The sequence below is a fragment of the Colias croceus genome, chromosome 1 (assembly GCF_905220415.1).
Source record: "Colias croceus chromosome 1, ilColCroc2.1".
NCBI lineage: Eukaryota > Metazoa > Arthropoda > Insecta > Lepidoptera > Pieridae > Colias > Colias croceus.
In genome coordinates this window covers 10,194,511-10,266,599 of record NC_059537.1, presented here as the reverse complement: position 1 = coordinate 10,266,599, position 72,089 = coordinate 10,194,511, and the positions used below count along the sequence as shown (strand labels likewise).

Genomic DNA, 72,089 nt, shown 5'->3' with positions numbered 1-72,089 from the left:
TTCATTCTGTCAAACACAACGACAGTGCAGAGATAATTATTCCAAGCCCTGACACCGATATTTTTGTATTAGGCCTTTATTTCTGGCATAAACTTGAAAATATACTCGCCATCTTTGAATGCTCCCCCCCACTCCCCCATGCAACTATTTCACTGTACGAACTATTGAATCGTAAACAATGGACTATTGTTAATTATTTAAAATAATAATTTAAAAAATATATTCATGAGTTTTCAATCTATAGTGGTTTAAAGTTAACTCAAAAATGGACCATTTTCGTAAATTTTCTAAAAAATCTTAGAGAAAGTGTAAGAAATGTTATAGTATGCTATATATTCGTGATCTACTCAATAAGCTCTTTCATTTGATACCCCACGCGGCATGTTTTGGAAATGTTTATTTTTTTCTTTGTATGCCATATTTAATAACCGGGGTGCGGGGAAGGGGACCACAAAACTGGTTGGCAACATCTGTCTATAGGATGTCTGGGATCTATACAATATATATCAGAAGTCAGATTTAGGTCCGCTATTTATGCAAACGAACATCTCCTTGGAGCCTGCTCTATGAGCCAAAAAACTGTTATCGTTTGATAAAGCATTTACATTCTCTTGTTTATCGAATTTTTGATGGGTCCGAATTAGGATTATAATGATAACTGCGTTAAAAACAACCGACTTTAAACTTGCACTTGCAACATTTACAAATGCAGACAAAAATGCTCATAAAATAAAAACTTACTGGGCCTATCCGAATAAAATTTTTATGGGACCAATTCGACACCATCCCGCATCGAACAAAAAAAGAATCACGTAAATCGGTTCAGAAACCTCGGAGTAATCGGTGTACATACATAAAAAAAAAAAAAAAAAAAATTGGTTGTCTGTAAAGTCGGTTTACTGACGATAATTGAACGTGACAACGTCCGATTGTGCTTCTTTGTCGCTCGTTCCGCGCTCTCGTTTCCTCCTTTCGTCTCCTCCTTTTTTTTGAAGTCGGTTAAAAAAAAAAGGAGTAGTTTTCCTATTACGGTGGTAGTTATTTCCAGGTAACTCTGTATTAGGTTATATCATCTCCTATTACGGCCCTATTCATAGAACATATTAAAATTACCAGCCCCCCTAGCCAAGTGGCATACGATTTATAGCGTTTCTCTTTCTACAAACGTTGACGCCTTATCGAATACGATAAACGACAGGTAGCCAAGTGGATTAGAACTTGGCGAACGCTTAAGTAGCCTACTCACGATTCAATTTCAGTAACAATCTGCTGACACAATCTGCAGTGAGCTGACAGATTGTGTCGTGAATAGTATAGTTGAGGGCACGTTGGGGGCGTAACCCAACATGTTGTGTATTGGATCGGCGCGGAAGCAACCCGACAAATTGTCTCAGCAGATTGTGTGCGTGTTGAAACGTGAGTATTGTGATTGCTCCAATCTCGGCTCAATCGCGCTGCGCAGTAATCGCAAAATGGCGGTTTTGAGATAAACGCGGGAAAGACATTTTTACATATTTGAGGAAGATGTTTATATTTTATAGCCGTTTATACTTTATAGCCCTTGAAATCTATCAATAAAATTGGAAAAAATACAAGCTTTACAAAGATAATTATCTTATATTTCATAAATTAGTATATCCATTAATAATGCGTATTATTGCGTTGAGGTTTAGCATCAGGCCAGGCATCAACGTGACGTGCACACGTTGTGGCAAGCAATCGCGGAATGAAATTGTATCAGCAGATTGAGGGTTGGATGAATCGTGAGTAGAGAACGCTCAATCGCGACTTCAACAAATTGTGTCAGCAGATTGTGGGTTGTGTTGGACCGTGAGTAGGGCCTTTTATTCTATTGGATCGTACGCTAATGTCTATGGCTTCGAATTCTAACGTCAGTCAGCGTACGTCAAACTGTCAACTGTCATTCAGTTTGACATTAGTAATGTTGAAAAATATTCTTGAAATAATCAAATTAAACTGCCGAATTCCGAAAACGGAAAAAGTAAAAAGTCAAAAAATTTTTGAAGTGAACTAAAAAATACAGGTTGTGCTTTAAATTATAAAAATACAAATAGAGGTAAGTTAATTTTGCATTTGCAATGAGGCATAAAAAGATATAATATCTTCAAGGTTTAAATTTAATTTATTTATGTGTACTTATTTTTCTAGTTTAGAAATGGAGAGACTGCGCGCCAGCCAGGAGCAATTTTCTGCTCTTATAGAATTCATGGAAAGGTACTATTAAAAAAATACAGTTTTGATTCCAAACTTGCTTCAATATTTTTATAATAAACAATGAAATCATTAATACCAAGTGCTTCATTGGTGTGTGTTACCCATAGGTATGGTGACCTCTCTCGACCACAGCGGGGACCTCAGGGTCGACTAAAAGCCGACCAAATGTGGGCAAGGCTCACATTATTACTTAATTCAGTTGGTGGTGGGGTTCACAAATCACAAGAGAAGTGGAAGAAAGTAAGTTTGAACTTGCATCTTGTTAACCTAGCTGTATATTTCAAACTCTCAATTGTTTTGCTATTAACTTGCATCTTGTTAACCTAAGTGTACATTGCAAACTCTCAATTGTTTTGCTATTCACTTGCATCTTGTTAACCTAAGTGTATATTGCAAACTCTCAATTGTTTTGCTATTTACTTGCATCTTGTTAACCTAAGTGTATATTGCAAACTCTCAATTGTTTTGCTATTAACTTGCATGTTGTTAACCTAAGTGTATATTGCAAACTCTCAATTGTTTTGCTATTTACTTGCATCTTGTTAACATAGCTGTATATTTTAATATATTCATTTATTTTGCTATTGCCCTTTTCATGCACCGCTTTAACTCACAACATGTAAACCTAAAGGTCTGGGCAGATTGGAAGACTAAAACAAAAAAAAAGAAAATGTTGATTTCCAACCACACAAATGGTACTGGTGGTGGTCCAAGCAGCAGGCTGTCTCTAACAGTTTTGGAAGACCGAGTCTGTGCCATACTGGGAGAGACTGCTGTTCTTGGTCAAGCTGGCATACAAGAGCATGGCTTTAATGTTAGTACTATTATATTATAGCAACTTTACGTATCACACCAATTCCTCTGTAACTTGCATGGCCAATAATAGATATTTATTTTGAAAGAGATTACATATAAGCCTCTTTCAACTTGTGTAAAATGAATTGTATTAAATAAATAAAACAAATAAACAGCTTGAAAATCTATACTAATATAATAAAGCTGAAGAGTTTGTTTGTTTGATTGAACACGCTAATCTCGGGAAATACTGGTCCGATTTGAAAATTTCTTTCGATTTTAGATAGCCCACTTATCGAGGAAGATTATAGGCTATATATCATCTCGCTAAGACCAACAGGAGCAGAGCACTGCAGGTAAAACTACGGAGCACAGCTAGTGTTTGAAAATGTAATTCCATCACAATATAATTAATAGATATTTAATGTTGATGAGAACATTAAATATCTTTTAATTATATTTTATTCTTTATAAATCTATATCAATTATACAAAATACTTAGCTAACAATTCCTAATCGTAACATTTGTAAGTGTTAAGAGTATATGATAAAAGTTATAAATAACTAATATATTGATAAAAATAAATATTTTTCAGGCGCCACCAGTACCAAGGGAAGAACCCATTCCTGAAGATGTGGAAATTGAAATTCCTGTAGGCTTAGAGAATTTTAATTATAATAGTAAGTTTTATTAAACTCTATTTACTTATTAAATTAGCCTTCTTCTAGGAGCTGTTTTCAATCGTCATAATATAGTTTAATCGATAATAATTGAACATAATTCATTAAATGACTTGAATAAATTAGTCTTTGCTTGTATCCTAGAGAATATTATTCAACAGATGGAATGGATGAACATTTCTAATTTATAATATAAGTGGAAGTCAGAATTATATTTGCCTCCTTAACATTATTTTCATTACTCAACAGCAAGTGTTCCAACATTGCCAGCATCACCGCTACTGCTAGACCCACAGCCCTCACCACCACCACCACCAGTACGTCCGCCGCCCCCTCTACCGCGTTCTCCTCCGCGTCCCACTGGTCGACGGTCATCGGCGTCACCGCGATCTGCGACTGCCTCGCCGCGACATGGGATGCAGAGAGCTCGCAGGAATCGCGGCTTAACGCCATTTGACCGGGCCGCTACAGAATTTGTGGCGGTTGAACAACGACGCCTTGCACTGGAGGAGACGCGAGAGAAGCTTTCCCATGAGCGAGAAAGGGAAAGGGAAAAGCTTCTCCATGAACGTGAGAGGGAGCGTGAGGAACTTTTCCACCAAAGAGAAATGGAGCGACTGCGGCTGGAGTCGCTAAAGGTTGAGGCAAATCGCGAGCAAACTAGGGTGATGCAGCAAATAGCTGTTATCGGGCAAAGGTTGCTCGAGATATTGCCTCAAGGGCCCGCATCTTAATTTTTTTTTTCATAGGGTTTTAAGTGTATTATTTAGTGCCTTTCTTTTTATTTTTTTTAAGTGCTTGTTTTAGATTTTAATATTTTAATTTAATAGTTTAAGTACAGTATTTTCTGTCCTCAGTCTTTAGTTGTTTTACTTTTTACACGCTTTTTATTAGCTTCACCTGTATGTTTGAATGTTTGTTTGTAACCGACTTCTTTGGGCGCGATTTTGACCCACTTTAAACGGCCAGATTTCGTTCAAACTTTGTAGATTTATTGAGGAGCGATGACAATACACTAATTTGATAAAATTATTCCATTTTTCAATTTGCAAAAAGCGTGTTTTTTAGTTTTTTTTAAACTATTATTATATATATCTTTAAATTTAATAGGATTTATATGTACTTAATTTATTTTAAGTGTTTGTTTTAGATTTTAATATTTTAATTTAATAGTTTAAGTACAGTATTTTCTGTCCTCTGTCTTTAGTTGTTTTACTTTTTAATCTTTAAATTTTATAGGATTTATATGTACTTAATTTGTTTTAAGTGTTTGTTTTAGTTTTAAGAATATTAAATAAAACATATATATGTCGGCGCCACCGTCGAAGCTTTAAAAAATAACGAACGGCGAACCGATAAAAAGCAGCGCGCCCGCACGACTCGGGTCATTCGTTCGCCGACCGTGGCCGAGTGCACATCTATTACGAGCTTACTATAACTTATTTGTGATATTTATTTTATTAGTGGTCATAATTGTAATACCAAGTGATTGTATTAGAAATGACTGTATTGTAAAACTGACATGATTAAAAAGAGCAACTATGGAGTTTCTTGCCGGTTCTTCTCTGTAGATACTGCTTTCCGAATCGGTGGTAAATAAAGAAATGTTTGAGTTTGAGGTGTTTCTATGCTCGATTACCCAACGCAACGCCCACAGCCTGAAAATAGATTCACATTCTACACCTTTCGCCGATATCAGAATTGGGATGAAATCGAGCAAATGAGAAAACACGTGGCGATTACCTAGATACAATTAATGCGTGCGCTGATTAAAAGACAAAATGCCGCAACCACGTGGCACTTCGATCCAGTTTCAACGGGAAGAGGCATCCTACAGATCTACGAGCATACGTGTCACTGAGCAGCCGGTGACAAAGGGAGAGCTCGTTATGTGCGGGCAGGGTGGCGACTTCGCCTCGCGCTGCGCGGATACCACTGCCGCTCGCACCACCGCGTCGGACCCCGTATCATCGAGAGCAGCGCTTCATCATGACTTCACAAGTCTGGCATCACAGCGTTATCGCAGTAGCAGTGGCGCGGGCGGTGCGCCTACAAGCCGTGTGGTTCATGGCAGAGGAGGGTTATGGTGTAACGAAACGACGCGTTGGCAGCTGCCACTCGGCACATGTATGAGGCTAAGTGCTGGTGAATCTGGTCAGTCGTACTATTTTTATTACTATGTTTCTGATGTTCTCTTGTAAGAAATCGGTCAGTGGATAACATTTCACGCTGAGTGTGCAATTAGATAAAGAAAGGAAGGTTTTTAAAATGTAGTAACTTATTTGAAAGAAAAAGAAATTTATTGCCAAAAACATTAATTACAAAATTTATCTTAAAATTAATTGAGGAAAATCGTCACAGCCTCAGCTAAATGCTGCATAAAAACAGCGCTGATTTACAGGTCGTACAGATTTTGTTAAAAGTTGTAACCTACAAGACCAGTGTATAGTTAAATCTTATTGCATTTAACTCGACTTATTCACGCAGTGATGTTATAATTAGGTCGTGCGATATTGCTTTACGGTTTTGTAGTTAGTTAAATCTTATTCCATTACATTTAGCCCATCTTAGTTACGCAGTGATTAATTATTATCAGTACCTAGGTCGTGTGACTTGTATTTCACTTATTCAGGGACACATTTACTTGAGTAGGTAATTCACGTTATTTAAAAAAAAAACACTTCGCGGCGTAAGCACTGTCTTCAAGATGAATTAAGTAACGACTTGTTGGTTAGTTTGTGAGCTAACACTAAAGAAAGAAAACGCAATAATTTGTACACTGCATCCAGATACTTCAATCGAACGTAAACAATAAACATTCACTTGTCCGTGTATCGGAACAAAAAACAGTATGCGAATTACTTTTAAATTAGTTTCTTAACTTCCCGCGTTAGTTTCTTGACTACCCGCATTCATTTCTTGAACTACCTGCGTTAGTTTTTATTTAGACTATACCCTTGACAAATAGCAATTAATTGCTACACAAAGACAGCCTTATTGCCATTCGATTAAAAACGAAAAGCATTGCGTTAACTAGTGCTTAGAGGTTTAATAAACTTTTCGTAGGGTGATATTTGAGGTCATTTCTTTATAAAAAAAAATATTAAGTCGTGAACAATTCACAGTATACAGTTTTTACAATATGCAGTTTTATGAAATGTGGCAGATTTAGTTTGATCGGTAAATCGAGGCATTTAGTTTTGAATTTTTACTTAGAGAATTTATTAAGTCCCTATTTAGGCAGTTCATAATACAATGTCACAGATAATTAGCGTGTGTTCAAATAAACATCTGGCGTAAGATTTTATGATTGGAGTACGGGTCTAGATTTGGTTTTAGTATGTAATTTGATTGCCTTAAAATAAAAAAAAGAAAAAAAAAACTCTTAACTATCCCATCAACGTTAGGGTCCGTTAAATATTACGATAGTTTAAAAAAAATAACTGAAAATAATCTCAAGGTTAATGGCGCATTTACAGTTTACATACTGTCGTCAGAATATAATGTCTGTTTAATTGAATAGAGAAAAGAAAAAAAAATCCATCCAGGTTTTCTGAAGGTTATTTTGTAGCTTCAAAATATAAGAACGCAAATCCTAAACGTGGAGTATTCGATAGTATAATCGATTTACACTGTGTGCATTTAATGTAATTCCTTGATAATAGTTTTTGTGACTAGCTGCAGTTTGACATCAACTGAATACATCAATTAGGTAGTTGTACAGTAGTTGTTGAGCAGTACATTCTTATTACGTAGAAACTAAAATTTAGCTCAGCCCTTTTACCGTTCGATATGAGATTCACAGATGAGTTTAAGCCTACACTTATCAATTGTTTTAAGTTGAGTTTTCAAAAGTTAACATACCGTTAAGACATTTTAACCACGATTACATTAAATTCAAGTAAATCATTAAGTTTGAGAACAAGCTTTTGCCACTTTTTGAGTTAGTCGAAATTTTGTGTTTTTTTTGCGGTTAAGTTACGAATTTACGTTTTAAACTTTTTAAGATATTGTAATTTTTGCGCTATAGTCAATGGTCATAATTAACGACTGGTAATGTCAGATTGGTTTTAATTAGCTAAATTACAGAGAGCGTTTTACGACACAGCGTTTAGAAACGAGGCAGTTAACAGTACGGCGCAGCGGTTGCGTAGCATATGGAACAACGTGGCATCATCAAGCGGCCAATGGTACGGGTCGATGACGCGATGCCACGATGACGCAGCGCAAACGTTGAGGATACGGTCGCGTAACGTTTTACTTATTTGCTGCGGCAACACTCTGTTTTCAGTTTTCATAGTTGACCAGTAGCATACTGACATCTGTTTACTCGTACGCTGTACGAAGTAAATGTGTGTTGTGTCCACACAACACACATTTACGTAATATTCCAATATTACTACGGTAATGTCGTTTATTAGAAGAAAGTGATATGCTATCTGGCATGAGGTCCAGGATAGTACATGTGTGTTCTGACCGGTCAGTAGGATCAGGGCAGTGTGGAAACCCTGTAAGGTCAGTGTAGGCTGAGGCAGGATGGATGTTATTTTGACAAAAAAAAAATTAAATGAAAATGAATTATCGTAGTAATGTAGTGTGAGATATTATGGCGTACGAGGACGCAAGTATGACTGTATCGGAGATAACTTGTGTAAAGTAAAAGTTTGTAACGTGGATTATTGTAACGGTAATGATTTCAATGCAGGTATTGTGCGTGCTATCTGGGTTGCAGTCCACGGTAGTTGAGCCTTCATTTTGTTATGTGGATGTTGTTGGTGTTCTGTAAGGTCAGTATGACCGAGCGGTATAGTTGTCTAATACCGGGTTGAAATACCGTAGTGTTGTAAAACAAGAAGGGACGTACGAGGACGTACGATTGTCAGTATGGCCGAGGAGTGGAGAGAGTCGTGAGTTTGGATTTAATATTGTTGTGTAAAAAAAAGAAAGAAAAGAAGGAAAAAAAATAGTTAATCCTTAAAAAAAAAAAATATGAAAAAAAATTTTGCAAAAAAAATTTATGCAAAAAAAATGATGCAAAAAAATGATGCAAAAAATATGATGCAAAAAGAATGATGCAAAAAAAAGGAGAGCAAAAAGAATGGTGCAAAAAAAAGAGAGAGCGAGTTATTGAAGGGAGTCCGGTCCAATAACTCGGCTATAGGGATTGCAGATCCGGTCTAGCACGCTATAGGGAAATCTGGTCTAGCGCAGTAAGCTAAAGAGATTTCCGGACTGGCACGCTAGAGGGAAATCTGGAGAGATTTCCGGACTAGCACGCTAGAGGGAAATCTGGAGAGATTTCCGGACTGGCACGCTAGAGGGAAATCTGGAGAGATTTCCGGACTAGCACGGTTGCTGAAGGGCTTGCCGGACCAGCACATTGTTTTAATTGTCTTGTTCCCAGGTGCTCAGAAGTCGCTCGAGGACGAGCGTATGTCAGAATGGCCGTGTCGGCGCCACCGTCGAAGCTTTAAAAAATAACGAACGGCGAACCGATAAAAAGCAGCGCGCCCGCACGACTCGGGTCATTCGTTCGCCGACCGTGGCCGAGTGCACATCTATTACGAGCTTACTATAACTTATTTGTGATATTTATTTTATTAGTGGTCATAATTGTAATACCAAGTGATTGTATTAGAAATGACTGTATTGTAAAACTGACATGATTAAAAAGAGCAACTATGGAGTTTCTTGCCGGTTCTTCTCTGTAGATACTGCTTTCCGAATCGGTGGTAAATAAAGAAATGTTTGAGTTTGAGGTGTTTCTATGCTCGATTACCCAACGCAACGCCCACAGCCTGAAAATAGATTCACATTCTACACCTTTCGCCGATATATATACATAATAATAGTATATTTTATTACTTAATTAGTTAAGTAGTTTATACCACCATTAATTCAGTACACACTTTTTTAAATACTAACAAAAAATACAATAATAAAAATTACAAACTTAAAAATATAAAAAACAGGTTGAGGCTGCAACAATGATCAATTTTTTCACCTATGACCTGCACTAAAATATGAGCAGTTATCAGAAACTTTAAAAGGATTAATATATACTGTAACTAATGCAGTTTCATTATTTAAATCTGTGTAGGTAAACAAAATAATGTTTTAGGAGCGAAAAAATATTATACAAAACTACTTGGTCAGGCATACTAAATTAGGCTTAAAAGTAATACACATTAAAACTACACACAACACACTTTAAAAAATACAAAAATAACCTACTAAACTAATCTATTAACTAAATTATTTAGCATTATTCTGCCACTCATCAGCTCATCTTGGTTGCTGGAAATGGGTCCAACCCCCACACTCGGTTCATCACCATCCTCTTGTTGCTCAGCCATATTATTAGGGGGAGGTAATTTAGCATCCAGTGCAATATTGTGCAGAACACAACATGCAATAGTTACCTCACTGGCAACACGAGGATGGTAATGGAGTGTACAATGCTTCAGCAAGCATCTCCAACGAGCCTTCAATACACCAAAACATCGTTCAATACAATTGCGTGCCTGTAAATGGCGTGTAGTGTACACCTCTGCTCGAGAACCTGGTTCGGCATTTAAAATTGGTGTCATCAGCCACGCTCTCTGTGGGTATCCAGAATCACCTTAAACAAATAATGTAGTTAAAGAGCTTTATAAATTATAACTCCAATATTTTTATGATAAATATGTAGAAGTAGGTAGGAATTAAATGATTTACCTAATAGCCACGTCAATTCACCATTTTCGTGAAGTCCACGCATGTATGGTTCCACTTCACTGGATGACCATATGAAGGAATCATGCGTGGCTCCACCATATTTTGCATTGACATTGATAATCTTTAAATTATCATCACATATCTGAAAAAAAAAATTTAAGTTATAAAAAATATTCTATTTGCAGTTGCTTTGTTATTTTGTTTTAATGAAACATGATTAAAAACAATGCTTACTAACTAATAATACATATGCAAAGAAAAATAGCTTACCATTTGCACATTTAAGGAATGGTATCCTTTTCTGTTAAAATAATTCTGTTCATCAATGTGGGGTTTTACAATTGATATGTGAGTGCAATCTATGCATCCAATTACCCCTGGCAATTGAAATTTCCTTTGAAATCTGTAATTAGGTACATTCACATTTTATAATCAAAGACAATTACCTACATATATTAAACATATAATACAATTGTTAAAAAGACTTTCAAATGAATTTGTCATAATATTTTGTAAACCTTTAAAACATTTAGAATTGAACAGAAACAAACATTTTGTGGTATAATAGAATTGTTTGTGACTACAATAGCAGCAACCTTCTTCAATGCAAAGGATTATGTTATTTATTAAAATTGTACAAAACATTGAAAGTTTTTTTTTTTTTATGTCAGAGCAAGCAACTTAAGCATAAGAAATAAACACTTGCAACATAAGAAGTGTTGCAGGTGCTTTGCCGGCCTTTTATGGACAAATAAGCTCTTTTCTTGAAGGCCCCAATGTCGTAGTTGTACATTGAAAGTTATAAATAAATTAATAAAAACACTTACTCTTGTCGAATTCTTGTTCTTTCTTGGTGTGTTTGAGGGAAAACTATCCATTTTTTCACTATCCGAGGACTGTTGAGTGCCTCCACAACTTGCCTAATGCATCTACTTGTAGTGCGTTGTGGCAAATGTTGTGTGACACCCACAATTCTCTGATAGGATCCCGTTGCGAAGAAACTCAGAGCGCAAAGAACCTACGAATATAAGTAGAATTAGGATACGTAATATAGGTACTTAGTAGATATGCACAACACATGCCTTTCATTGGGCATTTAAAATATCGGACATCACTAATAATTATAAACAATCGCAGTGAAGAAACTGTGGATTACCTTTACTTCCAAAGGAATTTCTTTAGTCCCCCGTATGTTTGTTTCGTTACGTAGGCTGCAGCAAAGCTCGCTAAAAGTTTTTTTATTTAACCTAAAACGCTCCTGAAACAATTGTTCCGGCATTTCATTGATTGTCTCTAAACTCCGTCTGGACGCATTTCTTTTTTGGCGCCTGAGCCAAAGTTCTTCATCGTGCGCAGCTTTTAAAAGTCTCAAAGCGTGCATTTTATGAAAACTAAAATTTTATAATCACTAAACACAACACGAAACTTCGACAGCTGATTATAAAATCGCCATTTTGTTTCGATTTCTACAAGATGTTATAGCGTACGCTAGTTATCGAACGCCCATTGGCGTAGTCTCCTGTCAAAAGTGCCACTTGGCTAAGCATTTGTATGGCGCCTGTCGTATGACTTAGGTACCTAACGTTTCGTCACGTTTCGTCTAATAGAATAGAAAAACATTGCCACTTGGCTACCAATTTTCGTTTCGTTACGCTGGGTCACGTGACGTATCTCCAGCTTATGTCAATCTCATACATTCGTTTATCTATTCTATCAAACGCAATGACTAAGGAATCCTATGGACAGGGCATATTGTTCTATACAAACAACTGATTATACAAATATCATGCATTTCGATACCGAAATAATAAAACTAATACTGTCTCTTTCTAACTAATGAATATTCTGATATGTGAAAAAATATGACTATACGTCAGTCAGTGCTAATTCTATACCGCTTGACATTTGAAGTTAGCTCAAATACCTACTGTGGCCGGTCGCCATTTTATGTTCTCGTTAATACGATGTACATGCTCTGTCATTGCTCCGTAGTAAACATTGAAAAATATTGAATATTTTTGTGATTGTGACAAACATTTGTGTCTAAAACATATAGAGTGGTCAAGGACAAATAGTGGCATAATGCCAAAGCGCAGTATTGTGAGATGTGGCTCCGGAAAGAATGAAAACCAGAAAAGTTTGTCTTTGCACCGGTATGTATACGTTTTGACTGAAATATTAGTTATTTCTTTGCTGATTTAGTTATTTTCATGTATATTGAATTAAGGAGTATTCACAGACTATGTTCAGTGCAAAATTGTTACCAAATATAGCTTTATTTTGTATATTTTCGTTCTAGTAAAATAATGAATTTGGGTGCTAGTGATGGCTTATAATATCGACATCAGCAAAATGTTCGATGATGACGTGCGTCTCCCAAGGCTGTGTCATTAATCTTAAGAATAGTTGCTTTGGTGAATACACTTCCAAAATAACAAATTAATTTTGCCAAGAGCAGCAGAAGGAAAAATAAAACACTTAAATTTACCTAATATGAATTTTAACTTAAGTAAGATTAATCGCTTTTATAGTACCTACTTTAATTAAAAATGTATTTATAAATAAGTCAGGTCAGGACTAAAATTATAATAACCTAAATATTCATTTTTTGAAGGTTACCAAGAAGTGAAAATAGAAAAGGAGAATGGTTAGAAGCAATTGAAACTGAAAATATCAAGCCAAATGTAAAGGATATATCATAGTACATTTCCCAGAAAGTGCTTTTAATAGAACAATGGATGTGATTAGTCTGCACGATGATGCTACACCAGTATGTCTGCCGCTGCATTCACACAGGGTGAGGTTTTTATCTGTAGACACGTGATGTCTTCCAATTTACTTTTGGTCTTTTTATTTAGATTTAGGGCTGTCATTTATAATCTAACGTTTCTCCTATTTTGAAGGAGGCCTGTGAACAAACTGAGATGGTTTTATATGATTTTTTGAGTACAAACTTGGGTGATATTTGGTTGTTGAAATGTTATTGACTGAGGGAAAGTGCAATTTACTTTAAATACATGGGGTGTTTTAAGTTATTTTTCTATTCTTTATAAATTTATATATATAAAGCATTTGAATGCCATAAAACCAAAAATATAAATTCAAATTCCGCTATTGTAAGCCCTAATGTTGATATTAATTTCAAACCATCAGCATTGCCCTTTTAATTAAAATGTATTGCATTTTAGTTTAAATGTAAAGTGAACAATGCTAGTTAATGTAAACTGTGACATTTCATTTCCAGGTACCAGTTGAGCCTCAAATCCCGAACTCAAAAATGAACAGAGTGAATCCGAGTGCATCCCAGGCTGCACAAAATAGTTTAGCTCTATAATTTTCTCTGTTATTATATATTATTGTTTTTTTGTCTTATTATTTATAAATAAATAAATTACTGTATATTGTGTTGTTCATCGTAATAAAATACTATTATATACCTGTATTATTATATATGTTGTTTCATTATATTACATTCCTCAAAACTGAAATTACCAAATTGTAAGTCTACCGTAATCCTTATATCGAAGTCAAAATTGAACTGGATTTATCAAATTATACAGCTATCTTGTCCTGCGAGGTTGCTGGTGTTTTACAAGTAACCCTGTATAGGTGTTACCGTCACGAGCAGCCATCGCCATACTTAATTTTATTAATTGGCATTGTCATTTTTTCCATTTGTAATTTTACGTCTATGTTTTGTACAATAAAGTTAAAATAAATAAAAAAGAGTGTGTGTTTATGTACACGCGTTAGAAGTTACTTCTTTGGCGTATGGACAAAATACTAGAATATACAACTTGAACATAGTTATCAATTTTCATACCACCTAGAACTTACTTCATGCTGTTAATTTTAGGTGTCGGTGTGCGCGCGCATCGTAAAAATTCACTCTCACTATTTTTCTCCACCGCGCCAAAACAAATACTTATAAATTCAAAATAAATATATTAATATTATTTTTATATCGATAAACATAATAATGTTTATCGATATATTCTCGGCACTAAACACCGCCATGTTTTGTTACAAGCATTATGGCGCCGGCCACACTTTTTTTGTAGGTATGTCACTTCCATGTGATTCCATATTCATTGATCAAACGTTACGCTAATAGAAAGCCACTTGGCTAGGGGGGCAGAGACGTTAGAGCGTTTTCACATTGTCCGGTCCGATATCGGATATCGGACGCCGATAGCCGATATCCGATATCGGAGGCTAAGTAAAATGTATGATTTACGTAGGTACCTGTCTTTCACATTGTCCGGTCCGATATCGGATATCGGAGCCAACACCGATATTCCCGTGAACTATCGGACGATAATGTTCAGTGTTACCAGCTCAATTTTCGAAAAGGTAGTATACCAACAGCAAAAAAAGCACTAGTTTGTGTATTTTCAGTCATTTCTAGGCGCTAAATGTAAAAAAAAAATCCTTTCATTTACTTTAAACCTTTTTATTAAGAAAACATTCATTTAAGTATTTAAAGGCATTAAAAATACGATTTATACGGGAGCTATTTTAATATCGTCCTATAATATACGGCAATTGGCTGAACTGAAGTAAACAAAAATATATTGTGTTCTTAAATTCAACCGTATCTTCGAAATATTAGTATCTTTTATCTTTATTTACTCATTCTGCCTCGCTCCTCCTCCTACTCGGACTACTGTTGTGCTGTAAGCTGTTTATTGTATTGTTGTCATTGAGTCACAGATTTAGTGCTTTGTTTTAGCGCCGATATCAAACCTGTATAATAAATAGCACATCTAAATAATATTAAGTAATTAATAATATCAAATCTTTTTTATATTTTACTTTTCCAGCTGTTTTTGAAGTCGGTTTCTTTATTGTAGTTATTTTTACTGTATGTACAACTACGATCTATCAGTTGATTTTTTTTAAATCAAACCCTTTTTATTGAAAAGAAAATTTACAATACGGCAATTTTGTTTAGTTTTCTCTAAAATTTCAGAATTAGAATGCGGCAACCCTTAGACTAAGGATTGGTCTCCGCGCGCGCGCTACGACTAGATACCGCTCCACCTAAAAACAATAGCTCCGTGAGTGCGGCAACTCAGTTCTGTAGTGTGTGTAAGGCAATTTGTAAGGACGCTAGTGTGTGTGAAGAATTGTACTGCCAGCTACATAAATTTTACCCCATAAATGGGAAATGGGCTATCTTGGAAAGAAGTTTGAAAAATATTTTCATTTCATTTTGGCCTTGCCGGGAATCGAACCCATGAACATGTGACTCAAATCCACTTGCGATGCCACTATACTATCACAAAGGTTTTTTAAAAGTAAAAAAGCAGTAATAAAAAAATAACATATGAGTCAGTTAAACAAGGTTAAACAGAAATAAATTATTGTTATTATCATTTTTTTTATAATATGCGTTAGTACCTAATAGTATTAAAAAAAAAAAAACATTATGAATAAAATAAGTTCAAATTAAAAGTGTGTTTTTGGGATATGCAGTACGGCAACACTAAATGGCGTCGTATTTTCGTAAACAACATTTTCAAAGTACAGGTGAAATATCGAATAATACGATTATTCCTGATGTTACGTGATCCCAGTGTCTTTCTTATTATTTGTTGTATTTTTTTTAAACAGTTTTATGGCACAAACAGGCATTTTACTTCAGGTTTTGTCCAAAATCTTTAGAAACTATCGGTACACCCTCTCCACACAATGCTCGTGACACGACTGGCTCGGGTACGCCGATTTCGGCGTACTTTTAGTTGCCGCATTTTTCGAGTACGCCGGCGGTATCTAGTCGTAGCGTGCGCGGAGACCAATCCATAATCTAAGGCGGCGACCCTAAATTTTGTCAAGAACGCGCGGCGACTTTTGAGCTTGTTTACTATTTTGGTTGTCATGGCTATATTATTATTAGTCTGTGGTACTATGTACATTGCGGAATCTGTGACTGTGAATTAGTTTAGTTTAATTTATTTCTGTTTAAATATTTGCACCCCCAGATATTAGGTAGAATGTACATATTAGCACTATAAAATTGTAATAACAGCACCTACATTTGTAAATGTAATTTGAATTTGTATTTGCTAGTTTCGTCGCTTTAATACTGAGTTGAATTTTTTTTTTATTTTATTTGTATAAGAACATAACAGTCATACATGATTTAATATAAAAAAGTTCTAAAATTCACTACGACCACACAACATGTTCTAATAATAAAAAAAGAAAAACAGCATATAAAAAAACAAGCCTCACAATGAAATTGAATATTGAAACTAGATTCTGACTCTGCAGAGGGTACAAATCCATACTCCGCAGTCAGCAGATTAAACCGGTTTGAAAAACATCAGTTTATTTATTACTATTTATTTCATTTAAAATAAAGTTTATTTTTTGTAACACAAATGCATCCACTGTTTATTTTAATTCCCAATATATCTACTTTTCCAGTTTCTGGCAACACTCATGTTATCGGGACGATATTATCGGATAATGTGAAAGGGCAAATTGTGTCCGATATCGGATATCGGCTATCGGCTTCCGATATCCGATATCGGATCGGATAATGTGAAAACGCTCTAACCTCGTAACGCCCAGATACCTAATAAAAGGCATGCAGCTCGATAGTGGTACCGGCCCAAGCTGTTATCCAACTTTATGACATAAACGCCCACGGTACCTTTTTAAAGGTATCTGACAGTATCTGATTTGAAAACGCCGTAACATTTTAAATTACGCGCCAAATCTAATTACTGTTTTTTATCCGGCTACTGGAAAGTATGTTTTTGTCTATGGTTAAGCAATAGTGTCAATAGAAAAAGAAAATATATGTAATTTCCGGCGAAAAGTCTGGCCATCTTGACTGACTAGAGGACGTGGTAAGTTCAATCCATGATTATTGATGCAATCTTAGGTTTTTAACTGAGAGTATCTTACTCTGCTTGTTGCCAAATATGTAAATATTATAATTACATTTATATATACGCGAAAATAAAGAATATGCGTGTGAAATAACCTTGTAAAATCTGGATACCTTTTAGAAGGTATAAGAGTATTAACATATTATTGGATTTTAAAAGGTATAAGGGAATAAACCACTAATCAATTTGACTTGCCTTTGCAACTTATGATTTAGACCGTTTTCTCCTTCATAATATAAAGTAAATTATTGAGTCCGTTACAGAATATTTTAGTACCTATCCTTTTCAGGTAACCCAATGAGAGACGAGCATATCGAAGAAGCTTTAGAAGTATTAAATCAGTCAGATATAGAAGAGTATGAACTATGTATTTGGAGATGAGGATTTCAACATAAACCAAAACTAAGAAAGCTCTTCAAGTTCTGAAGAATCTGAAAATAATATTTTTTTATTAAAAACCAACTCTTATTTGCAAAATTATTTAAAATTTCTATAGAAATAGGTATATCAATTTACTATTCTGATTTTAAAAGGTATATGGGTTGCTATCGTGTTTTTGGCTCCAATTTAGAAACTTGTTAATTTTTGCTTCTGTCATCTGTTGGAAGTGGATTTCTTCTGATAGAAATCCTAAAACACGTGATAAACTAGCCTTTAAAAATAATAAGTACAGAAAATAATGATCATATTGCTCAAAAATTGATATTTTTTTCTCAGATTGTTAGTAATGATTATCAATAATTAGTAAATCACCGAATTTGCATTCGCGAGCGTAGGTATCCATAGTGTTTGTCACTGACGGTCACTGACCTCTATAACTCAGTGGTGTTTGTGTGGCAACGTCGCGCGCGCAATTGCTACTGTCATGCGATGCGGCAACGTTGCGTGAGAATCAAAACGCTACTTGAGTACGGTTTATTATGAACGATTGTTATAAAAATAAAAGTTATACAATATACATATTTGTTGGCGTAAACTATTTTATTCATCATTAATTTTGGAAAATAAATAATGTCTAAATTGATTACAATAAAACGCAGTTTTATTTTATTACATTACACTATTGTTTTTTTTTTTATCAAAACATGTATGTATTTGAGTAGTTAGTAGCATATTATATTCTGAATTTCTGATCCATGCCTATTCACTCAAAACTACCTAATAACACTAATGATTTGTAACAGTAAATTATTTCAATAGGTAGGTATTTGAACATTTCCCAACAAGACGTAAGAATAATTATTCGTAGGTATACAAGATACAATAACAAATCTAATACACTATTTATTATTTTATTATTTACTAGCGGTCCGCCCCGGCTTCGCCCGTGGTACATGTTTACGTTTTCTCTCCATAAGAAGTAAGAACCATCCTCGTACTTCAAGGAATATAATAAAAAAAGAATTATCGAAATCGGTTCAGCCGTTCTCGAGTTATGCGCTTACCAACACATTTTGCGATTCATTTTTATATTAGACTAGCGGTCCGCCCCGGCTTCGCCCGTGGTACATGTTTACGTTTTCTCTACATAAGAACCATCCTCGTACTTCAAGGAATATAATAAAAAAAGAATTATCGAAATCGGTTCAGCCGTTCTCGAGTTATGCGCTTACCAACACATTTTGCGATTCATTTATATATATATAAGATTATGTGAAAATAACCAGGAAGGTGAAAAACATATTTACGAAAACATAGTAACATATGGCTGTCGCTACAATAATTATATTTCAATTTTATCTTTTTATACCTAGTAGAACTGGCCGACGAATAAAAAAAATCGTATTAGAATACAATATATTACGGAACAAAAAAAGGATTGTAACTGAATTAGGTAGGTATGTTTGTTTCTGGGCGCACCGTTTTCGACGACGCGACGCGACGCGCGACCTAAGCGTATAGGTATAGGTACCTACTTTGCTAAAACAAACTAATAAAATTGTGTGTCTGTCTGAAAATTCGGAAAAGCATATTTTGCAAGTTTGTGATTACTTTGATAGTTTACCGATTTATAATAATTGTAATTGTAATTGTATAATATATAATTTGCAATGTGGTGAAATTTCATAAAAATCACGGGCCAATTTTTTGTTTTGAATCCCACCGAAAATATAATTGCGTTATTAGAATAATTAATTACTATACCTACCCACGATCAATTATTACAATATAGTCTCAAATGCATACTAGAGAAATATTGCAATTTGATTCAATTAAAATGCATAGCATACAAAAATAAATTCACAACACAAGAAATTCCGCGCGCAAATCATAGCGCGTGTCAATGAAATCAAGAATGTTTTATATCAAGCCGACGCGGACGAGCGACGACGCGACGCCGAACAAAAGTACCTACGACGGACGACCACGCTTCGAGTTGCCAAACACACAGCCAAACAACAATAATGAGTAATAAATTGTTTACAAAAAAAACAAGTTTTCCATTTTTCTGTATGAGTAGACAGAACTTCAAAACGCCACCTGCTACGGTTTATATTATGAACGATGGTTATAAAAATAAAAGTTATATTTGTTGGTGTAAACTATTTTATTGATCAATAATTTTGGAATTTAAAACTGTCAACATTGATTACAATAAAACGCAGTTTTATTTTATTACACTATTGTTTTTTTATCAAAACATGTATTTGAAGTACCATTTAATATTATGCTGATCCAAGCATTTTCACTCAAAACTAATATCACTAATGATTTGTAAAAGTAAATTATTTCAATATACATTTCATAACCAACAAGTAAGAATAATTATTATTATTCCTACCTACAACAACAAACCTAAAACACTATTTACTATGGGAAAATAACCAGGAAGGTGAAAAACATTATATTATTATTTACGATTTCGACGCACTCGACTTTTAGTAAAATATAGTAAGTAAACATAATATTATGGTTTTGATTTTTGCTACTAGTATAAGAAAACTGCGTGTTCAAACTACTTGTTTGTCTGTCTGAAAATTCGGAAGTACTTTGGTAGTTTACCGATTTATAATAATATTGTATAGGTATATCGTTGTTTAAAAAATATTCAAACACAATAAAATATGATATACTGATTTATCACTGGTTTCAGTGATGAACTGATGAGTCAATGTTAGCCACTATACTTTCGTCATAAGTGTATGATTGATGTGATTTGCAACGTGGTGATATTTCAGAAAAATCACGGGTCAAATAATTGTCCCACCGAAAATATAACTGCTGGTAACGCCAATATAATTAAAATAGTAAATGTAGAAATTAAATGTTTATTATTTGTGGTGTATTCCTTCATCCTTCCCTACATACGAGCACAACCAATCATCGCGCGCTATTTAGCGCTCGTCACGTGACCTACCTATGTCACGAACGACAGCCAGTAGTTCTCTCCGATCTTTAGCGAGGATCGGGACTCACCGCCGGAGAGCTTCCACGAGGCTCTCTAGATCATCAGGCATTGTGCTTTTGTAACACCCCCGGGGCATCCCGTGCCCCGGCCCTTGGTCGCGCTCACCGCCGCGTGTGTGGAGTGTGGAGTGTGGGACTGGACCCGTTCTTGCCCGCCGCGAGCTGGAGGACCCTGACCGCGTGGCGCGGCGTGTGTTCTGGACGCTACTCCCTCCGACGAGGTATGTGCCGTGTGTTCCCGTCTTTCCCCTCTTTGCTAACACCACGTTGATCTAAATACAGTCCACTTTATATCGAGAATATATTTACGTATATTTTTTATATTGGCGCGACCATTGATTGGTCCTTCGAGCCGGATAGTAACCATTGAGTGGTACCTTCGATCCGGATAGTAACCATTGTTAGTCCTTACGAATCGTACATTACCTAATGATTCCACCGCCCTTGTTAGGATACTCATTGTGTAGGCCCTAATAAGCGTATTAGTAGTATCTTCAATGCGAAATACTATTTAATTTACCGCGTAGAACGACAATGCGTCTTCTACTATTCATATAAAATATATTTTAAACCCGCCCTTATTAGGATACTCATCGTATGCCCTAATAAGTGATTTAATAGTACATTAAGTTACGCGTATATTATTATTAAAATAGTTAATTAAAACTATATTCATATCGTTTATCCGCAGTTATAACGCTAAAATCATTATAAATCGAACATATTTCATCATATTTATCTACGGTCTACCCGCACTCGAAATTTATAACGTTATCGAGTACATTCCGCGATCCGCTGTTATAATCCGACCATATTGGAAATACATACTCTGTTCTTATTACGCTTGCGTCACTGACCTACTTTATTTGGTCGTATTACTTGTTATTGTAATTTTTATTGTAACATTCTCTGTTTGAATATTTACTTTTGTTATTAAAAATGCCGCCTAAGAAAATGACTAAGTTAGCTGATAGTGACGCTTCGGATGTTAATGATTCGGAAGATATAAATGATTCGCAGTTATCCATGTTATTAGCTAAATGCGAAGTTATATTCGAAATGGTGCAAAGAATTTATGATTTGTCTTTGAACGTTCATAACAACGCTGCGCTTATGGAAAGTTTCCTTGACGAGTCCGCGCAGATAGAATCATTACGCGATGATTATAAGAAATGTTTAGATGAATATAATATTCGTTTGTTATCATTAATTCCCGCCGCGAAACCTGATTATAAAAGCCTCGTTGCATTCGAGTCTTTGTATAGCAGGATTAAAAGAATTAAATCGCAATATTCGCAACCATGTCCGTCACACGGAGATATTAATAATTTGCATAAAAATAGGCCTAAATTACCGCCTATCGAATTAGTACCATTTTCGGGTGATATTCGCTCATTTCCGCTGTTTCTTTCGAATTTTGAATCAATTGTTCATAACAATCCCGGCCTTACAGATGCCGAGCGCTTATATTATTTACTAGGTAAATTAACGGGGAAGGCCACAACTGTTATAGCTGGTATAACCCCCTCCGCTGAAAATTATAATTTAATTTTACAAACTTTAAAAGATAAATATGATGATAAACGTATGTTAGTTTCCGCGTATTTAAATCAAATGTTTGATTTTAAACCTTTGCATTGTGCGTCCGCAACAAACTTTGATTTATTTACAGATAACTTTATTAGCGCAGTGCGCGCCTTACAAAATATAAAGTTAGATAATATTACAGATTTAATGATTGTTCATATCGCGCTGAAGAAGTTAGACTCAGATACCGTTGGCGCTTTCGAGACTGAGTTTGGTAGTGAAATGCCTACTTTTGATAACTTAGTTCAATTTATTCAAACTCGTGCGAAGGTATTAGAACGCATTCATCCTTCCACAAATTCGGGAATAAATAAACCGCCTCGAAAGAATAATTATAACCGCAGTTCAAATAATACTTCTTCCGCACCGCCTAAGACGTATCAATCTTACGTAACAACAGCTGATTCGGCTTATAGTTGTCTTTGTAAAAATATTACGCATCAACATTTATATAAATGTTCGAGTTTTCATAAAATGAGTCCGCAGGAACGTTTGAAATACGTAAAGGATAGAAACGCGTGTATAAATTGTCTCAGTATAAAACATCGAGTTTCTAGTTGTTCGTCGTATTCTAATTGTCGCGTTTGTAAATTAAAACATCATACAATGTTACATTTGAAACGCGAATCTTCCATACCCGCGCCTGCGTCTCATCCCCCGCCGCGCAGCACACCGCCGTTGCCTGCGCCGTCGCCGCCGTCGGGCGAGTGCGTCCGCTCTGACGTAGCGCTATTTACCGCTAGCTATACAGCTGATACTGATAACGCATTTCAATGCAACGCGCCCGCGAATAAACAATGTACTATTTTATTATCAACCGCTGAAGTCGTAGCTTATAATTGTAAAGGTGAACGGCTTATTATTCGCGCGCTTTTAGATTCCGCTTCGCAAAGTCACTTCATTACGAATGAATGTTGTGAACGCTTAGGTATTAAACCGCAGAAAACCGAACGTACTATTATTAAGGGGTTCGGTGGTTCAGAAAAAATTATAAATAGTAATTCCGTAAATATAAAATTTTATTCGCGTCTTGACAACAACATATCTTTTAATATTTCACCGCTAGTTGTTGATCATGTTACGGATTTATTACCTACCGCTGTTATAGACACTTCTGTCTTATCGCATATTTCGCATTTACCGCTCGCAGATGAGAGTTTTGGTACGCCAAATAAAATCGATTTATTAATCGGTGCTTCTCTGTTCCCTCATCTGCTTCTCCCCGACGTAGTTCATGCATCTCGTGACTCGTCGGCGCCCGCTGCATTGCGCACGGTGTTAGGCTATGTAATAATGGGTTCAGTACCCACCATACCTAACATACATAAACCGCCCTTGACGTGTTGTCACGTTCAAGAGACCGCCGCTATTGACTCATTAGTCAGGCGTTTCTGGGAGCTCGAGGAGCTTCCTACCGCACCGCCCGTTCAACATCCCGATGGTGTTGAATGTGAAGAATATTATAAATCAACTACAACCCGCGGCCCCGTGAGTGGCAGATATATTGTTTCGCTCCCATTTAAGGATGATTTCTACACTCTCGGTGGCTCATTTAATATTGCCCGCAAACGTTTCATGTGCCTTGAAAGAAAGCTACAGGCTTCACCTAAATTAAGGTTGGCATATGATGACGTCATAAAGGATTATCTAACTAAGAATTATATTTCACCCGCGCCTCCGTATGATCCGCGTGACCCTACACCTATTTATATTATACCGCATCACGCTGTTCTGCGCGAGGATAAATCGTCGACTAAGCTGCGCATGGTTTTAGATGCTAGCATGCCAACTTCTGGAAGCCAGCGTTCATTGAATGACCTTCTGCATGTTGGGCCGAATTTACAGGGCAATTTGTTTACAATAATTTTAGGTTTTCGTCTCCACGCGATTGCCATGACCGCCGATTGCCGCCAACAATTCCTGCAGATTTTCGTGCGTGAGTTAGATCGTCGTTTTCAATGTTTTTAATATCGTTTCAGCCCGCAGGATCCGCTGCTTCTTTATCAATTTAATCGAGTTTGCTTCGGCATCAAGTCTAGTCCTTATCATGCACTGCGCACGGTAAGACAGCTCGTAGAAGATGACGGCGCGAAATATCCGCTCGCGAGTAGCATTGCGTCTTCCTCGTTGTATATGGATGATATCGCCTTCTCTATTCCCACGGAATGTGAAGCAGTTTCCGCGTCGCAGCAGCTCATCGATTTGTTTAAGGGAGCTCAGTGGGATCTAGTTAAATGGAATAGTAATAGTAAAAATGTGTTAGATAATCTTCCCGCTTCGCACAAACTTTTACCCTCCGCGGTAGAGTTTGATAAGACCGTGCAACATAAATTACTTGGTCTGCATTGGTCTACTGTTGATGATTGTTTTTATTTTAAAATTACCTCACCCGCCGATGTGACGTGCATTAAGCGCTCCATCTTGTCAATTGCCGCCCGTCTGTGGGACATGATGGGCTTCGTTGCTCCCACAGTCGTGTATAACATCCCATCAGATAACTTCTACCATGTTTCTGGTATTGAAAATCCCGCTGACTTTCTTTTGCGTGGCATTATGCCACAAAATCTCGTCTCGCACCCTCTGTGGTTCCATGGACCCCAGTGGGCTCGTTCGGATCCATCTGATTGGCCTCATGAGAGTCTCAATGGTGAGTCTATTGCAGACATTCCCGAACGAAAATTATTCACGCACCCTGTGTGCTCGCCTATAAAGCATTGCGCTTTATACGATACCGCCCTTCGCGTCTCGTCGCGTCGTGTATTTTATATTTATAGGTTCCTTATATTATTATCCCGCCGCGGTGTTATGATGACCGTAGAGGAACCTAATTTCGCTGTAAATAAAATTATTCCCGCCCTGCAAAATAAATATTTTGCAGAGGAGTATTCTAATATACTCTATTATAAATTTTATTTGCAGGCTTTCAATCACTTGAAGCCTTTTACTCGCAACAGACTTATCCTCATTGGACGTCTAAGCGATACCGCCCTGGAATATGCACATAAGCATCCAGCGATATTACCGCACAATGATCACATAATTATCATGATCATTGATTATTATCATATTAAATATATGTATAATATTATAACGAATTTGTTTCGTGTTATTTTAATTACCGCGCTCTTATTAGCATTACCCGCGCCGCAAGTCAAATCTGATCACGTCAGTTTGCTTGATAGGCATTCGCTACTGGACAAGTTAGTCCAGTCGTTTTGGAAACGTTGGAGATTGGAATACTTACACGGTTTGCAGGTTAGGCAGAAATGGAATACGCCTTCCACACCTATTACTCCTGGAACGGTCGTGGTTGTAATAAATGATAATGCACCGCCCCTAACCTGGGCTTTAGCCGTCGTAGAGAAAGTACATCCTTCAAAGGACGACGTCGCGCGCGTTTGTACAGTTAGAACCGCCAAGGGAGCTTACCTTCGCCCGGTCGTTCGTTTATGTCCGCTTCCAAGACAATAGTTATATCGCATTAATATATTACCGCAGTTAGTTAAGTTTAATCTTAAGTTTTGCACCGCTTTCGTTATAATTTCTTAGTTATAAATACCGCCGTGACTTTAGGAATTTTTTATACCCCGCTCGCATTACGCGATCCTAGAGTCATAGAATTTGTTAGTTATATTTTCCGCCGTGACTTTTAGGAATTTTATTATCCCGCTCGCATTATGCGCTCCTGGAGCCATAGAATTTGTTATTTATATTACCGCCGTGGCTTTTAGGACTTTATTAACCCGCGCGCATTATGCGATCCTAGAGTCATAGTTTTTCGCTGTATCTTATGATTGGTTTTAAATGGTGACCCATTTAGGGCGGGTGGATATGGTAACGCCAATATAATTAAAATAGTAAATGTAGAAATTAAATGTTTATTATTTGTGGTGTATTCCTTCATCCTTCCCTACATACGAGCACAACCAATCATCGCGCGCTATTTAGCGCTCGTCACGTGACCTACCTATGTCACGAACGACAGCCAGTAGTTCTCTCCGATCTTTAGCGAGGATCGGGACTCACCGCCGGAGAGCTTCCACGAGGCTCTCTAGATCATCAGGCATTGTGCTTTTGTAACACCCCCGGGGCATCCCGTGCCCCGGCCCTTGGTCGCGCTCACCGCCGCGTGTGTGTTCGTGTGGAGTGTGGGACTGGACCCGTTCTTGCCCGCCGCGAGCTGGAGGACCCTGACCGCGTGGCGCGGCGTGTGTTCTGGACGCTACTCCCTCCGACGAGGTATGTGCCGTGTGTTCCCGTCTTTCCCCTCTTTGCTAACACCACGTTGATCTAAATACAGTCCACTTTATATCGAGAATATATTTACGTATATTTTTTATATTGGCGCGACCAACTGCGTTATAAGAATAACTATACCTACGATAAATTATACATAATACAATATAGTCTCAAATGCATACTAGTGAAATATTTTATTTGAATCAATAAAATAAAAATAAAAAAAAATAATAATAATACAAAAATAAATTCACAACACAAGAAAATCCGCGCGCAAATCATAGCGCGTGACAATGAAATCAAGAACTTTCGAGCCGACGCGACGCGGACGACGAAGGAGCCTAACAAAAGTACCTACAATCATAGGCGGCTCGTGACAAAATTGTATGGCCGTGTTCACTTGAAATAAAACAACGAAAATAGGTACCTACAATAGCGTTAGCAGTACAAAAAAAATGAGCACCACATTATAAATGTCTATTTATACACTAAAAATTATAGAGTATTTCAAAACGAATTCAATTATTATTTAGCAATAATTAGAAAATCCCCGAATTTGCATTCGTGATCGTATTCATAGTGTTTGTCTACACTAATATTATAAAGAGGAAAACTTTGTTTGTTTGTTTGATTGTAATGAATAGGCTCATAAACTACTGGACATTTTACCAATGTTTGCAAGTTTGTGATTACTTTGATAGTTTACCGATTTATAATAATTGTATACTTATATCATTGTTTAAAAATATTCAAACACAATATGATATAGGTACTGATTTATCCCCCCCCACTTTTCCAAGCCTTGTCGCGGCGGGGGGGCTCAGTACCTGGGTTGCAAGCCAGCATCTTGGGGAAGCTAATATGGAATATACACGTGCCGCTCCCGATTCGTTTCTTATAAAACTATACGGGATGCGGCCCTGGAGTAGGATCCTTGGAGTCCAACGGCTACAATACAGCGATGGATGGCGGTTGTTGAACCGCACCCCGGCGGGCCTAGTGGGAGGATGTCTCTTGCTGGGCACTGGGGCTTAGGCCCTCCGCCGGGCAAACTGTTACCTCTGACGTGTGACGTTGTCATGTCTAGCGGCACGTTAGAGACCAGGGGGCTTGCCTTAATCGGCCGGTCCAAGAGGAAGGTGACCTCAGAAAAAACCCCTCCAATTCGGCGCTGGGGCGCCCCCCAGGGCCTACGCGCGGCGTCGAATTCCTGCTTCCATCTGGGTGGCAGGTGGCTTGGCGAGTGGACCAAGTCGTAGCGGCCAACCCCCGGATACCGCCCGCCCTCCGGGGCGTAACAGGGTTACCCGGGTGCAGGGGGCACCGCCCGGGTGGACCGTATAGATCCCCCATGCTCGTGGGAACTTACCAAGTACATTATGAAACCCCAACTTGAAGTGGAAGGAGATATGCCGAGAGAATCGGCGATTAAAAGATGTAACGTTGTGTTGGAACGTATGACAAGCGCTACCCCAACACCAACTACAGCTACTGGTGGAACGGTCAGCCGTTCTTTTGCGGTTACAGATGCTGCTGCAGAGTCGGACTCTCCGAACTCTATGACGAGCATCAATTCGCGAACTGCTATGAGCCCCCTGGCTCGTCGGGAGGCTCTATGCACACCAAATAAGGAGTCACGTTTTTGGCGATGTCGAAAGCGTTCTCGGTTGGATGATGGAAGTTCTAGTGATACTTCCATCCCGTCCTCCTCGGGAAGAAAACCTCGAACAGGCTTGCGCAAGGCGCACAGGCTAGAAAAGGATACCCAAGCGGAAGAAGAACCAAGAGTGTCAGGCTCAGGAGATCCAGAGCCAAAACCTGTGCGTTCACCCGCGATTTCGCTGCACACCACCGTAGCAAACACAGCGACTGAAGAGGTACGGAAACGAATTGAGGTAAACTTGGCGACGGTGGAAAAGATCGCCAAAGCGTCCAACCACCTAAAGACAACCTACGTGGCCGACCTTAGAAACGCTGCTAAGGCGATTAGAGAAGATGCTGATTCCCTTGCGTTTAGAACGCTAACTGAGGAAACGAGTGCGCTTCGCGCAGAAAATGAGCGGTTGCGCATAAGGCTAGACTTTCTCCAAAATGAGATGAGAGAGATGCGACTGCTCATGCATCGGGGCCCGGTTGCGCCTGCACAAACGACGGAGCTGTCGCGGGATTTCGAATCTAGAATGATTCGCCAATTAGAAGAGCTTATCGATGCGCGGCTTAAGAGTTTGCAGCCTCAACCAAATCCGCAATCGCAACTCCGCCTCTTCAATGCGGCGGATAAGGCGGGAAACCAGGTCACTGGTATGCGTCAGGAGAGTTGTTCTGAAGTTTTAGAGGATATGAGACCAAGAGTAAGAGCAACAAAAACTCTATCCAAAATTGCTCAGGATGTGTCAAAAAACAAAGAAGTTGATGGAAAAATGAAAGGAGACAAGAAAAAGAAGAAGGAGAAGAAAAAGGGAAAGGGTTCAACGATAAAGGATAAGGAAATACGGATAGAAGAACCTGCGCCTACTCTCTCCCCCGCAGTCGTGGCTCCCACAAGCCGAGACGTGGAGTCGCCCGCTATACCTACAGCCACCTCTTCTGGCGAGGGATGGACAGTTGTGGCAAAGAAGGGTAGGGCGAGCGCGAACAAAGCTCAACAGGCCAAACTCGCTAGGCACACGGTGGAATCGGGTAAGGCGTCTCAATCAGCCAAACCAAGGCTAAGGGCTCCGAGGTCCGCGGCAGTCGTGCTGACAATTCCAGCTGAGGCTCAGGCCAATGGTGTTACGTACGCTGCGGTTATTAAAGAAGCGAGATCCAAAGTTGACCTGAAAGAGGCCGGAATTGAATGTGTGAAATTTCGCCAGGCGGTCACGGGAGCCACTGTTATACAGATTGCTGGACCTGGCAGTAGCGATAAGGCGGACTTGCTGTCGGTCAAACTGAAGAACATCTTTAAGGACCAAAACATAAAAGTGTCTAGGCCTGTTAAAATGGCGGATTTACGCGTGTCAGGCCTAGACGCGTCTATTACAGCGACCGACCTGAAGGAAGCCATAGCTATAAAGGGCGAATGTTCGGCCGAACAGATCAGGGTGAGCCAAATTCAACAGGACAAAACCGGACTGTACGCAGCATGGGTAAACTGCCCTATTACAGCGGCTAAAAAAGTCACCGAGTCGCGTTTCCTCGTTGGATGGGTCGCAGCGCGGGTAAGTGTTCAAAAGCCACGGGAGCTGCGTTGCTTTCGCTGCCTCGAAGTCGGTCACGTTGCAAACCGTTGCGCTACGGAATGCGATCGTAGCCGGCTGTGCTATCGCTGCGGGCAGCCGGACCATAAAGCCGCAAACTGTACTGCTAAGCCGAACTGCATAGTATGTGCGGCTGCAGGCAGGAAAGCGGACCATCGGTTGGGTGGCAGTGGCTGCTCAGTTGACAAGGCGCCTAAAAGAAGACCCAATAATCCAACTGCGGGCTCCCAGGCGGAAGGAACAAATATGGAGACTGTAGAAATCGTTACAGCGTAACATGGCCCTACGGTTTCTGCAATCCAACCTCAACCACTGTGCCAGGGCTCAGGACTTATTGATCCAGAGCCTGGCACAGTGGTCTATACATCTTGGAATATTATCAGAACCCTACGCTATCCCCAGTGGGCGGGATAACTGGATTGGAGACCTGGACGAAGTGGCTGCTATAGTGGTGACACAAGCAGAAGGTGCAATCCCAATTCGCGCACACATGAAGGGTCACGGATGCGTGGCTGTTAGGCTCATCGACACGGTTGTCATCGGAACATACTTCTCACCGAATAAAACTCTTCCTGAGTTTGAAGCGTTTTTGGGGGAAGTGGGGTCCCTGATCCAATGGAGTCGCCCTCACCAAATCATCGTTGCTGGGGACTTTAATGCTAAATCCGTGACTTGGGGTTCTGCAGCTTCGGATGCCCGTGGGGACATCCTCGTAGAATGGCTCGCTGCTCAAAATTTGGTTCCACTCAACCAAGGCACCGAAAACACCTGTGTGCGCATGCAGGGAGGCTCAGTGGTGGACGTGACTTTCGCGAGTCCCGCTCTTGCCTGTCGTGTCCAGGGTTGGCGAGTCCTGTCGGAGGTTGAGACCTTATCTGATCACAAATATATCAGATTCGAAGTTCTCCCTACGACAGGTACTACGAGGAACATAAACCTTGCGACTGCCGAAAAGAATCCGAGATGGTCCCTGAAGAGTCTGGATGGACATTTACTAGAGTTAGCGTCCTTAATCAGGGCGTGGTGCCCGAAACCCGACGCTATTAATGTAGATGCTGAAGCGGAATGGTTTGCCGAGACAATGATGCAAATTTCGGATGCCGCCATGTCAAGACTGAGAAGATCCCTCCCACAGAATAAAGTTTACTGGTGGTCGAGGGAACATGAGCGACTTCGATCAGCATGTGTGACTGCTAGGCGCCGGTTTACCAAATACAGGCGAAGAAGGAGACGCGCTGATTACTCTACTGCTGAGGAGACTGAAAGATACACCATCTATCAGAATGCCAAAAAGGCTCTTAGAGATGCCATCGCAGTCGCGAAGGAAAGAGCCTGGACTGAATTATTGGACACGCTGAACTTGGATCCCTGGGGACGCCCTTACAGGCTGGTAATGAATAAGCTGCGTCCTTGGGCCCCGCCGCTAACAGCCACAATGGAGCCAGCGCTGCTGCAAAAGGTAGTGACCACCCTATTTCCAGGTCATAGCTCCAGTATAACTGATCTTGCGAGCCGAGTCGGAAGCGATCAAGAAGACCGGACCTGCGATGAACCTATTCCAGACGTGTCCCTAGCTGAATTGAATGCAGCGGTAGACCGTCTGAAAAGAAAGACTACCGCCCCGGGCCCGGATGGAGTGCACGGTAGAGTGTGGTCCCTTGCTCTGTCGCACGGATTGGACCGGCGTTTCTGTGATCTGTTAACCGAATGTTTGAAGAGCGGGAGGTTTCCGGAGCGTTGGAAGATGGGTCGCCTTGTTTTGTTAAGAAAGAGCGGCAAGCCAGCGGATTCACCATCTGCATATAGGCCGATCGTCCTGCTGGATGAAGCTGGCAAGCTCTTCGAGCGAATTATCTCCAGTCGCATTCAGACCCACCTGACGCGGATAGGACCAGACCTGCACGAGGCGCAATTTGGTTTTAGGCGGGGGCGCTCTACTGTGGATGCGATAGCTCTGCTGCGTGATATCTGTGAAGGAGCCGTCTCCCAAGGGGGGGTAGCACTGGCAATATCGTTGGATATTTCCAATGCATTTAACACCCTCCCCTGGGATAAAATCTTAGACGGCCTTGTCGGACACGAACTACCACCTTATCTCCGCCGTATTGTCTGCTCATACCTCTGCGGGCGCCAAATTGCCTTCCAAAGGCAAGACGGCTGGGGTAGTCACAGTGTTGCATGCGGTGTTCCACAAGGTTCTGTATTGGGGCCTCTTCTGTGGAACATCGGATACAATCACGTGCTACGAGGAGGGCTCCCGCAGGGAGTCAGCACTATCTGCTACGCCGATGACACCCTAGTGGTGTCCACAGGCCGGGATTTCAGGGAGGCGCGAGTTCGAGCCACGGCTGGAGTGGCACAGGTGGTCGCTCGAATCAAAACCCTCGGGCTCAAAGTAGCTCTCGAAAAATCTGAGGCTATATGCTTTCACGGGCACCGGAGGGCCCCACCACCGGGGGAAGAGATCGTCGTGAGCGGGGTGCCCATCCGAATTGGGCCCAGACTGAAATACCTCGGTCTGGTGCTCGATCCGCGGTGGACATTCCAGAGTCATTTTTCGGCACTGACCACCAAGCTCAGCACGACGGCAGCGGCTCTCTGCCGCATTATGCCGAATATTGGTGGGCCGAGCTGGGGCTGTCGCCGACTTTTCGCGGGTGTAGTGCGATCACAGGCACTGTACGGGTGTCCGATATGGGCAGATAAGCTACTGACACGCAATACAGTCGTACTACGGCGGTCGCAACGAGTGGTGGCCATAAGAGTGGCTAGGGCGTATCGCACCGTCTCCTATGATGCGGTCTGCGTCATTGCCGGAACTGCACCTTGGCACCTTGAAGCCGCTGCCCTCTCACAAGTTTACTGGCGCAGATCGGAGGCAAGAGCGAACGACGAGGGCCTCTCCTCCGAAACGCTCCGAGAATGGAAACGAGAAGCCCGCGACGCGGTGTTTCGCCGATGGCGTCGGGAATTAGACTCGTCTTGCGTGGGAGCTTGGACGTTGAACGCTATCAGCCCGGTACTCAGGGAATGGGTGGACAGGCGGTGGGGTCCGCTCAGCTACCGATTGGTGCAGGTGTTGTCTGGCCACGGATGCTTCGGCAACTACCTGCACAGGATAGGCCGTGAGCCGGCTCCCGCCTGCCATCATTGTAGCAGCCTACAAGATTCGGCTTTACACACCCTTGCAGACTGTCCAGCTTGGACAGACGAACGTGGATCCCTCCAGAGCCTACTGGGAGCAGACTCCCAGCTGACTCTGCAGACTCTTGTAGAGACCATGGTCTCCTCTGACGGTGACCGCGCATGGAAGATCGTCGCCACTTTCTGTGCGACGGTAATGAAGAGAAAGGAGGACGCAGAGAGGGCCCGGGAAAACGACCCAGGAGCGGATCCTCTGCGACGACGCAGAGCCGGCAGGCGCAGGCGTCTATATGACCAGCGCCAGCCGTAAAACACCCTAGAGAAAAGTCCGGGGGGAGGTTTCCGTAGATACGCGCATACTACAGCTATGCTCACGGCAAGGAAACCGGATCCCCCCGTGACGTAAGGTGGATAGGTCCGGAATGGAACGGCGATATTGTCTAATATCGGCGCCCATTATACGCTCCCGGGCCTCGGAGGGTCGCCAAGACGCGGCAGACGCCACATAGACGGCGGGGGTATAAGGCCTGGCTGTTAACCCCCGTCGTTCAGGGTGATAGACGGCCACCGTTGGGTTTTAGTGGGTATGGCTTCGCAGCGAGTCCCACATACCCCCTTGGACAGTAAAACTGCCGAGGGGGATGCGTAAAAGCATATCCCAACGTTAAAAAAAAAAAAAAAAAAAAAAAAGGTACTGATTTATCACTGGTTTCAGTGATGAACTGATGAGTCAATGTTAGCCACAATACTAATCACTTTCGTCATACATGTGTATGAACTATGATTGATGTGATTTGCAATGTGGTGAAATTTCATAAAAATCACGGGCCAATTTTTTGTTTTGAATCCCACCGAAAATACATATATTACTAATTGCGTTATTAGAATAATTAATTACTATACCCACGATCAATTATTACAATTTACAATATAGTCTCAAATGCATACTAGAGAAACATTGCAATTTGAATCAATTAAAATGCATAGCATACAAAAATAAATACACAACACAAGAAATTCCGCGCGCAAATCATAGCGCGTGTCAATGAAATCAAGAATGTAATTTTATATCAAGCCGACCGCGACGACGACGCCGAACTAAAGTACCTACAGTACCATTTACCTTCAGTGTACAATACAGTTTACAGACCTACGACGGACGAACAATAATGAGTAATAAATTGTTTACAAAAAAAAAACATAGTTTCTAAGGTCATTAGTAGACATCGGATTATATGTATTTGCATATTTGCATATGCAAATGCATAAAACTCTCTAATTTCGGCGTTAGTGCATATTTTAGCCTTTTTCCCCAATCGTGCATATTTCGTGCATAAATCGTTAAGTAGCGGGAGTTTTGATTGGTCGACTAACCTTTATTAGCCAATCAGAACGCTCAGCGAGTAAACAAACCCTATTTTGGCATGGTAAAATGGCAAAAAATTACAAAATGGGCTCCATTTTAAGTAAATTTTGAGCCATTCAAAATAGGGCTAGATTACCCTTTTGGGGCTAAAAAGGTAAAACACGGGTTGAATTCCAAAAAAGGGCTAGATTTAGCCCGGAAAGGTCTAAGGTGGCAACACTGGGCTCGCGGGTGACAAACGTCACAAATTTGCGCTCGAAAATTTGGTAAAAATGCTTAATTGTATATTGGCACAAAAACTATACTCAATTTCAAGAAAATTTCAATGTTTTTGTACAATCTTTGATTTAAATATATAAAAATAATATAGATTTTTTTGATTTATATGTGCATATTTTAGGCATATCAGTCGTTTTTAGTGCATATTTCGGCCTTTTTTAGTGCATATTTGCATGCATATTTTGGCATTTTGTTAGTGCATATAATCCGATGTCTAGTCATTAGTTTTATTTTATTTTATTGTTATTTTCTTTGAACGATTGGAAATGAAATTACTCAATTTTTACACAGAACTTTGATTTATTAGAATTATGCTCATTATGTATAAGATAACGAACGCGAATGCACGACATCTAGCGCGTCAATGTCTAAACATCGCCTTTCGTTTAGACATTGACGCGCTAGATCTGTAATAAGTATATAGTCTATGCGCTAGATGTCGTGCTTTATGTCGTGTTTCGCTTGGCAAAAGTCACGCACACTACAGCTGTAGAAGTGTCAAATTTTTCCGGTATTTTACTGTTGTTTTTCTAAGTAAATATTGTAAATTATTGATTAAAAAGGTCGAACGCGCACACATTTCATTATAGAGAAGTGATAAAATGATTAGTTTTAAAGAAATAGTGTCTGTGTTAAGTGTTTAGAGGTAATCAAAAATGTATGGAGGGACGGTCGGAACATCCACCTTAAAGCATACCCACAGCATACCATTTTAAAATTATTATTTTTGTTATAATATCACCTTTATCTTATTTACGCCCATGATGCTATGAAACAATAGAATGTTGCATGAAAAGGCTTAAAAGAATGCAATGAATGCGGTCTGTATTGGCCATCTCAATTTAGTACCTATTCGTATTTTGTACACCGCAATTAGTTCTTTGTTGGAATGTTTTAGGTCATTACCTCTATTCACAGTGAAATAAAATACCATTCAAATTTATGCCTGTACATTATTTTAAAATTTATGTTTTTTATATTGATTCAGTTACATATAATGTCGGCAAAAACGCAATTAAACGCAATTATGTATGTTGAAAAAATAAATTTTACACCTAAAAACAAGTATGGTAGGTAATTTAACAAGAGTATATTTTAATAATAATGAATTATAAAAATGATAATGATATTATTACCTAAATTATATTTGAGCGCCTTAATGTCCCTCGCCTTAAGACAGCGCGTGTGAAAATCATCAGCTGTGAAATCTATGTAAGGAACTTCCAGATTATCTGAGCAAAGTATAATATATCCCACCAAAAACATTTTCATGTAAAATGTTGCCAAGACGAGCCCATATGACTCGCACTGTCAAAAAGTTATCAGATCTCATGTAGAGCCAAGCTTCTAACACTACACGCCCTAACTCTACAAGGCCTAACTTCACAAACTCTACACCTTAGTCAAAATATGTGGCTTGGCCATTTCGCTACATTCACATCGGCGTAAGGTGAAAAATTAATTCACTGTTCATTACTTTTGTGTTATACAATAGTTCTTGTAGTAACGAACGGCCAAGCCACATATTTTGACTAAGGTGTAGAGTTTGTGAAGTTAGGCCTTGTAGAGTTAAGGCGTGTAGTGTTAGAAGCTTGGCTCTACATGAGATCTGATAACTTTTTGACAGTGCGAGTCATATGGGCTCGTCTTGGCAACATTTTACATGAAAATGTTTTTGGTGGGATTTCATTTCTTTTTGTAAGTTGTTTGTAACAAAATTTTATATGTCGATTAAACTTTTAATTTCTTTGTTAACAAACATATATATATATCTAGGGGAACCAAGTTTTAGATTATTAGATTAGACCTCTAGCGTCATCAAAATTTAATTTAAAATTACAGGTCTCATACAATCTCCCATCCCCTAGTTTAAGGGGATGGGGGATGAAAGTTACAAGTTTTATAATTTTTTTGTTGTTTGTGTGCTAATACTAGCTTACATACAAAATTTCAGCTTTCTAGGACATTAGGAAATACCATAAGAATTTTGATGATCATCAGTGAGTCAGTGACGAAATTAGCGTTTTTTAGATATAAATAAAATCTGAAGTATAAAAGCTAATGTCATTAAAACTTAATATGTTCAATAAGTCCGCTATTGACAATATATCCCGAAAATTTTGTTGATCTAGCATAATCCAAACCCAAGTTATGAGGGTTCAAAAAAACGTCGAAGCGCTTCGAGAAAAGGTAGGTAGTGCCCGTCGCTTGTTCGCTTGGCTCGTCTTGGCGGGGGCACTACCGTGCCCCCAGATATACTTACTATAGATGCATATTTCATAATGTTTACCTACACTTAAATAGTATGTGTAGTAATAATTGTGCATTAAATAATAATTAAAAATTAAAGACTTTTTAACGGATTTTACGGTCTCCCCGTGACCACGCTCGCTGTAAAGTGTTCGAAACGTCGGGAAAATAATATAATGATTAAATCGCGTTTAAAATCCGTTAAAAAGTCTTTAATTTCTAATAATTAAAAGTAATTAATAACGTATATTTATACCTACTCAGTGTGTACTACATTTAACTACACAAAAAATATTACTTAAGTATTTATTTTTACTCATATTGTATTGTATATAATTCTGAAAATAAAAATTGTGATAAAAATGTTTTGATAAATCGAAGCCGATTTAATAACGATATGAGAGCAAAAAACAGTAATTTGTGAAAATCGTGAAGTCAGCGGTGGATAAACGTTTACTTTTATTGTCAAATCAACCCCCGGACATTAGCAGAATAGCCGCCTCGAGAGTTGAGATACAACCTCCGGGATGCGTTTACACCGTAGTGTAATGTAATCGCGATTATAATTCTCAATTGTCATATAAACTTTACGCTCATAGCTCGTAAGAATTTTATTTCATTTCGTTGAATGGTTTGTTAATCTATCGTTACATATTCTATTATTATATGTAACGATACGCAAAATTAGCAAAGGACCACATTTTCTATTTTATTGATCAAAATTTTATGTTTGCATTATACCGATTACCTAACAGTTTGTGTTTTTAATAGACTAGTTTTAATGTAATTTATAAAGAAAGACACTGGATTTAAAATAAATTATCCTAAAAAATTAAAAATCAACATTGAATTCAATTTTTCACGCACAATTTCAACAAACACTGTGTGAATGCGGAAATCGTAGCTTCGTAGCCCGTAGCGTCGTAGATAGGGCGGGCGGGCGCGCGTGCGTGCGTCAGTGCTTTGCCGGCGACCGCCGCGTGTCGCCGCGCTCGGCATGCCAAACCACCCCCGCATTCTGCAACCGACTACACACCACGCGCCCCTGTAAGTACACAATAACCAAAAATTTTAAAAATAGAATCCAACAAAACCATAGACAAGACATAGTTTTTAATTCAAAACTTTACGTTCGGATTCACGTGGATTGAGTGGCTGTATTCTCAACGCACAACAAATGAGCGGTTCGTTCGATAGCCCACTGCCCCTGTGAGATGTTTCCAAGTGAGCCCTCCTGAAGGGTTGTATGAATTCAGATTAAAAGCACTGTTAGAATGTTTGAGGTATTTGTTACCTCATCTAGAAAACGGGGATTCTAAAAAAAAATAACACGTTTCATTATTGCCATGTCAACAAAATATGTATACCTAGTATGGTTATTTAGATTAATCTTATTATTGTTAAACGGGGTCGGCTGTAACTTAGTATTTACATTGTAATACAAGATAATATATCGCCTTTACATTTCATAAGTACGAGTAGTTAAACAATTTACAACGAAGGTAGCTTTAAAAGAAACTACAGTTAAAAATAACTTATTTCTATAATCGTAAAAGACAGCAGAGAGTAATTGTTGCGAGCTGCTTTTATACTACAGAAATTGCTATAAAAACGAGCAACGAGCGATGTCAATGGATGCGACGTAATTAGCCTGATATCCCTGCAGCAGACATTTTCTACCCAGCATTTTCACTCAACATTTCTTTTTTTCAATTAATACTCACCGCAAATGTGTTTTGTAGCCATTTTTCTCATATATTATAAACTTCGTTCGTCTAATTTTTGATAAGAATACTTAAGAAAGGATTAATCAATAACTATAATAAATTTTGCACAACATCTAAATTAGGCTCACCGCTCAATATAATTAGGCTTGGCTTGGCCTAAAAGCTTAATCAAATTATGAGTTTCCACTATCTCAATATGTAAAGAATACTAAGAGCATATATCACATTATGTAATAGGTTTAAGACATTACGAAGAACGTTCGGAATGGTATAAGTAGAGCTTTGACCGTAACAGTGCTGAGGTCATTGCCTTTTATAACTTGGATAGTTTTGTTTTGGCACTCATTCAGAAATTGTTAGTCTAGATTATTAATGAACTTGTACGCTCAAGTTTGGATGCAAACAAGTGTCTGTATTTATAAGGAGTACCTAGGTCATTTTTGCGCTACATTATTTCATACATTTCGCTTCTTAAACAATATGGTCTTTTAATTTTATTATTTATTTTAATATTATTGTCTATCAAATGTATAGCTTCCAATTTAGGATGGTAATTGATAAAGCTTATAACACAGTAAGTATATTCAATCATCTTAGTGAATATAAATGCAAGCGTATCAAAATTCACCCACACACGTCATAAAATGCAAATAAATATAAAGGATTCAATATAAAAAGTCACTTTTACATACGTCTTCATCAAATAATTTCATATTCTGCGAGATAGGGTTTTTCCTCACATTACAAGCCATCTCTCGCATAAATGAATACGTGATTTATTAATTAAGTCCCGCTGTCTTCATCCGCCTCTTGTTTTTAACATGTCAAGCCTCAGAGGTCATGGCACTTAGCCCGAAGTAATTTTATATTTTGTGGGTAAAATTCGTCGAGCAATACGCGAGTTATTTCACAATTTGATTCGAGTGTTTCATTGTTGCTACGAGGAGCTTTCCATTCTTAAATAAGTCCTCTTCATTTTTATTTTATCATTCAAAGAAAAAGCGTTATGTTAGACCAAAGTACATACTTCTATGTCATATTAAGTTTATTGCAGACAGACGGAAGGACACTCCGTACTTTTTACATTTTTCATCGCGACTGATATTTTCATTTTTATTCTGTAGCTTTTCGCACTTCTCTTAATTGTGTCTGCGCATAAATGCATATATAGCACAGCTTTTATAATATTTAACTAGATTTGATTATTTATGCTTAGTATCAGTATTAAGTAACAAAAACTATATTGGAACATCAACAGTTCCTTTGACGACAACAAAATACGTTATAATTAAACCTAAAGGCTATATAAAAGCAATTTGCTTGACAGGGCGATAAAATAAGCTTTTCAGCATCGTCGGAAAGTATTTGCGGTCGGATAATAGATTGCTAATATTGGGTAAATCCCGTAAGTTTTCCCTTCCGAATAAGCTACTCTCATTCGTCTTTTCCACGGCGTACAAGGGTGTCGACATAATAAGTGACGAGCTTACATTATGGATATGGGCGCGGCGTGCAGCAAATTGAGTATTGGTTACTTTGATTATATTGAATCGTAATGGACTCTTCCCCTGGTGTTTAGAATCATAATCAGATTTTTGGATTTTATTCCATTTACTAATTTGAACATTTTAATTCTGCTAATGTGAAATATCGTTTTTTGGTGAAGCTACATTATAAAAACGATCTACGATTGTAGCTGTAATTTTAAATGTTTAAACAATTTCATACAATTTACGTTATAAAACGGTTGTAAGTACATGTAGGTATTTATACTGAACATGCTCTATGGAAGCTCTATGGCAATTCAGCCATAGAGCTTAGTATGCTACTTGTCTCGTCTATGCCTGTTTCGTCCAAAATTTGTTTTACAACCCAAACGTGTTCCCAAAAAAACAATTCAGGTTTCTTATTTAATATGCTTATAATATTGGTAAAATTATTGATTCTTAGACTCTAATAAGACGAATGCTTTGATATCCCCGTAAGAAAACACGTCAGCATTGATTATTTCCGCTTTGAAAACACAAATTAATGAAGTTATATCGGGTCGCGGGGAACATTTCAATTTGAATGCGACATTCCTTTGATAAAGACGAAGGGTCTTGAAGCTCTTTTACGATCGGCAGTTTTTCCTGAAATACAAAACCGTGCGGGCGGACAATGGCTGTGTATAGCTAGCTAATGACAAACCGTCAGACTCGAGACATTTATTAAGCAGACGAAGTATTGTGTTACTTAATGTGACAGCCCTTATTTGTGCTGCCGAAAACCGCTGAGTTGGAGCTCTTTATACTTTTTTGCAAAGTTCTGTATTTTGTTTTTTACACTTAAATACCCTCAGTAAAATTTAAATTCTTTGTAATTAATTTGGTCGTTATTTAAGTACGTATTTTTTAAATGATTTTCAGAATGTATAAATGTATAAGTAGTGTATCTTATATCTAAGAGTGTAACCGAATATTTTTTTGACCATATTTAAATTTAAAAAACCGGAATGAAGTTTCAAATTTTAAATATCTTTTTTTTGTATATTGTAATGATTTTATAGTTCTCAAAGACTCACCTGTAAACCTCATAAATGTTTAACATGTAGTCATTGTTTTTAAGTTTTTACAGGTCAGCGATATAACAAAGTTTTTGGGTCAGGTCTTCTTGCAAAGGGAAAGTATCCCGCTCGCTTAGGAAATAATGATATTTTTAATGACCTAAAATGTTCGCCCTTTCTATAGAACGACCCCTTTTGTCGCATGTTCATAAATTCTTCTCAACTGGAAATTAATAACGGAGCTGTGCAAATATTTCCAGGGACTTTTGATGGTACAATGGTTAATGCGAAAACCTGCTCAAGTTAGAGAAAATTAAAATAAAATATCGTAAAAGGTTTTTCATAAGGGGTTTGGTTAATATAACCTAAAATAAAGAAAGAAAGAAACATTTATTTCCAAAAAAAAAGCACATTTATTATTTACTTCATTTTCGGAGATACAGCTACACTACGTACATTATGAAAGATTTTAATAAAGGAATATCAGCGCGGTTGCCTATCAATGCGGCCGACTTTAATCATTTCGATGTGATGGAACCGATTCTCTCGAGCATAGAAATAAGAAGCAATTTTATTTTCCTTTATTCCCGAACTACATTCGAGCACTGTGAGTGAATGAAATCAATTCTGTTTCGCATGTACACGAAATCAACGAGATTGCCATGAACAAACTGTCGATAAAACTAAATTTTATGCGAGGGATTGCCTTGAGTCGTCGACAATTCATCCGTGGAACGAACGACATGTGACAGCGCACTAAAACATTTTATTACACATTTTATTAACTTCAAAAGGTCCGATAAGAGGAAAGTGGAACGGATGTTGGCATCACATATTATGTATCGCTTTTGTTCTACGTTTAACATAACAGTTTCTCTAAAACCTTTTATAATTTCTCACAAGAGCTCTTTATGCGCGTGAATATGTTTTTACCCCTCTACGAATTTCCAAGACCGCGACTATATCTAGACACGCGGCAGCGTGTCAAGCCGAGTTCAAGCGAAGAGAACTGGCGAGCAGCAGCCGTGTGTATATTTACACGAACCATTTCGAGCCACTTTTCACCCCCTTATAACTCGAAAACTAATTGAGTTAAATAAACCAAATTTAGTACATATCAAGAGGACCTCAAGATAAACAAGAACCTTAAATTTCATAAATACAGATTAAACAGTTGCGTAGATATTAATATCCAAAAATCGCAATTTTTAAGACTGACTGACTTATAGACATATACAAAACCTAACCCACTTCCAGATGACCTAGAAAGTTCAAATTTTGTAATCAGGTAATAGTGAGTGTACAAAGGAAAAAATTTGATGAGGCTAGTTTTTAGAACCTCACAAAATATAAACAGTATGTAAAACTAGCCTCATTAAATTATGGGGTTCAATAGGTCATTAGTTGTTTGCTTTGTGAAAATAATTATATTATTCAAATTTAAAAAGTTATATTTTGGAATAACCATTGTTCTCTAAGGGAAAATAAAACGATTGAGTTTTCAGACAACCTAAGAACTTAATACATCTATGTAAATAAATTTCTGGACTGTCTGCAGAACTTGGCACACATTTAGATCTCATTTCTTTTTTTGGCAAATTAAGTCAACGATTGAACTCGGCTCCAAATTTTACATTTATGTTTTTAGTGGGATTGTTCTTACTTCTTAGACTTGGAAAATGAATGTAGCCAAAATGAACGGGTACATTAAAATACACACATGATACAAAGAAGACTATTTGATATTTATCATTATTTTTAAAATTTACTAATTTATCCCTCAGTCATTTCATCAGTCTGGTGGTTGATGAAATTAAAAATCATAAAGCGAACGAAGTTAAAGCCGTAATGTATTCAGCCTGAAGCAATGAAGCGATGGATATTTGGCTTCATCGATTTGATATTTATTTTGCATTTAAAGCTGACTGGGGTTAACAGCTCGTTTGATTGTTGTTGGTAGCGTATTTATGTTTAGCGTTATTTTTCAGCGATAATTTTATTGAAAGCCTAATGGAAATAGCCTAATAATTCTCGTATCGAGTTCAGCCCTTATCGTTGTAAAAACTTTTTTTACAAAAGGAAATCGTATAAAAAGGCTATCTATGCATGTCTTGGTTGTTTTGGCAGAGGGATGAATTCGTTATTCATTCTGCAGCAGGTGCCGGCGGCGGCATGCTGGGCGCGCGGCTCAAGTCATGGATGGAAGCGCAATTGGGGCGGGCGAAGAAACGTAAACAGAAGCAAACGAAGCAGCCCTCCCCTCCCACTACCGGCCTGCCAGCCCCGCCGCATCTGTCGTCGCCTGAAAGCGCGTACAGCACGGGATATTCTACAGATGGCACGTCTCCTGGGACTCTTCCCGCTCCGCTCGCCGCTCCGCTTGTGGCTCCCCCGCCACCGCCTACGCCTCCGACCACACACCTATACCACGAACCAGCTAAGGTAAGATCAAAGGTGGGAATTTCGTACAAAGCATGTTCTAACATCCGCAACATTCCACAACTCTCATTCTTAAATGTGCGCATCGCTTTAGAATTCTCGCTCCTGCATAATAGGAACAGTAATTTTAAAAGCAAGAGATAGTGGATTTCGAATATAGTTATATCTAAGTATATTTATTGGAGCAATTTTTTTAAATTACTTAATGTAAAATAAAATACACCCCTGTGCATGAAGATGTTGATAATCAACATTGAAGAAAATACACTTCGTTATTTCGTGTCGTTATTTCTCACGTTTTATAATTGTTTATAAAAAAATCCTATCTTCCACATGTTTGAATTTCTATATATTTAAACATTTAGTTTATATTTTTCCTTAGTATTTTTCTAACATTCCAAAAGCAATACCGTCATCTCTTACATCCTACACCACAAACATATCCACTACGAAGCGGCCAAGACTAGCGTAAACAAAAGCAAGTGAGGTGACATTTGCATGTAGCTGTTCCCTTTTATTTTCATACGAGGACAGGTAGATGACAGGGGTGTGACGTAAATAGAAATAAGTGATGCGGTCCCGACTCCCACGTATGTGCGCCAGCGTAAGGGCTTAAGGGCGTTAGACAGTAATAGTCCCTATTGAAGATTTTTATCTTTTAACACCTTCGTTGAGTGCTATTTTGATGCCACTTTCAAATGCATTCGCGGTTCTCATGAAGTCGTCGTCTCGTTTTTGAGGCTGTGGTTTTATTGCGAGTGGAAATGTTGCATTGAGTAATATGTGTAGTGGGAATGGAAACCACATTTGGAATAGTATTTACGAATAAATAAAAACTGTAGGGCCTTATTATAATTAAAAAGTAATAGATTTTCATAATTTTTTTTCTTTGCACTGTAGTGTAAGTATAATGTACATGAAAGTAATGTAGATAATATCCCAAACTTATTTTTAACGAGCTTTTACAGATGTAACTCGTTTTATTATTAAAAATAATAATAGCACAAGTTATATTATATTTATTATTGGATAAAAAGAATTTACCTATACATTATTGAGTACAGTGCAAGTGAACATTAAAAATTAGTTAACAAGAAAAAGAAAATATGTACCACATAGATGTGCTACGGCCTACGACGAACTACGAAGCTCTCGACGAAGCTTGACTGTTATAACTTTAAGGCCTATCGTACATTACTAACAGTATAGAAACAACAATTGCCATTTTTTGTGAATAAATTGTCTTAATAATTGCAGAAAGTTACAAATAACGAATTTACTGCATAATTACACATGAGCCAACGATTTATGAACAACTTTGTAAATTACGTCGTTACGAATTAGGAAAATTGAATTTAGGTAGGAGTTAAAGTTTAATAGCGAGGGTTAACTAAACCTGGATTAATGAGGGCAATTTGTGCCAATTTCAGCTTTTAGTACATGCAAATAGGATGTATTTTCGTATGTTCGTGGAAATGTATCCGAAAATACGTTCATCGCTCACGTCGGGGTAAATTCCATTAGTTGGTTCCTGCATACGTAAAGCGTTCGATAAAGGTGCGGTAACGTGGTTATAGCTGAAAATGTAACCCTTTATGCGAGATCTAATAATATACCTGCAGGAAGGGATTAATAAAAAATTCATTATATTTACTGCGTTGTAATCGCAGCAGACATTGATAAATGGATGTAATTTTCGCTGAATACGAACAATTCGAAATCGGAAGTATTTAAAATTACTGAATTCGATAATTCCGTCTATAATGGTAATTGTTTCTCATATTTTAAGTGCTGGTTTAGAGCAAAGTGGAGACCTACTTCCAAGTTGAGACCTACTTATTTAATTACACTACATTTACTTATTTACTGTAAGGTTCATTACGTTTCACGATAACAGTTTATATAATTATTATCGATTAGGTAACGTTAGAAAAAAAGGATATTTTCATGATGCAATGGATAGTATCTAATCAATATTTGAAACATATACGCTCCCATTAAGGTCCCATCGGTAAGCTCCCATTTTTATTTTAACTAGTTTTATTATCTGTTAATTTGTAGGTGCTGTGCTGACGCAGGATTTTCGGCCGCGTCGCACAGTCACATAGCGTCGCCCCTCAGTTGTCCCATAGCTCGCGCCACCGACCCACGTTTTGTAGTTAGTGAATATAAATAATATATTTTTGTGTAATTTAGAAGAAATATAAAATTTAATTGGCCGCTATCTTTAATTTCATCTCCCTACACACAGCTACACTAAATTGGTGACCCCGACGTGATCTCGACCGGCGTGATATATCGACGTGAGTGTGTAGTAGGGAGAATAAATATTCAAAATTAATATATAAATATACGGACAACTCAAGAAGAAACTACAGGGCGGTGGCAGCGGTAAAATTTAAATAACTAAATAAAATTTAATAACACATAAAAGTACATATAAAAATTAAATATCACCATGGAACCGGTTAAAGAAGAATTTGCAAGTTTATCGTCAATCTCCATTACGTCCCGCATCCCAGATTTTTGGAAGAAATCGCCGAAAATATGGTTTATACAAACGGAAGCAGTTTTATCGCCACAGAAAATGTCAGATGAGGCGAAATATCAAATAGTAATTTCTAAATTAACGCCAGAAGTCATCGAGCAAGTCACGGACATTTTAATTAGCCCGCCGGAGACAGGAAAATATGAAAAGTTAAAAAGAAGATTATTACAAATTTTTGAAGAATCGGAAGATCGACAAATAAAAAAATTAATTGGCGAAATGGAATTGGGTGATCAAAAACCGTCACAATTAATGAGGAAAATGCAAGATTTGGCGCGTGGACGAGTAACAACAGAAACACTTCTAGTTTTATGGCAAAATTTAATACCACCGGCAATAAGAGCTGTGTTAGCCGTATCCGAGAGTAAAAGTGAAGATATTTTAGCATCAATAGCAGATAAAGTTATGGAGAGCATGACACCTTTAAACTCGGTATCAGCAGTTCAACAGTCCAGTTTAGGCAACAGTCCAGAAAATAATTTGATTTTGTTTAAAAATGTTCCACATTTTTTTTTGAAAAGGGGGGAATATTGTAGGTGCTGTGCTGACGCAGGATTTTCGGCCGCGTCGCACAGTCACATAGCGTCGCCCCTCAGTTGACCCATAGCTCGCGCCACCGACCCACGTTTTGTAGTTAGTGAATATAAATAATATATTTTTGTGTAATTTAGAAGAAATATAAAATTTAATTGGCCGCTATCTTTAATTTCATCTCCCTACACACAGCTACACTAAAAATTCATCATCATCATCATCACTACATAGTATAAAACAAAGTCGCTTTATCTGTCCCTATGTCCCTTTGTATGCTTAAATCTTTAAAACTGCGCAACGGATTTTGATGCGGGTTTTTTTAATAGATAGAGTGATTCAAGAGGAAGGTTTTAGTATAAAATTTATTAGGTTTTAGACAAAGCGGGCGAAGCCGCGAGCGGTAAGCTAGTATTCCAATATTACTAAAACGTAAGTATATTTTAACAACTAGGTACGCATCTCACGTAGTCGGATGATTGACAATAATTCATTGTTATGTTAGTAAATTCGGATTATCCTATCCATTGTTATTAGCGAGCGCTATTAAACGTGAATATATTTCTATTGTTGGAAAACGTATTGAAGCGTTCATGAGTTTACGTTATTAATTAACTGGACCGGATCAAATTGTCAAGGGACGCTCAAGCAAAGCCAATATAAAGTTAATAGTCTATTAACTTGGAGAGACGAAGTAACTTGATTTGTTTTTGTATCAGCCTGTCCTGAACCATGCTCGGGAATAAATAAATTAGCTTTTTTCGTGATGGAGAGAATCTTGACATTTCGGATTAAGAGCCGGCTTCCGTTATACATAATGTAATGTATATCATTCTTTGTTATACATTTTAGGTTGTTTCAAGGAGGCCCATCCGTCTTGTAAGGGATTTTCCTTGACAATCTTCCTTGATTTTATCCCTAATGTATTATGAAAAACGTTGATATTGTGAAAAGATTGTACTTACATATTATCTATTTTTAAGGCATATGCATTTCGAAATACAGTCTCAGTTGTGTCAATCTATAATTTACAATACGATGTGTAATATCAAAATAATAAATTTTTTATAAATGTTAAATTATACACAAATAAAAAAAAAACATACCGGCCGATATGATAACCTCCTCCTTTTTTGAAGTCGGTTAAAAAATAATGCAAATAAAATATACCCAAATGTTATCGTTAATTACTACGGTATTCCGCTAGATGACGCTAGTCGTACTCTGAATCGCGCTTGTGAAATGTTTCCAAGAGTTGACAAGTATACCCCAACTTCATGAGGAAGTCCTTCCTTGTCTTGGGGAGCATAGTGCGCTGTGATCGTAAAGTGAGAGCACTGATGCTGACACCCATTGGTTAAACCACCCGCGCCCGGCTGCCGGCTGGGAGTCCGAGCGCAATTTTTGTAAGGCTCTCTTACTTTATAGAGGGCCGCTTGACCATAAATTTACTATTACTATTAATAACTATTACTATTACTATTAATAACTATTGTGACTATTAATAATTATGTAGTTATTTAATTTAACAAACTCCTTATATACATATTATATTGGTTAAATATTTACATATTATGTATTAGTAATAATAATAGTTTAAAAAAACTAAAAAACACGTTTTTTATAGAAAACTGAACTAAAAAATATCAAATTAGTGTATTGTCATCGGTCCTCAATAAATCTACAAAGTTTGAACGAAATCTGGCCGTTTTAAGTGGGTCAAAATCGCGCCCAAAGAAGTCGGTTACAAACATACAAACATACAGGTGAAGCTAATATAAAGCGTGTAATAAAAAAAAGCGTGTAAAAAAAAAGGTAGCATTTACGAAGCTAAAAAACATATTTACATACAGTTATTCAAAACAATGTTTATTCCATGCAGTTATTTGGGTTATTGTAAATTTGCCACAAAGTTAATTCGTCACGTTTTTAAAACTCCATACATTGAAAGTAAATTCGTCACATGCCTTAAAAAGTATGTGTAAGTTCGTCACAGATATATTCGGGTTATTGTAAATTTGCCACAAGTAGTAAAGTACCGCCAGCAAGCAAGGCAAGTGAATTATACCTTTCAGCCTGCGATGAAACCAGCAATATAATGATTTACATTTTAATATTACAGTCATCATTCACATAAGGTAAATTCATCAATAACATAAGGTAAATTCATTATGGAGTCAAATTGATTTGCGCTTTTTAAAAGTTTGAAATGATTTTATATGTATTAGAATTTTTATTTTTATGGAAAACGAAAGTTGAATTATAAAAATAATTAATGTGATTTTAACTGTGATTTATTAAGTGTCATGAACATGAAACGCGCTAGTCTGTTTGAGTTTTTTGTTAAAAAAAATTTCAACCTCCTATACAAAATTAGCATCTCACTCGAAAATTTTGTATGGGAAGCCGAATTTTTTTTTTCATTTCCGCAATATGGTTTCTTTGGGAAAGTTGCTCAGAATGATTCCATGGTTAAAGTTTTCGGGAGGCTGTCCCTTACACCCTCACAAAATAGGTGAAAAATATTTTATCCTTATTTTTATACGATTGTGATAAATATTATAGAGCCGCTCTCATTTCATTACATTTTAAAAATATTTATAGAGAGAACTGTGATTTTTACCATTACCTATGTAGAATAATGTAGATGTTAAGTAATACTCTTTATAACTGCTGTGAATTTTTAGAACATATGCAAAATAGATGTTCCTTATGTTTTTACAAAGTCCATCGTCATCCAATTTGACTGTGATTTTTTTACATGTAAGGTTGAAAATCTAAAACTGATTAAGAAATCAACATTTTAAATTAATTTATTGTTTAATTTTTTTGCTATCTGTACTTAAATTATCGATGTGACGAATTTACAATACTTGATATTAAATCGTGACGAATTAACTTAAAAAAAATAAAAGTGTGGCAAATTTACACATACTTTTATAAGTGACGAATTAACTTTGTGGCAAATTTACAATAACCCAGTTATTTGAATGCGTAATTTGATAAAGTTTCAGAGGAAATGCTGATTAAACAATTTTAGCTTTATTAAACAATCATTATTCGGCATTTACTAATCATTTTTTTTAGCCGATAAAAGGCTTTATATAAAATAACTAATATATTTTAATACAATAACGGAGTATCTACACAATATTATGTCATAAAATTCCAGCGGCGCTCCAGTGTACAAAGCCGCAAGTACATCCCAGAACCCCCAGTATGTGCAACTCCGTCCCCGCGGCCTCGAAGCAGGATCCGCACCAACCCCTGGCTAGGGACCAACTCGCCAGCCTTGAGGAAGAAGCCGCTGCATTTGCTGCATCAGCACTCGCTGCAGATACCACAGCAGCCGGTCCTACATCATGCTCCGTATTCACTGGATTCGCATACTAAGTATGGACCAAGGTAAATATTGCCGTACCTGTAATTGTTTAGTAATCTGTGGTTATATGCCATCTTTATTAATTTTAGTACTTATAATTTATTTCATAGGTAAATTATAAAAGAATAGTGTTTTATGTGTTAAACATAATATTATAATAATGTGCTTTTACATTGCTTTATTAAAGGGCACAATATATTACTTTTAAAAAAGTAACTAAATGATTATATTGTATAATTTCAATTGTTTAATTTCAGATCTCCACACCTATCCCCTCACTTTTCTCCACACTTATCCCCGCATCTATCCCCACACCAATCCCCACGCATGTCACCGCACATCTCCCCACGCATGTCTCCACGCATGTCCCCACACATATCCCCACATGTATCCCCGCACGTATCCCCACACTATTCCCCCTGTCTATCCCCTCGCATATCCCCTGAGTTGTACCGCTCGCCGTACTACAGAGGGGCCTCTAGTGACGAAGAGTATCGGGGTATAAGGCCTCGAGGGCAGGAAACGGCTATTCTATCGGATGCGGAGGTTGATTCGGATGGAGATACAGGGTTGGATGGTGGGGATGAGGATGAAGCTGATAGCAGTGCGTCACCGGGCAGGAGGCGCGCGAGGCGGCGTAGGCCACCGAGACGGCCTCCACGATCTGCTGGTGAGATTGCTTGTTCAATAATTTTATGATTATCATTTATTTAATATTTGGAAATTAGCAGTGAAACAGTAGGTTTGATGCTTAGGACATTATACTGAAATATTTATAAATTACGGATTTTATTATGTTTGTACATATTTATATAGGAGTGTTTGCTTTTGCTTTTGTAGCAGGATTTCTTAATTTTAAAATAGTCATTTTCATCATACATTCAAAAAGTACGTGTTTATCCTAAACTTTATTTTAGGAATTAGGATAAACACGTATGTCATTTTAAAAAGACTCACAAATGAGAGCGTGTGTGCCGAGCATACGTGTCAGAAGTGCAACTTTGGCAAGATTCAAAGGTCGTCGCCGCTACAGAGCCAAAACCGTTAAAATTTAGTTTAAATTTATTAGTATAAACATATTATAATTTAATAATTCCAGGAGCCACTCCACCACGCATGCGGCGTCGCCAAGCGCCCTCCGCGCCTCCAGTTCGCGAGCGAGACCCTCTGCTAGAAGCTGATAGAGAAGCAGAACGGAAATACCGGGAACTAATCAGAGAAGCAGAAAAATTGCTCGTCACAGTATCACGAGCGCCGATAGAGCCTCCACACAACCCTAGAGTCGTGGAGCTTAGAGCCACTGAGGTTAGTGTAGACCTGGAATTGGCGTGTGAGACGTATATTTGAGGATAGAGTAGTGCAAACTTCTATAGTCCTTTCCACCTAAGATGATTTCTGTGACACATCGATTTTTGGCACGTGTAAAGATGTCTTTACTGAAATCGTATCAATTGTTTCCGCTAATCGATAATATTTTATATGGAAATGAAATCGATTTGAATAAAGTACCAAAATTAGTTTTTTCGGCATTTCGCCAACAATTAACTAAGGAAACTTAGCAAACAACAGCAAAAAAAAAGTCAACAATAACAATTAGTAACAATAACAGAATACCACGTAAAGTATCAATATAAAAATGCAACTTGTATACAAGGCTGACGCACTCGTACAGACGATTGACTCGAATTGACAAACGATCACAAGATGGGCGCCGATTATATTATTTCCAACTCTATGATTTTTCAACGATCCATTTCATGTACACGAATTGCGTAGGCATTATATTTTTGTGTTATTTTATTTTATTTTTCATTATATTAAACTAAACAATACTGTTTTTTATTTATAAGCTTAAGATGTTTCATTTTCATATTTTTGGTAATAATGCCGCCATAAAATAAAAATATTATGCACTAAAATTATTTTGGCGTTTAAAACATAAAATACGTAATTCGGAACACGACGAAGTGTCACAGGAATCATCATAGGTGAAAAGGACTATAGTTAGCTCTATATGTTTGTGTAGAGTTCGTTTTATCCATGATGCTCCGATTCATAAAATTGTAGAGCTATTTATCTCCATTTATCAGAGCTAAATGGAGTAAGGTAGATAATTTATTGAAAAGTTGTGCGAAATGTTAGTAGCTTCATAAATAGGAATGCAGTTTTATGAAAATAACTCAGGTCAACTTCTAAGTATTCGCTGCTGATTTATAGAATTACTGATGGAACTTTAACTATAAATCGTTTTTATTATGATATGATAGAATGAAATTTATAATATTATGTGAAGTGTGTTATTTGTAAATGTAAATCAGTACTTGTTATTACCATGACGATGAAACGATGGCAACATGTGTTCAGTTTAATCAATTTATGGATAATCAATACCATATTTAAATTTATCACTCCATTCATCATCATCGAATGTGGTCTGAGGGGATGAGAGGCAAAACGCTACACTTGTAATATTAATTGTAAAAGATAGTGTTTATGCTCTCAACCTTTCGTTCTACACAGCTTCGAATGTTGTGTTGTGGTAAGTCTCATGCATGCTTTGTCATTATGTTGTTTTTTGCTAATTGTGTGATCTTGTTTATGACCCGTAAGTTAGAAAATTCATAAGGACATTTTATATTTATGCCCTCGAAATCATTGTTCAATCCCAGAAGCGGTTGAACTCCTGTTAGTAAAATCAGCCACTTATATATTATTATGTCGTACTAACTCCAACGAACGGTGTAAAAAGCCTGTTTAAGAATACCTATTTGAAAGATTATAATTTCATATTTTTGCAGTCTGTATGCAGCATACTGTTAAAGTAGCATAATTTTAAACTTCTTGACATATTTTTTCGCCGTTCCCAGCATTATGATCACAAAGATCAGTCTCATCCTTGTGGTCATAATGCGCCCTTACCATTCAAGGTGGACTGTCCGCGCCGCAGCCCGGAGCGCACGCACATCACGAACTTCATGCGCGCCAACTCCCCCGAGGCCCCCCGCCGGCACTCCCCCGCCCCGCGGCGCTCCCCCCTCGCGGCTCCCCCGCCCCGCGCGCACAACCCACCCTCTCCTACAGATCGACCGCACTCGGAGCCGCCGAAACGCAAAATGTACGCCCGGGAAGAGGTAAGATTGTATGAAGCATAATGCGATCCAAATCTGCAACAATCATCTGAAAAATATTTTTTACAAGAAATGCTTTTCATTTCAATTACGGATTTTTTCTGATTCTTATATCAAGTTTAAATACATTTTATTACTTGATTATGTATAAATAAATTTGACATTAATGAATGTGACGTCACAATATGGGGCCCTATCGATCCTATTGCTAGTTGGACCGAGTAGAATGCAAATTGCATAGTATAATAATATGAATGGTTCCACCTGTTTTTTGTGAAATTAAAATCTTTTTAAAGGATTCGAAAATCCTGAAAAATTCTTCAAATTCCTGTCTGTGGATAAATCATAATATTTTTAGCAGATTCTATTGAAATAAGTACTAAAAATATTTTATCACTCTTTCACATAGGAACCATATTTTATCAGTCGAATAAATAAAAATCTTGTAATTAGTGAAACACTTAAATTTTTTATTATTAATTAATACATTTGTAAATTTAAATATTTAAAGAAGTTATTTAATTAAGGAAAACAGTCATAGTTTTTTATTAGCGCCAAATACGTTAGTGCAAAACATTAATTCAAGGATGTATTCATTCAATTTATATATATATTTTTTATATATGTTTGTTATGTGTACCCTAAACATTACAGGTGTTACAAACCCTGGAAGGGCTGCGCAAGAGTCTGCAGCAGCAGTCCGCTTTATTGGCGGTGCAGCGGACTCGCCTCGATTCCCTCTAGTCGATGTTTTCCATTCCTTGCCAAATATTAGCGAATTAGATGGTTTTGTTTACATATCCATGTAGATACTTACTTGCATCTAGTTTATTGTGCTCAAATCTTGTTTGTGTGTTTTTTTCATGTTCACTGTTCAGAATATGCTCTCTAAGGATGTACGGACGGAACATGTGTTTGTGTATCCTACATGTTCCCTAAAATATTTTATACAATATAACCTCATAAATATTACTTAATTCATGTGTTTCTTTTTTCAATAGTTCATTTTATATTTGCTAAATATCTCGTTTTTAAATAAACCTGTTCTTGCCATAGTTCTTTGTTCTAATTATGCTAAAAAATATATCTTAATTAAGCAAGTTTCGTGTTGCACTGAATACATTAATTAGCCTTATTACCATGATTAATGATAACGGGACATGACATGTTTGAATAATTCAGTAAACACATACTTATTGATTACATAATACTCTCTTTATTTCTGATGCTTTTAATATTATGTCAATTCTATGGTACATATTTACAAACTCTAATAATTTTTGAAGTGAAACTTCTTTATCGGGGTTGGAAAAAAATTTAATGTAACATTTTTTCGTCACGCGTGACATTTTTCAGTTACGCTCCATCTTTTTTTATCTCTACCACGCGATTCGACGTATTTCTGTAAAGTTGCATCTAGTTAATTATTTTTTTTTAAATAAGGTCATAAAGAAGTTTTGCTTCTTACGTGTGTACGCTAGTAGATAGGTGCACGCACACATTTTTTTTATTATGTGATTACTGATTATTCGTAATATGCACGGAATATTCAAGCATAAGCAAGCATTATAAAACATAATACATATTTATGCTATTTTTTTTTAAATATTACTATTATTGTGAATTAAAAAATAACGTCTAGATGCAAGTAAGTTTGGTAGTTCTTCCATACATTCCTTGACAAATCCCTCCAAGTTTCTAGTCTAGTCGACATTTAACCACGATCATATTTTATTGACAGAGATCATTATGCTGGATTGTGACAAAATTAAGTCATAGTTTACTTTGAAACAATTAATATCTTTGGGTTGTTATAATTACCTACATTTTTGTAAATCCCATAGAAATTATACTGATTTCCATAAAAATAGTATAGTATAAGTAGGTATTTCACAGCATCCTTGTCGTGACGACTTTTGCTCTAAAAAGTGGCATCTTTTGGTAAAAAAATTTGCATGCAAAATTACGGTTAAAAGATGAATGGCACCAAGTATGAAAAACTATGTTATGAAATTAATTATTAATTCGAATGGATTTAAGACACGATTCATGCATTATGTTTTTTGTGTTTATTATTTTTTGTTATGATAGAGGTTGTGTTCTAACCATATTTTAATTTATCTACTAGATAATTATATGTAATTGTTTGTGAATTACATAAAATACAAGATTGTTATATGTAACTATCATATCTTAAAGCACTTTGCACTCGAACTCTCATTTTTTTTTAATTATTTCTATAAATCAAAAAAATAAATAGTTCATACACCTAAGATCTCTGTCAATAGCTCTATGCATTAGTCTAGTGTTGTTATCGTTTCGTATATAGGCGAGGCCATCTTTATTATACTATTAGCGTCATTTTATTGGTAGCATGTAGAAATGCTGTTGGTTAGTAGAGACCAAGAAACAATGTCAATTTTTTATTCTTTAGTATAAGGTATATTACAAAATTTAATTGTCCGATTACCGACTCATATAATATTATGTTGTCCAAAATAAAACGTCATAATACTTCAGTGAAAATCTAGAGGTCTCTTTTCCTTTGCCAATAGAGAACCCTAAACATTATAAAATACTTATAGCGTACAATAAACTCATTAGTAATTACCCGTGAAAATGATTATCAGTTGTAAAATTAATCGGGGATATAACTCTACAGGGGTCTTTGTTGTTTTTATTCTATGTAAATCATAGATTTTATCTTTTGTAGGTATTTGTAATAATTGTTCGTTATCAAATAAATCGTATTTTTATAGATATCGGTTACCCACGTCAATTGTTTTGACGTTGTTTACAAATATAAGTACTTTTTGTGATTTATTTCTCATTGTGCTGCTTACCTAAGATATTAATTTATGTTTGTTTATTTTGATAGTACTAAGCTGAATCTCACTTTGTATTTTACTTTTACATTGTATAAGATTTACACTTCAATGTCATAGAATCTCGTTTTATGCTTTAAAGATTAAAAAAACTATGATTAGTTTTATTTCAAAGTTTACCTACTTTGTTTTTGTTAAGTTATATTAATTAACAGCAAATTCATTAATATAATATGTAGGTATATTTTAACTATCAAAAATTACTTTGGTATTTGTAGATAACAATTACCTACCTATTTGTCTTTCATTTTTAATATGGATAATGGAGTCGGGATTTCATGATTTCTAACATGTTTCTAACTAATTACCCGTTACCATGTTGTCTTATTATTACAAGTGTGGGAGAGTGATGGTGGTAGACGATCATTTTTCCATACAGGGAAAAATACTGCTTTTAAGATATCATGGTACGGGGGATATTCCGTATTCGGACAGGTTCCTTTTTGATCAAATAGAATTATGTGAAATATCTCCATAATAAGTTTGTTTATTGGTCTCTTCAAATCCAACAGTATACTTATAGAAGTTGGTAGCTCACTGTATTGTAGACGTAGTTTCACTAGCGGTGTAACCCGCGTTCACGGTGTAAGACTGCGTTGTAATTGATAATAATATACACTATAATCGTTATACTACGACTTTACTACGACTATATGAACGATGTTTGGATTTCTCTTACAAATATTTTCAAATACGATATAAATCTGGTTTAGGGCCACACAGTTCAGGACATGCGCGCTACTTCTTCTGATGATGTATCATATTATTATTGGGAACTTGAGGTGTGTGACCGGTGACCCTAATACATAAATGTACGATAGTCCATTGACGTCATTACACATGACTTTCCAATCCTTCAATTGTGGAAAGTTATATAAAATTTTATCAACAAACAGCAATTTGAATAACTCGTTTGCATCATTGAATCTAATTATGTACCTATTTGGAATGTTTGCCGAAAATAAGGAAAATTACAGCGAAATACAACAAATGGGATTTTTTTTAATGTTAGGTACATAGGTACCTACCTACCTATTTTGTACGAAGTGTTTTCTAGTCTTTATTTTTAAAGATAACTCCTATTTTTCAATAAGTGAAAAGTTTAATTTTCTAATTCTAAACATCGTTTGTATCACAATGATGCCCTTATTCAGGTATCTCATATTTTGTTAGTGCAATTTTGGGGACACGCAATGTACTGAGTGTCACCTTATTTAAATGTAAATATTTACCCACTTACTGTTTATTGTAAGTATAAATAAGATTTATACGTTTAGTTGAATTTTCATTAAAATATTACAATAATATTTGTGTTTTTATTTTTACCCTTATCTAGTTACTATCCTATTCTCCAACCCATTGCAATCAACATTTCGGGTAACGACAAGGTAAAGATGATTATTTAATGCTATTAATCAATTATTGAATAACACAGATAATATAACTAATACCACATAATACTATTCTGTAAAAAATATTGTTTATCATGAAAAACATGCACATATAAAATTCTTTAGCCTAGTAAATCCGCAAAGCATAGAAAATAATGGCAATGTGGCAAAGGCAAGTATATAAATAGCTTACAAGTGGTCCGCCCCGGCTTCGCTCGTGGTACATATTTCGCAATAAAAGGTAGCCTATGTCCTTTCTCGGGTATCAAAATATCTCCATACCAAATTTCATGCAATTTGGTTCAGTAGTTTAGGCGTGATTGAGCAACAGACAGACAGACAGAGTTACTTTCGCATTTATAATATTAGTAGGGTAAACTCACCTAATTGTGTGACTCACTTAATTCGGAGATACAACGTTTGGACTCTTACACAGCGTTATAGGAGTAAAATCCAATACATTAAAATTAACCCTATGGTAGGGTAATAAAGCTTCTTTTCGTGTACAAATTTTTGTTAAGATCGTGCGAGTGAAATTGTAACAATCACGGGATTTGTCATTGCGCCCGCCATGTTTGACGTTTCACCGGTACCGTGCGACTATGCTGTCATTATTTAATTAATTTTAAATAGAAAGGGTGAGTTTAAGTTCATGATACTTTGACAATTAATTGTTAAAAACATATATTTGTTGATACCGACAAAGGTTTTAGTAATTTTTCATTTGTTTTTGCATAATACCTTATTTCCTGGGTTCAAAAAGTTAACGATTCTCAAGATTGCAACTCAAAACAGTGTCACCGAATTAACCAAGCAAATTTTTATTATTTTCAATTCGTGTATTAATAATTGTCTCCAGTTCGTATACGTTTGTAGTTTAAGTCAGAAAATATTTATTTTTACTCAGGTAAAAAAGTAGGATCGCTTTCAAGCATTTTAAAAGAGTCCGATATTTTTTATATCGAGTTTTTATCACATAATTAAGTGAGTTATTTTTATTTATTTTAGACAGCATGGAGGAAGACAAAAATAAAAATAGAAAATATAATGAAACAACCCTGACATCCGCAATTCAAAGTATTCTGCAGTCAAAAATGAGTCCGTACACACTACACACAAACAATTTATAAAGTCCAATATTGTTTTTTATTGTTCCCCTCTTTTGATAGTTTCTCGTTGATTAATAAATACATAATTATTACTTTCAATATATTATATTTTTATTAATTTTATTTTTTTGTTACTTTTGTGTTAAAAAATAATAAATACTCACTTAATTCGGTTATAACAGAATTAGAGAAGTACTATCACCGAATTAAAGTGATTGTCACAGAATTAGACAAGTCATCGCGGTTTGATTAAGCTCATTTTACGCTGAGTTAATTCATATGTGTTAAGATTACACTTGCTCATATGATAAATAGAAGACTGATTAATGATCCTATTAAAAATAAAAATAAAATTTATAAAGTTTAACCTGTTTTTTTTTTCATATTCTGTTTTGTCACAGAATTAGATGAGTTGACCCTAGTTATGGATGTGTTATTCTGTTCCATAAGCTACATTACTGCCAAGTATCATAAACTTCCATCCTCACAAACTATCGCATTTATAATATTACTAGGACAGGATGGATTCATAGATAGTGCTTATGAAAGTCTTTTGGGAACCGTCTAAGCCCTAAGGGAACCGTAGTCTGTGCCGTAGCACACAAGTCAAGTAGCAGGTTTTTGAATACAAATTACAAGAATCTGGACACTATTATTTTTTAGTGTTTTTTTTTAGCAGAATTCGTTACGGATGGTGTATGATGTGCACATCGTCAATGTGCTTATGAAACTCTGCTATTGTCAATTTTACCTTTTTAATACTTTTTTTTACTCAAATAGATACTAGATGTCGCTATTTTTGCACTGCAGTACTTATTACTTTTAGTATGCATCAACAGATGGCGCTGTAAGCCTTGTTAATCGCTTTGCAACGGAAATTCTGCAACGTCAAACTATGTTCAACTCGAATATTCTGGAAATTCTTAACTAATTAAAATTCTACGTCAGTGTTTGACTGCACCATACTATATATTATTATTTATACATAATTAATAATACTTACAAGGAATTCGTATTGTAGAATTGTTTTGTTTGTAATTATGATTCTTTTCATTATTTCTAATATTATTAGAAAAAAATATAAATTTCAAGAGAGTTGTTTCTTTTTAATGTAACAAATATCATAAAAATTAATTATAAAAAAAATTAAAAAGATTTTAGTTGGAGGTGCTGGGATTTGAACCCAGGACTTTCAGCATGCGAAGCAGACACTCTACCACTGAGTTACACCCCCAGATGAGGTCTTTTGCAAAATTAAGCTTTGTTTTATACATCTTTTAGTTATATGATTTGAATTTATAAAATTCACAAATCATCGCAAAATTTTCATTATTGTAGGTAGGTGTATAGGAAAACGTGTATATACTAGTTTTGTATATAATGCACAAAATTTGTATTTTGCGATAAATCTCCAAAATTATTATGGATTATGGCATCGCTAAACCTGTAAATTATACGAATGCGTAATGCGTATCATGTACGGGTTTAACCAAGTTGTAAAACGCAAATAATATTATTATGTATAATCAAAAAAATACGTATACCTTGTTTATAATATTCACATAATTCACAGTATTACAATAATATTGTAGGTGTGCCTAATTCATGATTATTTTTAGCCCGGTGATCAGATATTGTTTTGATCCTAGTTAATCTTTTATTTTAGTGGAAACATTGATAATTTAATAGTGTTATTTTTATATTATCGATGATGTTAGGCCGGAGCAAGATAAAAGATACCTACTGTAAAGACGTTTCTCTAAAGTGTATGTATAGATAAAACAATTGACTGTTCACTGTGTTCAAATTTAGTAATTTACATTTCTTTATTACAAATTATGCTAGGATTGTAATGTATTAATATTTTTCTCACAGAAAAACTGTTATAATTCGCGTAATCTATCATATTTTATAAAATATTTTAAGTTAGCAATGGTTTACATCGTCACTGCTTTTGCTTTGGAGTTAGGTAATTTTTAAATATATTATGCCTAAGAGCTTCCTAATAGTGATAAAATTACCTTTGCATATTCTTTCAGCTTTAAAGATTCCGTTTGAAAAAACATAATTACGGTTCAATTAAAAAAAAAGAATCGGTGCTAATCTTTTTATTAGGTATATTGAATAAATGAGTCATACTTTGCATATCAATAATACATTTAATCAATCTAGTTATAAATTATCATCATCATCATCATCAATACATATAATAAAATTCTAGAAAAGTCGTGTCTGTACAATCAAAATATATAAAAAAAAATTAGCAGGTGCTATTATTAAATCGATCCCAAACCCAAAACTGTAGCTAAAAATTTTTTTGTCTGTTTGTCGGTTTGTCTGTTTGTCTGTTTGTCTGTACGTTCGTGCACGCTAATCTCAGAAACGGCTTATCCGATTAAGATGCGGTTTTCACTAATATATTGTGGTAATCTTCATTTAACATTTAGTGTTTATTTCATGTCAATCGGTTCGTAAATAAAAAAGTTATGACCATTTAAGTATTCACGGCGAACATTTGCTAAGGCATTCTATACACTGTACGATAAAACGTAAGTTATCTGTTACAATAATTATTATTCATGTAAATGTCCAAGTGATCATATCGAAAGTGCCCAAGGGTGGGGGGGGGGTTGGCCAAATTAGAATTATTCTTACTTCTAGGTAAATTTTATACATAAAATGTCCTTTAAATTATGTCGTATTATATTTTTAACCCCCGACGCAAAAAGATGGGTGATAAGTGTTTGACCGCTATGTGTGTCTGTGTGTGTGTGTCTGTTTGTGCCACCGTAGCTCGCTAACAGGTAATCCGAATTAGATGCGGTTTTTTTAGTTAGGCAGCATATTTTCCGACGCTGGTTCTTTGATAAAGTGTATCAAAATCGGTTCATCCATTTATTATAGGTACCTTGGTATATTATTATAGGGGTAAATGTGGGAATGAAAAAAACGAAATTTGTCAAATATAAGTACCTAAGTGTTATATTAAATGAAAGTGAACGACCTATCAGTAACAAATCGGTTCATCCAATTATTTAATACTAGATTTCCGCCCGCGGCTTCGCCCGCGTTTGCAAAGGAAAATAGCATAGTTCCCGTTCCCGTGGGATTTCCGGGATAAAAACTATCCTATGTGTTAATCCAAGTTACCCTCTATATGTGTGCTAAATTTCATTGTAATCGGTTCAGTAGTTTTTACGTGAAAGAGTAACAAACATCCATACATCCACACATCCATACATCCATACATCCATACATCCATACAAACTTTCTCCTTTATAATATATTTTTAATTTTAATTTTAATTTTAATTTTTAATATAGGTATAAAAGTGGTAATAAAAAAATGAATTTGTCAAAAATATACTCAAGTGACATATCATATGAAAGGGCATGACGTGTTATGGGTAAAAGTGGGAATGAAAAAAAACGAATGTTGTCAAATATACCCAAGTGACATATCAAATAAAAGTGCATAACGGGTGAAGTACACTTAGTTATATTTTTATCCAATTCGGTTTATCCATTTATTAGATTACAGCGGTAAAAGTGGGAATGAATAATGTGGTCAAATAATATACTCAAGCGGCATATCAAAATATGAAAGGGCAACGTGTGAATTACAATTAGTCATATTTTATCGAAATCGGTTCATCCGTTTATTACATTTAGGGCTTTTTAGGGGTGACAGTGGGGATAAATAAACCAAATGGAGCATCAAACTACAGGATATGACGTGTACATATAGGTACAATTAGATATGGTTTACATCAAAATCGGTTCTGCCATTTACTAGGGATGGAAAGGGAAGGGTTGAAAGTCTGTGAAAGAAGAGGGGATATGGGAGCGAGAGGATAGCCACACCCTGGAAATTTTGAACTCTACTCAAAGCTACATAGGCCTGGCCCTTGGCAATATTTTTTCCTAAGTATACCACTTCTTTTGCCACTGTGGTCCATTACAATTTGTGCACGGTTACGGCCCAACTTAAAAGATGTCAAGGAGCAACAAACTTATAGATATCAATATGATGTAGGAATGTAATATGGAGGTAGAGGTAGGTCTCGCTCACTTGAAAATATTACATGAAAATAAGAAACCGAAAGGAATAAATAATTATTTTACAAACTTCCCGACGATCTTTAAAATTAAGTACCATATATGTATTTTGATAATGAGGTATATTATGATGATGTTGGCATGGCAGCCCCGATGACTTTGTTTTTTTTTATAAATATTTAAAATGGTATTTATTTTTAAAAATCTTCGGGAAGTTTGTGAAATTATTTATTCCTTTTTTTATGCATGCACTTTTCTTCGTAGCGCTGTTTTTTTTTTATTTAATTTTTATTGCACGGTCTAAACGGTTTAGTTACTACCTACAGGCGTGAGACAGGATTCAGGAAAGATCTGATTTGGATTTTGTGCTGGATTTGATAAAAACTGAGTATCGATTAAGCTGATCAGTTGCTGCACGATACATAGTTAAAAACATCCATACAAGGAAGGAAGGAAAAGAAATTTGCTCCCCTCCACCCTGGTGCCTAAAAATAATATGACATAATTTAAAAGAAATTTTACGTAGAAAATTAATAAGGCATTTTTTTTGTATTGTTTAGCTCAGTTTAGTAATAAATTTTACTTACAGTTCTTTTAATTATTTATGGTAGTCTGTGTTTACTCAATAATTTAAAATAAGTAGTAACTACTATGCAGTCACTATTCCACGCGGACGAAGTCGCGGGCACAGCTAGTAATTTAATATAGTTATATGTACTAGGTTCTGTAAAAGTACCTACTTATATTACTGAAGTAGATCGTTTTTGTCTATTATAAGCTAATCGGCACCTTTTAACCTTATTTAAAAGTATAATATTTTGTTTTCCACTCTTCAAATACACCTACCTACCTATTTTAAAGATGCAAATGGTTTTGTGGTAAAAGTTAATTAAAATGTTAAACAAATTTAAGCTGACAGTCACCGTTGAGAGTTGAGACAAGACTGAGTTTCAAAGAAATTAATGTTGAGATATTTTAAAATTTCAATACACACCTACATATTTAATATTGCACTTAATTAATTGATTAATATTCTAATGATTGGCCCATTAGGTATCATTATCAACAAGGAATGGTTTTATTAAAAGCAAACGATGTGGGATTTTAACAATCGGCTTTAATCCTTTTTTTTATAGTGGGGAAATCTTCCAAAGATACCCACGGCCCCCGGGGAAGGAGCCGTGGGTTATGTCGGATTCTTATAAATTAGAATAATTCTTCCGCGATAGAGGCTTTAATCCTGGCGAAACAATAAATAGTAAAAACGTATGCTTCTGAAAGACTTTGACCACTTTTATTATTTGGTATTTAGTAGGTACCTAACTAGAAACAATTCCTAATTATTATTTAACTAGATTTCCGCCCGCGGCTTCGCCCTCGTTTTCAAAGGAAATAGGCATAGTTCCCGTTCCCGTGGGATTTCCGGGATAAAACCTATCCCATGTGTTAATCCAAGTTACCCTCTATAAATGTGCTTAATTTCATTACTAATCAGTTCAGTAGTACCTATTTTGCGTGAAAGACACACAACAATTAACAAACACACACACATCCTCACAAACTTTCGCATTTATAATATTAGTAGGACTTTGTTAGAACGTAGTTTCTGCGTACGATTTCGTTTGGTACTTTTTTTTGGTAAAATACTACATTAGTATTTTAAATATTACCTACATGTCCAATATGGAACTCAATTCAACTCAATTCAAGTAGGTAGGTATTACATAAATGATGGGAATTATAAATTAATATATGTAATAAATAAAAAGTAATTTTTGTAGTAAATATCAGTTACGATTTTATGACAAGAACCAATAAATTATAAATAGTAGGTGTGCCTAGTAGGTAATTTATACAATAATATTGTTTTGATGGAAAATAATTAAACATAAACAAATTAAAATACCAAATTTATCAAATGAGAATACCCATTAACGTTTGTTTTTCCACAGGATATAAATTATGTGGAGTGGAGTAAGTTATTCCATTGACGTCAATCGTAATTTCTCAACAAAATTAATACCGTTTTTTTATATTAAGTATTTTATGTTTGGTTCAATATAATTTATTGTTATTACATTAATTATTACTATTTGTAGGATTTGACACAAATTATTAAGAAATAAATAAAAAAAAGCGTGTGGCAGTTGGCATTCGGGGACTGCCGCGGTAAAGCTATTGCATGACTATGCCTTCAAGCCACACCTCCGAGCCCGTCGGAGTGGGGAGCGTGAGGTTTTTCGTTATTATCGAATTTCTAGATTCGGTCCCCGCGCTCAAGGCCTAAGATATAAGCTATGCAATAGCTTAATAGGTATTGATTTGAAAATGTGTATCTCCTCGTATTAGTTTATATTATAAAATGGTGAAATTATAGATTTTATTGGTTTAGGTATATTTCATTTATCCTCCCGAATGTTTTGTGGCCAGTCATTTTTTGTTGCTTTTTACAACATTATTACGTGCACATAGGTAACTCAAATAAGAATATTATATGCAAAAAATAATATGTAGGTACTAGGTACCTATTTTCTATTGCTATTTATTTTCAAGATTTTAAGTGGTTTTAGAAAATAACCTTTTTTTATAAGTGCTTTTGAGAGAAAAATATCTGTTCTTTTTCAGGAAATCATATAATACAGTCGGCTTTTAAATAAAAAACATGTGTGGGTTTTTTCAATAGGTATATTTTTGATGCAATGTGTCCTTCCCCAAAAGATGACAAATGAGGGAAATTCATGTATGGTCACGTACGCATAAGCACAATAATATACGTAAATAATGAAAACATGCTGTAATTTGTAATCAATATTTTGTTATATTCTTTTCCTTGCGAACTAGAACGTTTTCCACTATTTTAAATATAATAATTTTTTAAATTTTTTTCACAATTAGGTATCTTTTTTTGGTTAACAAATTACCATTGATAAAATCCTTATAAAAAAATAAGCAATTTTTCTGTTGATATGGTTTTTTGCAAATTATTTTAATGGTCGGTATTTATTATATTTCATAGGTACTAAATACATAAAGAAAGACCGGAGAAGATAAGCTCAGATATTTTTTTTTATTCTATATTTTCAAGATGTCTGCTGATTATCGTGATCATTACCCTCGCTCGTGATGAATAAACTAATTTATATTTTTATAACCAAAAACAACATTACCATAGTTAATTGATTTGTAAATTAAATTAAATGAATAATTCAATTACGAAATACGTCAATCACTTAAGCTACCTACAACACAGTTCAAATATTATAGAACTAGATTTCCGCCCGCGGCTTCGCCCGCGTTTGCAAAGGAAAACCCGCATAGATCCCGTTCCCGTGGGATTTCCGGGATAAAAACTATCCTATGTGTTAATCCAAGTTACCCTCTATATGTGTGCTAAATTTCATTGTAATCGGTTCAGTAGTTTTTACGTGAAAGAGTAACAAACATCCATACAAACTTTCGCATTTATAATATTATTAGTAGGATTATTTTGAAAAGATCAAGTGAATGTAAACAATATTTTTTCATGGAAATTAAATCTAATGCTTACTTAGTTCATCAAAATATATGTCTAAGGTTTGTAACTAGGCACTCCCACTCTTTCTTCCCGGATTGACCTGGGATAAAAATATATACCTACAATCTACATATAATATATGTATAGGAGACATTTTTTGAATCTTGTATGAAGTTCTAACAAAAAAAATCTTCTTTATAATATATTTATAGATACCTACCTATTTAATAGATTTATAGACATTCAAAATGAAATTGATGTGATTCAAAATATGTTATATGTTGGGGTTTATACGTTACCATTCGTAGATAAATAGTTATTACTTATAAATTTCTAAAAAATAGAAAAAAATCGATCACGAGGCGGTACTCGAACCGCTTCCTTTCGCTCCAAACCGGGGTTGACCAATTCAGCCACTCGTGACCCGCTAGAGCGATCGAATTTATTCTATTGTTTCAGTTTTGGTTTGGTTCAATAGGTAGTAACTTATTTCTTCAATACTTAGATTTTATAGAGATTTTTAGGTGCCTTTCATAACATTGAATTTTTCATATTTTCTTTAATTTTACCTTTGAACCAAAAAAACTATGCTAATGATCCAATATTATGAAGTTAGTGGATAAACAGTCATATTGCCTATTTTTTATCTTTGTATTATAATGTAATTGTAGAAGGAAGTTATTGTAGGTCATAACTCATACAAATATGTCCCAATATCCTTAAATAGAATCTCAAGAATGAATCAAACGTATAGTAAATGCTCAATGGAGTTACCAATTAATATTGTATTTGGCTTCATCAATGAATTGAACGCTGTTATGTTTAGTTTAACCGCAAAATAAACAATGATGTGCGTTTTATAAGTCACGCGTGATGCAGCACCTGTCGCACGTTGTACGTCTCATCTCTGACGTAGGTTGGGAATGAAAATGAATAGAACTTGAGGAAAATTCGAAATAACTGAAATATTCATGAATCTTTAGATCGTAGGACCTAACTTTTATTTTTATTCAAGTTCTAAAAGGGAAGGGTTTTCTATACATGCATTAATTGTTATGTTCATCGCTAGCACTGGGGCCGTATCATGACCTCTTATTCCCAGTCAGTTTACGCCGCGAATCGAACTGACTGGAAATTTCATATAATACCATAATTAACTATGTATCTGTCTGGAAACAAGAGGTCAACGACCCTAGATTCCAATCATATAATTAGTAAGGAAAAGATTTACAGTAGAGTTAGTAACTATTTAGTTATCTGTGGTAGGTATATGCTTATATAAAATATTATAATTAAGTTACAGAATGCATGACTCCAGCGTAAAATCATATCGATGGGTGAAAACTGAAATGCATTTTTTTTAACAGGATTTGGTAAGCATTTGATCATCGTAAAATGGAAAGCGAGAAGCGTGGTCTAGGATGGAGCATATATTATTGTGACCTAATAAACGCCTATTGACTTTTCGTTTGAACAAGTCCAGATGGATGGTCCAGTTCAGTCTCCTTGGGCAGTTTCTTTGTTGGCCTTTTAAAGGAATCTTTGGAATTAGCATGATAAACCTATTATGGCAATATACATAAATAAATAATTAAAATATTTCTCTAGCTACTTTTTCTATATATTATGATTTAAATATATTATATGAAATGTTATTTATTATGCTAATTTATCCGGCTGCAATAGGTAAAACAGGATTATAATGTACGTTTAGCTATAAGTAATAACTTACACTTGTCTTTTTGCATCATTATCAATCCATTTGAGGGTTAATTTAACAGTAATGGATGCAAATGTCATTCTCATGTCTTATATTATAATAACACAATAGAAAAAAAAAAACAAAGGAATTTTCTTTATCACTTTGTTTGCTGATGTATGAAAGATTTATTTGTATTTATTTAATTTATTATTTTAATTTTTTTCAATACCTATACATATTAGTTATTACACAAAATTAATTCTGCTTCAGATATAGATTTCAAATTACAGCTTATTATACCTTTGTAATTTGGGCGATTATTTCGGGATATTTACATATCTAAGTACTCAGAAAGGTAAAAAAATATAGCTTAGTGACACTGACCCATGATAAAACACAAATCAAACGCTTTCGAGAAGTTTCGACGCGACACAAATCCCAGAAACGAATCACAATGGATTCCAGCATCCGTATTAACGGCTGTCTCAAGTGCAATAGGCCTAGTTTACACATGCTTAGTACTAAACATTAGTTATCCAAGACCATTTTCACACTAAAAAGGTCCAATTACCAAATATAATTTATTATTATTTGATTGTGGACAACAGATAAAATTAATGATCGCAAAATTTCTTCTGTTCAATTTGCGTTACTTGCAAACACTCACAACTGAATATTTTATTATGATACAAAATAATACAATCGTTTTCACAAATGCGGCTTCAAACAGGAGGCTCATTGTACTAATTTAAATTAACGGCATTTTTTATTTACATTAATTATATCTAATTAAAGCTTAGCTGTGGCACAGTTATAAGGATATTTTAACAAAAGCATTGTTCCAAACCTTGTTTAACGGAGCTAAAATGTATACATTAAGTGTAGTCATGGAGATGAAATATCCTTTATTTATATTAAAAGTTCATTCACATAATTTACCAACTGGTTATTGACTTTTTACGTTTAATGGACTTTTGAGAGCAAACGAGCTTTGTGTTCGGTTTTATATACTTCCATTGCTTCAGGTATGCATAACTCTTAATGATTTTTATTCTTAACAAAATGGCGATTGACTGTCTGCTTAAATATACATGTAAAAAGCAACGTTAACTGTACAACTAAATAAATGTACTTCATTCATCAAATGTAATAAATCAAATATCGACTAAAGATTAGTAACTAAACGAACACGAACTAAGCTATATCCGTGGAAGCTTCTAGACTGCGGGATCATATCACTTGACGATCGTATGATGTCTGCTGTTACATCACGATTACCGTGCGCTCGATATAAGCTCGAATTGAGGCAACACAATGGCTTATTATTTTCTGTTAACTAAGAAACAATTGAATAATTGTTGTGAGATTTTAGAAATGATGCTAGTTCAACGGAATTTAGAATCGTTTTGATAAAAAGATGATGGGAATTTTCAGCTTTAACAAATTAGGTACAAATCTATATACCTATATGGTTGGATGCAAAACTTAATTGACATTAAACGTGACCTAATTATGGAAGCTAAATAAAAACAAAATTGAATACTAACCTATTTAGCCGGTTATGAAAAGAATTTTATGAATAAGTTCATTAATTGAAAAACTTATTTTAGCTCGAGAAAAAAGCTTTTATTTTCACATAAGAAAGCAAAATATTAAATCATAGATAATATTATCTACATATTTTGTTAATTGTCTTATTTTTGCATTTACTTTGTACGTCAGCGTAATCTTGTACGAAATCTTTATAATGTATCCAATTAATATTTTTTTTATAATGTGTATTAAAATTTAAAATGAATGTTTACAAAAAATCTAACACCATCATTAATTAAGACATTTTTATTATCTCAAAAAAAGAAAAAAAAAATTTTTCTGTTGTTCCATCGATTTTAATAATTTACTACTGTGCATTTTACATAGCCTCATTTATATTGACCTTCAATCTTATCAGATGAGAGTTGAGAGATTTTGTGATTCTTTATCAGTAAGTCAATAGAAACTATCTCTTCAGTCTCAGTGATAAGTCCTTACTCGTTATTGGATATTTATTGTCACGAAGGTTCTCTATATTAGGTACTAAGATTAAAAGCAGCTCTGCAAAAGTGTTACCTATATTATAATTATTTTTAAGACCTGTGATTTTTAAGAAATCAATTATAAAAATATTTCTAATGTTTTCACCCGCGGTTTCATAAAATATGCCTATGTCCTTTCAGTAAAAATGAAAATTGTTTCAGTAGTTTAGGCATGATTGAGTAACAGACAGACAGACAGAGTTATGGATGTTTAATGTTTATCCTGGGTGCTGCTGCGTAAAAGTGAGGTTTATAATAAATTATTAATAATAGTATTTTTAGTAATATGAAGACTGAATAATGTGCATGTACCTAGTTACATCAATTTAACTCATCACCTAAAATTAACTACAGTAAAGTTTTATAGGCACACATAATAGCAATGACGATATAATAAATCGGATGATAATAATTAATTAACGTAATTTATTGCGCAGATATAAAATTATTTGGGAAAACCACTTGAATATAAATAGAAACATTAAACAAACATTGTTTTTTGCTCAGTTCCAGTTAGGGTAATTTAGTAAATACGTTATTTTATTATTACTGTCGTATGTATTGTGATTAACCTGTAACTTTAATATGTTTTGTATTTATTCAATTTATAAAGAAAAATTTACTTAATATAAAGAAAAATCCGTATCAATGATTAAATAGGTACTGTAAGGCCGGTAGCAGAGCTTGACCGACCATCAGTGAAGAGTGCGTACGTCAGTCGCGCTTGTCAATTGTCATATGTATGGAAATTCATAAAACCGTTCATAGCTAGACCGACCATACGCACGCGTATTGTCATGCGTATTAGTATCATAGTCATACACATTGTTGATGCGTATCGTCAGGACCGACGGTACGCACTGATGGTCGGTCAAGCTCTGCAACCAGCCTAAAATATGCTCCTATAGGCTATAACTGCAGCATCAACGTCAAAAACTTGCAAATGCGCTGTTGCACTTTTCGTCAGATTTATGTGCATTTTTCGAAGGTTTTAAAGAAGGGTATCCCAAAATACTGAATTGAGGGCTAAACATTATTTATATGAGCCAATGATTTCTCGGTTATAGAACACATTCGGTAATATAGATTATAGACTGCTGCGCATCGCGGTTCTTTATTAAAGAATCTTTAATAAATAAACGGAAATAAATAAAGGTCAAGGATGAGCATTCTTTTGGTAATAACTTTTGTTCCAATTTGTCAATAAGAGATATGGATGACTAACCTAAACAAGTTTGTCGGAGGTCACTTACCTATTTTTGATACGACATTGAAAGATTACGTAAATCCTTTGTAGCGGCATTTCCGTACACTGTTATGGTTAACACCTTATTATAATTTATAAGTGCTTTTTCTAGTCATTTATTATTATTTTTCACAGACCAATAAAGTTTATATACCTACATTCATATGGTGTTTTAATTTATTTAATTGATGACAAGGTTGACTAGCTCCTTATACCTAATTTAGACAGTGGTGAGATAATAATATATTTGTTTACTACATTTTTAATTTTTATCCGCAGCTTACAACATGCCATTTTCATTTTCTGTTTTATCCAAAAATACAAATTTGGATTCGCTATACTATACATACCTAGTACCTACTGGCTTAGTAGGTAATTATCTACTATCTACTTTAATTTTCTTCAAAGAACAACCTCATTAAAAGTACATTGTGTTCTGTGCCTGCAATTTTAAAATCAATAGTCATATTGTCATAATTAAAGGGAAAGTAAGGGGTAGAAATAGGTTAAACGTAATTTGATTGAGTTGTGATTCTACACAACTGTCTAATTGAAGTTGAGAAGTTGATGACAAATCGCAGTTGCTATAAGTTATGACAAAGTGTGGGTAGTTCAGTCAATATCGATCAAATATCCAAGCAATGAGCCAATGACGTCATAGAGTAAAAATTAACTGCGTTAAAAACAACCGACTTCAAAAACGGAAAAGTAAAAAATAAAAAAGATTTGATATTATTAATTACTACATATTATTTAGATGTGCTATTTATTAAATAGGTTTGATGTCGGTGCACGGGCTTAATACTAAGTGCTTAGTGTTTGGCACCGACTTCAAACCTATTTAATAAATAGCACATCTAAATAATATGTAGCAATTAATAATATCAAATCTTTTTTATTTTTTACTTTTCCGTTTTTGAAGTCGGTTGTTTTTAACGCAGTTAATTTTATTTAATACTTTTTAGTG

General features: G+C 36.0%; 4 protein-coding genes, 3 long non-coding RNA genes and 2 other non-coding genes across 9 annotated transcripts; 6 read left to right on the top strand and 3 right to left on the bottom strand.

The window, feature by feature from the left end:
* Nucleotides 1–2,058: 2,058 nt before the first annotated feature.
* LOC123692004 (proline-, glutamic acid- and leucine-rich protein 1-like) lies at nt 2,059–4,541 on the top strand. Its single transcript, XM_045636608.1, has 6 exons — nt 2,059–2,077; nt 2,175–2,235; nt 2,343–2,475; nt 2,867–3,049; nt 3,627–3,711; nt 3,961–4,541. Exons 2-6 carry the CDS (start codon nt 2,177–2,179, stop codon nt 4,443–4,445), a joined length of 945 nt encoding a protein of 314 aa, XP_045492564.1. The 5' UTR covers nt 2,059–2,077; nt 2,175–2,176; the 3' UTR covers nt 4,446–4,541.
* A 5,009-nt stretch (nt 4,542–9,550) lies between these two features.
* On the bottom strand, nt 9,551–12,221 carry LOC123691886 (putative nuclease HARBI1). The gene is made up of 5 exons (XM_045636473.1): nt 11,585–12,221; nt 11,256–11,446; nt 10,699–10,831; nt 10,429–10,570; nt 9,551–10,333 (listed from the first exon to the last, which is right to left on the bottom strand). The coding sequence occupies exons 1-5, from the start codon at nt 11,807–11,809 to the stop codon at nt 9,945–9,947; spliced, it is 1,080 nt and encodes a 359-aa protein (XP_045492429.1). The 5' UTR covers nt 11,810–12,221; the 3' UTR covers nt 9,551–9,944.
* A 65-nt stretch (nt 12,222–12,286) lies between these two features.
* LOC123692402 lies at nt 12,287–13,859 on the top strand. The gene is made up of 3 exons (XR_006751539.1): nt 12,287–12,581; nt 13,043–13,225; nt 13,673–13,859. It is a non-coding gene; the product is annotated as an uncharacterized LOC123692402 (long non-coding RNA).
* Nucleotides 13,860–17,003: 3,144 nt separating this feature from the next.
* On the top strand, nt 17,004–17,807 carry LOC123692535. The gene is made up of 2 exons (XR_006751581.1): nt 17,004–17,288; nt 17,620–17,807. It is a non-coding gene; the product is annotated as an uncharacterized LOC123692535 (long non-coding RNA).
* Nucleotides 17,808–27,943: 10,136 nt separating this feature from the next.
* LOC123693129 lies at nt 27,944–30,079 on the top strand. The gene has a single exon (XM_045638128.1). The coding sequence runs from the start codon at nt 27,944–27,946 to the stop codon at nt 30,077–30,079; it is 2,136 nt and encodes a 711-aa protein (XP_045494084.1).
* A 7,736-nt stretch (nt 30,080–37,815) lies between these two features.
* On the top strand, nt 37,816–54,461 carry LOC123691722 (proline-rich protein 36-like). Its single transcript, XM_045636260.1, has 7 exons — nt 37,816–37,889; nt 43,270–43,556; nt 49,805–50,037; nt 50,272–50,684; nt 51,114–51,319; nt 52,942–53,145; nt 53,797–54,461. Exons 2-7 carry the CDS (start codon nt 43,287–43,289, stop codon nt 53,884–53,886), a joined length of 1,416 nt encoding a protein of 471 aa, XP_045492216.1. The 5' UTR covers nt 37,816–37,889; nt 43,270–43,286; the 3' UTR covers nt 53,887–54,461.
* On the top strand, nt 47,919–48,044 carry LOC123698160. Its single transcript, XR_006752369.1, has one exon. It is a non-coding gene; the product is annotated as a U4atac minor spliceosomal RNA (small nuclear RNA).
* Nucleotides 49,659–53,002, bottom strand: LOC123692548. Its single transcript, XR_006751583.1, has 2 exons — nt 52,934–53,002; nt 49,659–50,053 (listed from the first exon to the last, which is right to left on the bottom strand). It is a non-coding gene; the product is annotated as an uncharacterized LOC123692548 (long non-coding RNA).
* A 5,228-nt stretch (nt 54,462–59,689) lies between the features above and the next one.
* Trnaa-cgc lies at nt 59,690–59,761 on the bottom strand. Its single transcript has one exon. It is a non-coding gene; the product is annotated as a tRNA-Ala (tRNA).
* Between the last annotated feature and the right edge of the window lie 12,328 nt (nt 59,762–72,089).

Coding starts and splice junctions, on each gene's coding strand:
- LOC123691886 (XM_045636473.1), bottom strand. CDS start 11,809: ATGCACGCTTTGAGACTTTTAAAAGCTGCGCACGATGAAGAACTTTGG. Junction 10,571..10,698: donor ATTCCTTAAATGTGCAAATG/GTAAGCTATTTT, acceptor TTTTTTTTTCAG/ATATGTGATGATAATTTAAA. Junction 10,334..10,428: donor TGAATTGACGTGGCTATTAG/GTAAATCATTTA, acceptor TATTTGTTTAAG/GTGATTCTGGATACCCACAG.
- LOC123692004 (XM_045636608.1), top strand. CDS start 2,177: ATGGAGAGACTGCGCGCCAGCCAGGAGCAATTTTCTGCTCTTATAGAA. Junction 2,236..2,342: donor CTTATAGAATTCATGGAAAG/GTACTATTAAAA, acceptor TGTTACCCATAG/GTATGGTGACCTCTCTCGAC. Junction 2,476..2,866: donor CACAAGAGAAGTGGAAGAAA/GTAAGTTTGAAC, acceptor GTAAACCTAAAG/GTCTGGGCAGATTGGAAGAC.
- LOC123691722 (XM_045636260.1), top strand. CDS start 43,287: ATGCTGGGCGCGCGGCTCAAGTCATGGATGGAAGCGCAATTGGGGCGG. Junction 50,038..50,271: donor CATACTAAGTATGGACCAAG/GTAAATATTGCC, acceptor GTTTAATTTCAG/ATCTCCACACCTATCCCCTC. Junction 51,320..52,941: donor TGGAGCTTAGAGCCACTGAG/GTTAGTGTAGAC, acceptor TTACCATTCAAG/GTGGACTGTCCGCGCCGCAG.
- LOC123693129 (XM_045638128.1), top strand. CDS start 27,944: ATGAAACCCCAACTTGAAGTGGAAGGAGATATGCCGAGAGAATCGGCG.